At 45.3% G+C, this 72,089-nt stretch overlaps 2 protein-coding genes across 2 annotated transcripts; one reads left to right on the plus strand and one right to left on the minus strand.

The window, feature by feature from the left end:
• Window positions 1-27,237: 27,237 nt before the first annotated feature.
• On the plus strand, window positions 27,238-37,192 carry LOC142069064 (leukocyte cysteine proteinase inhibitor 1-like). The gene is made up of 4 exons (XM_075119397.1): window positions 27,238-27,516; window positions 29,112-29,211; window positions 33,953-34,057; window positions 36,952-37,192. Exons 1-4 carry the CDS (start codon window positions 27,461-27,463, stop codon window positions 37,084-37,086), a joined length of 396 nt encoding a protein of 131 aa, XP_074975498.1. The 5' UTR covers window positions 27,238-27,460; the 3' UTR covers window positions 37,087-37,192.
• Window positions 37,193-54,370: 17,178 nt separating this feature from the next.
• On the minus strand, window positions 54,371-64,327 carry LOC142069065 (cystatin-A-like). Its single transcript, XM_075119402.1, has 3 exons — window positions 64,182-64,327; window positions 56,499-56,600; window positions 54,371-54,614 (listed from the first exon to the last, which is right to left on the minus strand). The coding sequence occupies exons 1-3, from the start codon at window positions 64,245-64,247 to the stop codon at window positions 54,480-54,482; spliced, it is 303 nt and encodes a 100-aa protein (XP_074975503.1). The 5' UTR covers window positions 64,248-64,327; the 3' UTR covers window positions 54,371-54,479.
• Window positions 64,328-72,089: the final 7,762 nt, after the last annotated feature.

Genomic DNA, 72,089 nt, shown 5'->3' on the forward strand with positions numbered 1-72,089 from the left:
CACATTCTCAGGTGCCAAGTATCGGGGGTAGCCATGTTAGTCTGTATCCACAAAGACCACAAGGAGTCCGGTGACACCTTAAAGACTAACAGATTTATTTGGGCATAAGCTTTTGTGGGTAAAAAACCACTTCTTCAGATGCAGATTCTCAGGTGCCCTACCATTCCCCAGTCATTGTATAGGGAGCCTAGGTACCTAACTCAGGCTTTGTGAATTGCAGTGATTTTATATCTGCCTAAAAGTTTGGTGTTGTGACGCTCAGCACACAGCATTGTCACAGCACCTAACTCCCTTTGTGCATCCAGGCCTCAGATACTGCAGGGATGGGTGATAAAATAAACCCCTACAATAGAAAAACAAAAAAAAATGTTATTACACATTGTCACAGTTCAGGGCAACTGCACCTGTATTTCCCCTCCATGTTCCAGCAAGGGCACCCACACTAGGTTCCAGTCTTCTCCACCCTCATCTCTCTTGGGTGGAGACATGCACCTCTCTCCTTCCTGACCGGGGTATTTCCAGGCTGTACAGTTGCCTGACTATCCTGTCATATCTCCAGAAAAAGACAAATTGCCTTAGCAGGCTTCCTTCACTTCTCTCCTCGGACTGTAAAACAGCGTAACAGCCCATAGTTAAGGTACTACACAGTTCTTTCTAAGCGAGCACATTTATTCTGAAGGTAAAAGCATTATAGAGAAAACATTAAAAAAGTAAAAGAACCTACACACATGCTGATAAGCCTACCAGAGATCACTTCAACTCCAACAAGGGTTCTGGATGGTGATTTAGTGCACAGTCCTTCAGACTCCACCCAGGGGTATTTCTGTGGTGACAAATTCATAACAGCTTCATCTCAAAAGAAGTACACCCATGAGTAAGTCAGTTACTCCTATAGACAGTTTGTCTTTGAACTATCCTCATGTAACCAGTGATCAGCAGACAAATGATTTTCCCCCCTCGGGGCAAAACTTCAGAGGCTGAGTCCTTAGGTGGGAGTTTGCAATCCCCTCCTCCCAAATACTTCCTAGGAATTCCACTTCACACATATTGTCCCAAAGGATCATTCATGTCCTCTACATTGTTCAACATAGTCTATTGAAGCTAACAGTGCTTCCCAGAGATTGCATTAATCCTGTCGTCCTCCTAAAGAAGTTCCATACAATCCCACGATAATGCATAACCATTCACATTTTGAATACAATGAACTCCTAAAATACTTAAACTTAATTCAGTGAGGTTTGTCCAGGATATAGAAGGAAATTTCCAAAACTGTCACATCATTTTTTAACTGGTTAATGACAATGGAATGAACTGGCAAAATGCCAGAAACTCTGTCAGCAGTGACTCACTGTCTGCAGCTCAAGAAATCAATGAATTTCTGATTAACTGTCTGCACAGGTGTAACACGTACTGAACTGCTCAGATGCCTCAGATCCTCTGCACAAAAGTGTTTACATGTCAGAGTCTGCAGGGCACTTTTCTACATCAGTTGAGCTTTCAGAGAATTTGAAATTGTGTGAGCAAGTCTGTGGCAGAGAACTTGTTCAGGTTTTGCATCACTCATTAACTATAACATGAAATACAAATATATTCATTCTTAATAAAAAACTAAAGTTATACTGACATAATTATTTTAGGGTGGGATTTTCAAAAGGGCTCTGGTCTGACCTAACTCTGATCCAATTAAAGTCAGTGGGAGTTCTAATGTCAACTTTAACAAGGAAAATTAGATCAAACTGAGAGCTATTGAAAATCCTGTCCTTAAGCACCATGGGACTCAATTAGAATAGGGCTGTTGTGACCCTACGAGCATCCCAATGCCAGTGGGCAAGGGGCACCCTGGCATCTAGTCATGAGTCCTAGCTGGCCCAACCAGCTGAATGCACCCCAATTTGCTGTTGTCATAATCTGTATCTAAAAGGGGTTCTGTGAGATACCATATGTGACTGGTAACACACTAGTCACTAATATTATTGTACGGCATATGTATAGGTGATATATGAACAATTATAAATATGTGCTGGAAACATAAATTGTTTCTGGGACTGAAATTAGGATCTGAATTGGCAACTCCCTCCTTCCTTTCATCTGCTAGGGATAGAGGGGAATGGTGCCCTCTCAGTCCAAGGTGTGCCAGTCATCCAGGCTGTCCGCTGGGGTTCCCTCTCACTGGTGGGGGTTGGGGAGCACCCACTCGATCACTGGGAGAGTCAGGACAGGCCTGTCCCCCTGCCACACTGCTGTTAACCATGCAGGTCCTTTAACAGCTAAAGGATCCCAAACTTCTGCAATGGAGAATCTGCACGTCTTCGCTAGAGGCAAATCCCTTCTTCTGCCCATCTCCTCGCAGGCCAGGACCTGGGGACACCCGTGGCATCCTGCAGTTCCCCCAAAGAGGGGAGGTAACGGATGCCCCCAAGCTCCCGCTCCACTGGATTTGTCCTTTGTCCCACACCCAGAGATGAGCTGTGTTTCTTCCCCCACCCCACACAGGAGCATGTGCCCTTTCACAGGCTGGGGGGAGAAGTTCCCCCTCCCTCATGGCTGCTGCCACCTCTGCAATCTCCTAGGCAGCTGTCTTACACTTGGCTTGGGCTTTTCCCTCTCTCACGTGGGTGTCACAGGACTGGCAGAACTCCCTAGCTGCCTCAGATTCCCAACTTGCAGCTGGAGTCTCAGCCACAACCTTGCTCTCTTCTGCCTCAGTTTCCCTGGTAAGGGCAGACAGTGATCTGTTCTCCCTGGCCATGGCAATGCACTTTCGTATCAGTAAAATACCCAGTGTGGGAGCGGCAGATGGTGTCATCCTCCCCTCAGCCTCTGGTATCTATCTGCAGAAACTGGGAAGGTAAATTGAGCTTACCCCTGCTTTTCTTTTGTTACAGGAAGGGAGAACATGCCCACACCCCACCTCCACTTCTCCCTTTCAGCACCTTCATTTGTAGGGACACCGTAACAAGCTGTATTCTTGCAGTCAGCTGTTAGTGCCTGCTCCAGACTCTTTGCTTTTGCAGGAGAAAAGGCTGAAGCATATCAAAAGGTATATCACTTAAGATCCCAGCCAACTTTTCAGTGTTTTCCCCAGGAATTGAAATCTAGGGGGGTGTTCGAATTTATGGGGGGAGGTCAAGGCCAATGAGGGGGAGACTGTGAGGGCGAAGGTGGGCTGTATGGCACCATAATAAAAACGGAAAAATGTTTCATGACCATTTTATTAGATTTAACTCAGGTTTTCAAATCATCACACAACTTAAAGTTGGCTACTCAAGCCTTCTATGAAGCACTACATCTACATCCTTCTTGGTTTCTTGTTATAATTTTGCATAACTCTGTTAATGAACTTCTTGAATGCAATGCGTTCATCTTTGGTGGCTTCTTGTGAGTCCGGTAGTTCCATTCCTTCAACTGATATGCTTATTAGTTCATTCACATGATCAGGCAGAAGGCGACTTCTTTCAGAACACAAAATTCTATTCAATGATGAAAAAGAACGCTCAACTGTAGCTGTTGTGACTGGGAGTAGCAAGAGATGAACTCCTACTTCTTTCATCCCAAGAAACATAGCCACAAGTGATGATAAAAAGGAAGTTGAAGTCAAATCTCCATTCATCCATCTTATGATATTTCACTCTGTGTTCAAATTCTCTACTCTGTCCTGAGCACATGGCAGCCCCCAACTGTTGGCATTTTATAGGACAGGGATGGAATCATAGAATATCAGGGTTGGAAGGGACCTCAGGAGGTCATTTAGTCCAACCCCCTGCTCAAAGCAGGACCAAGCCCCAATTTTTGCCCCAGATCCCTAAATGGGATTGAACTCACAATCCTGGGTTTAGCAGGCCAATGCTCAAACCACTGAGCTATCCCTCCATCCCTCCTGCCTGTAAAACCTATGTAGATGTTGAGTAGAATCTAGAAGTCGCTGTTGTAGATTTTTAAGAATCAAGTCTGTGTACTTTTTCAGTTGTCTTAACAAACACTTCTTGTCCTCCTCACTTAAGGATTCAATATAAATGCCTTCATTAGTCAACATCTGGACTGAAGTCTTTGCTTCTTCCAGTACTTTTTCAACTGATAGCTCTCTGATTGATCCAAATGTAGCTTCTATTGCTGGACAAAGATTTACTACTGTTGTAGCAGATGCCTGGATGGCATTGTTAATGACCCAAGTGGTTTCAACAGTAGACTTACAAGAGCGAGAACGGCAATAGTCTTCTCTGAACATAGTAGCAAAAGTAATCCACCAGCCTCACTACTTAGACCATCCCATCTTGGTAGATACTTTCCAAAGCCAGTAATAATGGCTGCAGTAATTTTAAGACAACAGCCAAGGATCGCTCATGAGAAAGCCAGAGGGTTTTCCCAGGTTGGACTAATTTGAACTTCAGTCTCAGTGTATCTTCTATATTTTCCAAGATATTCAGTCTTTTTGGACTCTTGCTGAAAAACATAATGAAGACATTACATTTATAGCTTTTTAAATGTCTTTTGAAGAGTCTGCAGCTTCTACTAGTGCTAGTTGGAGTAGATGGCCTCTGCAGTGTGTATAGGAGAGATCAGGGTTACACTTTTCTCTGAGCAAAGCTTGTACTCCACCATGTCTTCCAGAGAAGTCTGCAGCTCCATCAAATGCACAAGCAGCCATCTGTTTGGGGTCCAACTGACAAGCATTTAACTCTTCTAAGATGTGGGATGTCACAGATGCAGCTGATGTGTCTTGTATAACTTGAACATCTAGAAATGTATCTACTGGCCTACCACTGACATCAAGATAACATACACAATGACTTAATACTCGATGCCCATTTGCATTGGTGCATTCAACAGCCATGTATGCAAATTTTTTGAATGTGGTGAGAGAGTTCACTTTTTCAACTGCTGAGTCTTTCACTGTTGCACCACATGCATGTAGCCGGTCAGTTGAGTTTCTTGCAGAAAGACAGTGAGCATTTGCTGGTCTTGGTCAGAACCAGTGTTCAACTTCAGGATGAACAAGTGACAATGCACTTAACATTGGCCTCCAGTTTGTAGTGTGTGGTATCTCTTGCTTAAATAGAAAGTATGATGCCACAGCCATGTTTGTTAGCATGAACTGTTTTGTGCCTCCAGCGTTCTTAACAGCCTCATTAACACTCACCAGTGTGGTCCTTGGTCAGTGGAGACTCAGAGTTCAGAGGTGCTTTCACATGAGTTCAAACCTCCCAGGTGTGAGGCAAGAAGGCACCTTGCTCATTCCTCCAGCTGCTCACTGTTTGCTCTGGCCACTGTTGTTTGCTGTGCCACTGTTCACTCCATCGCTCTGTTGCCAATGGCCCTGCGCCGTCACCTTCTGCTGTCACCTGCCACTGTGACCTCTGCGAGTTGGTCTCTTGAGGTTCCACCCAGCTCTCAGTGATTTCAGCTGAGCTCTCAGTGGGGGAACCTCGCTGCTAGTGCAGACTGGGCCATCTCTTCCACAGAATCACTGTCCCACAGCAGGTCTAAACACTTTGACCTAATTATCAGTGATTTCAGCTGTAGTGGTCACTTAAGAAAACAAGAGACTATCTATGGAGCCTAATCAGCTCTGTCTTTAAACAGTGGAGAGGGACAGGTCAAATAGTACTTGTGACTCAGGCAAACCATCAAGCAAAACACCTGTCCCCACCCTCTCTCTCAATGCCCTCAATCATAGAATATCAGGGTTGGAAGGGACCTCAGGAGGTCATCTAGTCCAACCCCCTTGCTCAAAGCAGGACCAATCCCCAATTTTTGCCCCAGATCCTAAACGGCCCTCTCAAGGATTGAACTCACAACCCTGGGTTTAGCAGGCCAATACTCAAACCACTGAGCTATCCCTCCCACCAAAGCTGAAGCCCATACAGGGATCGTGACCTTGGCATTATTAGCACCACGCTCTAACCAACGGAGCTAACCAGCCACTCAGTACAGGCTAAGTACAGTTCTACTGTCCTTTACTCATACAATAATAACATTTCATTACCCCCCGCATTCCAGTGATTTGTAACCCAACCCCAGCCAAAATATATCACTTGAGTAACACAGCTGTGTTTGCTGGATACCTAGGTAGACTAGATGTGAATGTAAATACAATCTGGTCCTGAAGTCTTTCCCTCCAGCTCATCACTAACTGTCAGGGAGAGCTCATTTAGACTTTGCTGACAAATCATAATTTTAAATTATTAGGTTGGCCAGCATCACCGAAATGAATGCACTGACACTGTCATAAAAAACAACAGCTGTATAAGGAAGCTAGTCTATGTTCATACTTTTCAAATCTATTATACTTTTTCAGATACACATATTTTATCATACACTTTACATGCTTTTATAGTGTGTATTAATGTTTCCATTTCAATTCCAATTTCCAAACAATCACTAAATTGGCAACACTGCATGTAACTAATTCACAAAACTGCGTGGGGTGGGGTGTAGGGAAATCCCTTCAGTCAACAACGCATCTGACCCTTCCTGTGTCTGCAGGCAGTGCAAATGGGTTTAAACCAGGAAATGGCATAAAGTCACTGCCTAGTCTGAAAAATGTTGTACAAATCTCTACAAATATTGTCAAATCCACACACATGCCCAGAACTGGACACAATACTGCAGTTGAGGCCTTATAAGTGCTGAGTAGAGTGGAAGAATTACTTCTCGTGTCTTGCTTACAACACTCTGACTAATACAACCCAGAACGATGTTCACTTTTTTTGCAACAGTGTTATATTGTTGACTCATACTTATTTTGTGATCTACTATAACCTCCAGATCCTTTTCTGCAATCCTCCTTCCTAGGCAGCTATTTCCCATTTTGTATTTGTGTGATTGATTATTCATTCCTAAGTGTTGTACTTTGCATTTGTCCTTATTGAATTTCATCCTATTTAATTTAGACCATTTTTCCAATTTGTCCAGATAATTTTGACTTGTAATTCTATCCTCCAAAGCGCTTGCAACCTTTCCCAGCTTGGTATCATCTTCAAACTTTATAAGTGTACTCTCTGTGTCATTATCCAAACTATTTAAGAAGATATTGACTAGAACCAGACCCAGGGAAGATCCCTATGGCTTGGACCCCACTCGATACGCCTTTCCAGATTGCTTGTGAACCACTGATAACTACTCTCTGAGTAAGATTTTCCAGCCACTTTGGCACCCACCTTATATTAGGTTGGTCTAGACTATATTTCTCTAGTTTGTTTATGAGAAGACCATGTGAGACAGTATCAAAAGCCTTACTAAAGTCAAGCTATATCACATCTAGTGCTTCCTCTTTTTGTGTGACTCTCTTTTGAGTTTCAGGTCATTGAAAATCTCCTGGTGAAGCCAGTGAGGTCTCTCACCATACTTCCTATCTTTCCTGCTCATTGGGATACTTTGCTCTTTTGTCCTTAATAATGTCTCTTTAAAAATTGCCAGCATTTTTTCCCCTTAGACTTGCTTCCCACAGGATCTAACCTACCAGTTCTCTGAGTTTGCTGAAGTCTGCCTTCTTGAAGTCCATTGTCTTTATTCTGCTGTTTCCACTCCTACCATTCCCTCAGTCATTTCATGCTCACTTTCAGCCACGCTGCCGTCCGCCACAATCCCCAACTGACCACACTGTGAACTTTTGGCAAGCTAAAAGAAAAACCAGAGACAAACAAGCTGGCCCACTCACCCCAAGCATTAGTGCTGGCTCCTTCTTCAGTAGGGCTCTCCCTCCCATACACGCCTGTTCGCTGCCCCCTGTTCACAGAGAAGGAACCAAGCTGAGCAACGGAGATTTCAATGGCAGAGCAGTGCCTGGCTATTGTGTGAGCATGGTGATGGAAGTGGCTTCTGTTATGTTGCCCAGAAAGCTGAATGTCTTCCGAACTAGGACTCAATGAGTCCCAATGACAATCTTTAATTTCTGTGTCCCCTGAGACCCGTTTGGCATTAGATTTGATGAGCTGCAGACCTTGCCATCCTAGGGTGCCATGGATCACGGGGAGCCCCTACGGGGAGGTGCAGAGTTGGAGCTCTGCCCACGCTTGCACTTCATTGCTCCACACACCGTGGAGTCAGTGAATTTGGGAAAGTGAAGCTCATCCTGTGCAGCGCTTCATAGTCTTGTGTCCTGCTGTTTGTCCCCCAAGGCCGTGCGAGAACTTCCTACAGGACCTCACCCTCCCAGTCTCCTTCATGCTCTCCCTGATTGGCAGCTCACTCTGGGGTGTTCTCACCCCTCCTAGACTCTTCACACAGCTCTAACTAGGAGGCTTATTCAGGGCTCTGCTGGCCTCTGTCTGACATTTCTTTTCCTTTCAATCCCTTCTCCCTGGATTAGACGACCCCTGGAGGTCCCTGCCAGGTCTACATTTCTATGATTTCTGGGATCACACAGGAGGCCTCAGAGATGCTAGAACTGACATTGGAACTAGCTGCCCCATTATCACTGCCAAGAAACCACGGCACCCACAGATGGATTGAAAGGAAGATCCACATGGATGAAACAGAAGGAGTCAACCAAACAAATCGTCAGCAAATCTTGATCCCCACAATCTAAAGACAGTGCGAGATCTCCAGTTTCTAGAGCATCAGGGGGGTGGGAAAGGAGATGGGGGAGAGGGTCATGTTCGTTGTGGAGAGAGGAACCTAGCACCTCCCAGTATCAAGAGGGGATAAATAGGCCACCCCCCAACAGGAAAAAAGTCATGGTGCTTCACTGGCCAAGACTTCTCCTCATACAGCGCTGGTCATCCGTGTCCTGAGGAGATAATGTGCCATCTTAGCATTGATGGAGTTGATCGCCACCTAGGATGGGAGAAGGAGAACCACACATGAGGTGCACCAGAGCACATTGGTGTTTAGAACCCACCCAGGGCATTGTTCAAAAACAGGAGAAAGCTCCAGCGTGGAGGTGGGTCCACAAACCCACTGTGTTTCCTGCCCTGTCCACCCCAACATGCTCGGCCCCAGGACCGACCCGTGGGGCACTCCACTTGATACCGGCTGCCAACTAGACATGGAGCCATTGATCACTACCCGTTGAGCCCGACAATCTAGCCAGCTTTCTATCCACCTTATAGTCCATTCATCCAGCCCATACTTCTTTAACTTACTGGCAAGAATACTGTGGGAGACCGTGTCAAAAGCTTTGCTAAAGTCAAGGAAAACAACATGTCCACTGCTTTCCCCTCATCCCCAGAGCCAGTTATCTCGTCATAGAAGGCAATTAGATTAGTCAGGCATGACTTGCCCTTGGTGAATCCATGCTGACTGTTCCTGATCACTTTCCTCTCCTCTAAGTGCTTCAGAATTGATTCCTTGAGGACCTGCTCCATGATTTTTCCAGGCACTGAGGTGAGGCTGACTGGCCTGTAGTTCCCAGGATCCTCCTTCTTCCCTTTTTTAAAGATTGGCACTACATTAGCCTTTTTCCAGTCGTCCGGGACTTCCCCCGATCGCCATGAGTTTTCAAAGATAATGGCCAATGGCTCTGCAATCACATCCGCCAACTCCTTTAGCACTCTCGGATGCAGTGCATCCGGCCCCATGGACTTGTGCTCATCCAGTTTTTCTAAATAGCCCCGAACCACTTCTTTCTTCACACAGGGCTTGTCACCTCCTCCCCGTGCTGTGCTGCCCAGTGCAGCAGTCTGGGAGCTGACCTTGTTCGTGAAGACAGAGGCAAAAAAAGCACTGAGTACATTAGCTTTTTCCACATCCTCTGTCATTAAGTTGCCTTCCTCATTCAGTAAGGGGCTCACACTTTCCTTGACTTTCCTCTTGTTGCTAACATACCTGAAGAAACCCTTCTTGTTACTCTTAACATCTCTTGCTAGCTGCAACTCCAAGTGTGATTTGGCCTTCCTGATTTCACTCCTGCATGCCCGAGCAATATTTTTATACTCATCCCTGGTCATTTGTCCAATCTTCCACTTCTTGTAAGCTTCTTTTTTGTGTTTAAGATCAGCAAGGATTTCACTGTTAAGCCAAGCTGGTCGCCTGCCATATTTACTATTCTTTCGACACATCGGGATGGTTTGTCCCTGTAACCTCAATAAGGATTCTTTAAAATACAGCCAGCTCTCCTGGACTCCTTTCCCCCTCATGTTATTCTCCCAGGGGATCCTGCCCATCAGTTCCCTGAGGTTGTCAAAGTCTGCTTTTCTGAAGTCCAGGGTCCGTATTCTGCTGCTTTCCTTTCTTCCTTATATCAGGATCCTGAACTCGACCATCTCATGGTCACTGCCTCCCAGGTTCCCATCCACTTTTGCTTCCCCTACTAATTCTTCCCGGTTTGTGAGCAGCAGGTCAAGAAGAGCTCTGTCCCTAGTTGTTTCCTCCAGCACTTGCACCAGGAAATTGTCCCCTACACTTTCCAAAAACTTCCTGGATTGTCTGTGCACTGCTGTATTGCTCTCCCAGCAGATGTCAGGGTGATTGAAGTCTCCCATAAGAACCAGGGCATGCGATCTAGTAACTTCCATGAGTTGCCTAAGAAAGCCTCGTTCACCTCATCCCCCTGATCCGGTGGTCTATAGCAGACTCTCACCACGACATCACCCTTGTTGCTCACGCTTCTAAACTGAATCCAGAGACTCTCAGGTTTTTCTGCAGTTTCATACCGGAGCTCTGAGCAGTCATACTGCTCCCTTACATACAATGCAACTCCCCCACCTTTTCTGCCCAGCCTGTCCTTCCTGAACAGTTTATATCTATCCATGACAGTACTCCAGTCATGTGAGTTATCCCACCAAGTCTCTGTTATTCCAATCACATCATAATTCCTTGACTGTGCCAGGACTTCCAGTTCTCCCTGCTTGTTTCCCAGGCTTCTTGCGTTTGTGTATAGGCACTTGAGATAACTTGCTGTTTGTCCTGCTTTCTTAGTATGAGGCAGGAGCCCTCCCCTCTCACGCTCTCCTGCTCGTGCTTCCTCCCGGTATCCCACGTCCCCACTTACCTCAGGGCTTTGGTCTCCTTCCCCCGGTGAATGTAGTTTAAAGCCCTCCTCACTAGGTTAGCCAGCCTGCTTGCGAAGATGCTCTTCCCTCTCTTTGTTAGGTGGAGCCCGTCTCTGCCTAGTCGTTGCGCCCCTCCTTCCCCCCCTTCCCTACAGCATTAATTTTGTCAGATGTTAGCCACAGTAACCTCTCTGAAGAAGGGAAGGTGGATGGTGGGTGGTAGTGCAGAGGCAGGAGCGATCAAAGGTTGGTGTTGGGACGATACAGAAGACCTGAGCATTCTTGTGAGGTGAAGGAGCTAGAAGAGGGTTAGGGTAAGAATATGAGAGTGGGGAAAGGGAGGTTCGTAGCTGGGAGAGGATCAGGGGGTTGGGGGAGGTGGCGTGTTGCAGGTAGAGAGTCAGCAAGAGTTGTTGGAGACAGCTGGACTGAACAAAGGCCCTGTTATCCCCACTAGGTAAACACCTGAGGAAGGAGCATGCTCCCACTCAGTTTGTTCAACCGATCATGTATTTGTCTGTTGTTTCAAATGATGCTAATTTCCTGATTTTCCTCGCAGTACAGTGAGTCTCCACTGAGCAGGGGCTGCCTCCCAAACCGTGACTGTCTTTCTCTCTGTCTCTCTCCGCAGCAGGTCAGTCACTTGTTGCTCCAAGATCCAGCCGCAGGGATTCCACAACACCCACCAGAATGCATAAGTTCATCATTTATGAACATGCAAACTTCAACAGTTACTGCAGAGAACTGACCCCTGACATCTCCCACCTGAGGTCTGTAGGCTGGAATGACTGCATCTCCTCGCTGAAGGTCATTGGCCAGCCCTGGGTGGCCTACCAGCATCATCATTATTCAGGCAAGATCAGGGTGTTTGCGGAAGGTGACTATAGCTTTGTGGGTCATGATATGAATAATGAGATCACTTCTCTCCAGCTGATTACTGAAAACCTGCAGAATCCCCAGATCACCCTGTGTGAACACTCACACTATTGAGGGCAGGGCAAGGTGGTAAGGGAAGCAACCAACCTGGCCAGGGGACTTTTCATCTTCTCACAAGGTCCAGAACGTCAACTGGCTGTTGTGTGACCACAGCAATGGAAACAGCTGGTGTTATGTAGCCCGGGAAGAAGAATAGCTTCCAAACTATGGTTCTGTCTATTTCAACGGCAAACTTTCATTTCTGCATCCCCTCTGACCTGGCCACCACTAGAGCTGAGAAACTGCAGAGCCTGCCATCCTGGGGTGCCATGTGTTGGGGGGGGTCTCAACAGGGTGGTGGAGAGGTAGAGCTCTGCCCAGGCTTGCACTTCATTCCTGCACACACCACAGATTGAGTGAATTTGGGAAAGTGAAGCTTATCCTGTGCTGGGCCCTTTGTGTGCCGCTGTTTGTCCCCCAAGGCTGCGCCAGAACTTCGTCCAGGACCTCACTCTCCCAGTCTCCTTCATGCTTCCTCTGGGGCAGTCCCTGCCTCCTACATCTTTCATGCAGCTCTAATGGGGAGGCCTATTCAGGGATCTGCTGGCCTTTGCCTGCTGCTTTTTCCCCTTCAACCCCTTTTCTCTCACATCATCTCCTCCTGTCCTCCCTTACCCCAGCCAGCTTGTTCCGCATCCCATCTCCCCTGCTTTAACTCCTACAGGTTGTATACTTATGAAACAAATGAACACCACCATACCATTTTAGTTAGACATGGAGGAGAGGGGAAATGAATGAAGATATGCTTATCCCTGCCTCAGTGAGTGAGGAGGGACTAGATAACCTCTTGAGGTTTCTTCCATCCCGACAGTTCTATCATACTATGGATGACCACAGAGGGGCCCCCAAAAGTGCTTGGCCAGATCTTGGAGTCAGCTGCCCCATTATCACTGCCAAGACACCATGGCATCCAAAGACATTGAAAGGAATGTCCACATGGATGAAACAGAAGGAGTCAACCAAAGAGATTGTCAGCAAACTTTATCACGACAAGCTCTAGCTTTTACAGCTCAAGTGGGTAGGAAAGGTGATGGGGAGGGGTTCAGTTCCTCTGTGGAGATAGGAACCTCTAACCCTTCCCAGGGGATAAACGAGCCACCTGCTAATTGGGAAACTGTCAAGGTTCCTCTACTGGCCAAGATCTCTCCTCACACAGATGTGATCGTCCATGCCCTGAGGTGCCATCTCAGTTTTGCTGGTGCTGATCACCCTCTAGGATGGGAAAAGGAGGACTGAACATGAGATGCACCAGAGCACATTGGGGCGTAGCACCAGGAGACCAGGAGAGCAGTGGCTGGAACTCACATCTCCCACATACTAGGCCATACGCACACGCATGCTCTCTCTTTCCCCTCCCCAGACATTGACATGTTCTCCTGAATGGAAAACCCATCATTTGGACACAATTCCATTGTTCTGTAAATGTTTAAACGAGTTGGGTTTTGTTCCAATGCAAAACAAAAACAGACTTTGAAACCTTGAAAGCTCCTGCTATATAGCTCTAAGAATTTACCCTCACTGTCAAAACTCTGAGCCATACTTCCAGTCTGAATTGATCTAGCGTTTGCTGCTAACCATTGTCTTTTACAATGCCTCTTCCTGCTCAATTGACGTGATGTATGCTCTGGGAAATCTCTTCCGCAGGGAGGTGTTTGGAGCCTGTGATCCAGTTGTCCCAGATCCTGAGGTAAATGCACCTTTGACCCTTTCCTGGCTTCACTGAAGACACCTCACATAGGTCTCCAGTTGTTCCCGTTCCTGGGGAAGGAACCTGCATTACTCTCCCTCCAGGCCAGGGATTTAGGCTTCAGTTCCACCTGCAAGCCACTGTGGTCAAGTCTGAGTTTAGTCCAGCACCTGCCATCCTGCTCTCTCCTAGGCAGAGACAGGGTTAATCAGTGACCAGCCAGCCTGCATACAGCAGAGAATTATTTATTCAGAACAAAAGCATAATTGAGTAAAGATATCACGATAAACAGTTCACACCCATGCTTACCACACAATGCCTGTCTACCACAAAGGACCCTGGTAGGTTTCAAAGTAATTCAGGTTCTCTCGCAGGATCTGGTTCTGTTTGGGCCACACATTGTCAGTTTTTGGTTTGGGTGAGAGCCACCCCTCTCTCCTTTCTTGGTCAGGATGGCCGTTTTATAACAGTCTCAGTTCTTTGCCAGTCTCATGAACCAGGTCTTTCCCATGTAGATCACCAGTCTGAATCCAGCCTAACTTGGAGACTTTGCAGGCCACAGAACCTCACCCACCCACCCCTGCAACAGGGCAGTAACCTCTGGCTGAGTTGCTGAAGTCCTCAGCCATTCATATAAAGATTTCAAGTTACAGAGAATCTACCATTATTCTAGTTCAAGCCAGAAAGTGACCTGTGCCCCATGCTGTGGAGGAAGGCGAAAACTCCCCAGGCTGCCTGCCCGTCTGACCTGGGGGCAAATTCCTTCCCAACCCCAGTATGGCGATCAGTTAGACCAGTGGTTCTCAAACTTTTGTACTGGTGACCCCTTTCACATAGCAAGCCTCTGAGTGCGACCCCCCCTAATAAATTAAAAACATTTTTTTATATATTTAACACCATTATAAATGCTGGAGGCAAAGCTGGATTTGGGGTGGAGGCTGACAGCTTGCGACCCCCCATGTAATAACCTTATGAGGGGTCCCTACCCCCAGTTTGAGAACCCCTGAGTTAGACCCTGAGCATGTTCGTGAGACCCACCAGCTAGATAGCTGGGAAAGAGTTGTCTGTAGCAACTCAGGGCCCTCACCATCTAGAGTCCCATCTCTGACTGCAGGGGATCTCTGCTAATAGCAGTGGCAGATGGGCCATATGCCACAGTAGGCAACCTCATCATACCATCCCCTCCAAGAGTTTATCAAGATCAGTCTTGGAACAAGTGAGTTTATTTGCCCACACTAATCTCCTTGGAAAGCCGTTCCTGAACCTCACTCCTGTGAAGTCAAACCACCATATGCAAATTCCCTTGGGAGGTGAGAGGCTTCCCAGTCTTATCAGCCTAAGGATTTGTTGATCTCCTTGGAAAGCCGTTCCTGAACCTCACTCCTGTGAAGTCAAACCACCATATGCAAATTCCCTTGGGAGGTGAGAGGCTTCCCAGTCTTATCAGTCTAAGGATTTGTTTAATTACACACAGGTGACTTTAATTGCCGCAGCAAACTCCTGCACTCACCCACTGAGTCAGGATGCAATCACTCACAATAAAGATAACTTTAATTATGTTGATTCCACAGAATTGCATATTTCATGATTCTTTAAAGCTAAGTTCACATGTTCTCAGTTCTTGATAGCTCAGTAATGCTTATATTCCTTCTGCCCAGTCGCTGCATTGCTTGTCCTGTCTCAAGACATACCTTAACACCTCCACACTTTGTGGGTAGCCATAGAATGTGAACGGAGAAAGTGAGTCACACATTTCTTGCATAAAAATCAATCAGAAGTTTCCCAGGTCTCCACATCTCCCCGTCTTGAAAGCGGGCTCAGCCAGGCTGCCAGTGCAGTGCCCCAGGGGAGCCCACACATGCCCTCACATGGCCCCCAGTACTGTAAAACCCCTGGGACTGAAATGAGGATCTGAATCGGCAACTTCCTCCTTCCTTTCAAGTGCTAGGGATAGAGGGGAATGGTGCCCTCTCAGTATGAGGTGTGAGAAGGATGGTGATAAATTGGAGAGGGTTCCGAGAAGAGCCACACGAATGAATAAAGGATTAGAAAACCCGCCTTCTCGTGCTAGACTCAAGGAGCTCAACCTAGTTAGCTTAACAAAGGGAAGATTAAGGGGCGACTTGGTCACAGTCTGTAAGTACCTGCAGAGGGAACAAATATTTGACAATGGGCTCTTCAGTCAGCAGACAAAGGCTTAACACAATCCAGTGGCTGAGAGTTGAAGCTAGACACATTCAGACTGGAAATAAGGGGCAGATTTTTAACAGTGAGGGTCATTAGCCATTGGAACAATTTACTGAGGCTCATGGTGATTCTCCCTCACAGGCCATTTTTAAATCAAGCCTGGATGTTTTTTAAAATGTCTGCGTAACTTCCAAAGGAATTATTTTGGGGCAGTTCTATGGCCCGTGTTCTACAGGAGCTCAGACTAGAGGATCACAATGGTCCCTTCTGGCCTTGGAATCTATGAATCTAGCTCTTTTACTGACTGGGCTGCTCCACAGCTTCTGAGCTCTGCCCCTGTGAGAGGCCTGGAGACACCAGCGACACTGAACACTGGCCCCATGGTCTGATTTTTCATTAGCCAAATTTCTGGATCAGCCACATTACCTGCTCTGACCCAGAACTCACCCGTTGGCCCAGCTTGAAACAGAGCTCTGCTAAACAGCGATCCTGACTTGATATCTACAGCTTCAAACACTCTGACAGGCTCACTACACCAGAGCTTTCTCCTTAGGGGTTCATGGCATGACCACCTGGTTTCAGCACACTGTATTGTGAGCCACCACAGGGAGCAGTTCCTGCCTTTCACACTGTGGACATGGTAAAGGCCACTCTAAGGCTTTGTCGACACTGCAGCTGTGGGGTGCGAATGTCAGCTCACATAGATGCACCCAAGCCAGCTGTGCTCCAGGCTGCTCAAGAAATATAGTGTGGATTACACAGGTACAGGTCTACACACACTGCCCTTCACACGTCTGGCTTCTGTGTGGATGTTCCCAGAGGCACCCAGAGTTGCCCCCAGGGTCCACACTTCCTCCAACCCACATTTGGCAGAGGCTTCTGAATATTATCCAGGAACAAGTGTGTTCTATAAACATCCCAGGAGTTCTCATGATGCCCTTGAAAAAAATCCACTCATAGCACTAGAAAAACTGATCAGAGTCCATTTACTATGCAGAAACCCCAGGTCCACTGGGAGCTGGATTTCTTCTGTTATCTGCCGGGGCTGATTATTAGTGGACACCCTCTCCACTCCTGCAATATGGATTTCTTTCTTTCTTTCTTTCTTTCTTTCTTTCTTTCTTTCTTTCTTTCTTTCTTTCTTTCTTTCTTTCTTTCTTTCTTTCAGCAGTGGGTGTTTTCCATGCATCATCCTTGGCTCTAATTCCTAACTTTGGCTCTGGCGCCTGGCCTCTAGCTCCGACCCTGGGCTCCTACTCCTGGCTGCTGACCCCTGGTAGAAGCAGGAAGCACAACCCCTATGTGATGCTGGCAGGCCAGGTGCCACCTCTTTCCAGTGCTGCAGGCATTAGCAAAGAACTGACAAACTCACAGCTGGAGACCAGGCCAGTTCACTTATGTGTTAGTGTTGCTCAGAACAGGTGTTAGTCTGATAAGAATCTGTTTAGTGTTTAGACTCTGTAGGATGTTTGCAGGGTGCTGCATGCGTCAATCTGACCTGTAATGTCTGTATTCCATGCTGTAAGGAAATAGGTAAGGGCTGCTTTATAACTTTCAGAATGTTTGCTCTAAACTTGTCAGCTCACAGGAAGAGTGGATCCCCCATGCTCATCCAGAAGAATTATCAGAGTCAGCTGGGCCATCCAGGAACATCACAATTCAAGGCATTGGCGAATGGCTCTCTCGCACCACTATGAGCAAGGAAGCTCATCCTATGGACTTGGCAGCTGCATGAAGGAAATAAAAGAAAGACACTGGGAAAGTTTTCTATCACTTTGCTGTTTGAACTCTCACAGAGCCAGAGACACCAAACTGAAGTTGAGATTCCCAGATGTTACCCCTGGGTCTAGCCTGAAAGACACTGAATTAACAGATTGTGACAGCTCTGTCACTCTTAGCATTTAGATTGCAACCCCTCTGTATATATGTTTGTTTGCTTCAACCTGTAAAAAAACTCTCTCATTCCTTTTTCCTTGTAATAATCCTTTAAGTTAATATATTACAGGATTGGCTACAGGCCTTGTGTGTGGTGTCAGATCTAAGATACAAAATGATCTGGGGTCAGTGACTGGTTTCTTGGGACAGGAAGCAACCTGTGTATCTTGTGATTTCTTGGTCTAAGTGACCATTTATCATTAAGTCCAGCTTCCCTGGGTGACAAGATAGGCTGACGAGTCTCAAGGAACTGTCTGTGACTCCAGGGAGAGACTGTTTTTGTGATTTAGTGTTTTAGTGACAAGGTCAGCTCCCACACTGCTGTCCTGGGCAGCACAGTATGGGGAGGAGGTGAGCAGCCCTCAGTGGTGAAAGAACAGGTTAAGGACTATTTAGAAAAGCTGGACATGCACAAGTCCATGGGTCCAGATCTGATGCATCCGAGGGTGCTGAGGGAATTGGCTGATGTGATTGCAGAGCCATTGGTCATTATCTTTGAAAACTCATGGCGATTGGGGGAGGTCCCAGACAATTAGAAAAGGCAAATATAGTGCCCATCTTTAAAAAAGAGAAGAAGGAGAACCCGGGGAACTACAGACCTGTCAGCCCTGGAAAAATCATGGAGCACATCCCCAAGGAAACCATTTTGAAGCACTTGGAGGAGAGGAAGGTGATCAGGAACAGTCAACATGGATTCACCAAGGGCAAGTCATACCTGACCAACCTGATTGCCTTCTATGAGGAGATAACTGGCTCTGTTGATATGGGGAAAGCAGTGGATGTGATATATCTTGGCTTTACCAAAGCTTTTCATACGGTCTCCCGCAGTATTCTTGCCAGCAAGTGAAAGAAGTATGGATTGGATGAATGGACTATAAGGTGGATAGAAAGCTGGCTAGATTGTCAGACTCAGTGGGTAGTGATCAATGACTCAATATCAAGCTGGCAGCCGGTATCAAGCGGAGTGCCCCAGGGGTCGGTCCTGGGGCCGATTTTGTTCAACATCTTTATTAATGATCTGGACGATGGGATGGATTGCACCCTCAGCAAGTTCGCAGGTGACACTAAGCTGGGGGGTGAGGTAGATACACTGGAGGGTAGGGATAGGGTCCAGAGGGGCCTAGACAAATTGGAGGACCGGGCCAAAAGAAATCTGATGAGGTTCAACAAGGACAAGTGCAGAGCCCTGCACTTAGGACGGAAGAATCCCATGCACTGCTATGGGCTGGGCACCGACTGGCTAAGCAGCAGTGCTGCAGAAAAGGACCTGGGGATTACAGTGGACGAGAAGCTGAATATGAGTCAGCAGTGGGCTTGTTTAGTCTGCAGAAGAGAAGAGTGAGGGGGGATTTGATAGCAGCCTTCAACTACCTGAAGAGGGGTTCCAAAGAGGCTGGAGCTCTGCTGTTACTGGCTTGGTGAAATCTAATTATAGAACAGACTAGCGGTCTGGGGTGTCTGCCTTGTTTTTGACAGTCTTCCCTGAGGCAGGCACACCAGGTTGTGAGCCACTGCAGCAGCATGCTATAGTGCTCTAACCACTAGGCACAGCTGCCAAAGTCCCGGTCTCCGACAGAGTCTACATGAAGCGTGGTGGTTGCCTCTTTTGTCTTTACCCCGCGTCCCTTTAGGGAATCATCTCCAGAATTTCCCTTGGCTGCTGGAATCTCTGCCAGGGATCTGGGTCCTGGACTATCATTTCTTTTCTGGTTCTCGGACTAGAACAGTTCAGTGAGCTGTGCCTGTGTCAGCCCTGGACAGCTTACTTTTCTTATTGACTTTTCTTCAGCCCTTCAGTATTCATCTCTCCTGGTTTTCCTTCCTCTTTCCTTTCCTGAGCAGGCTGGGAGACACCTTTTCTTTGTGCTTTCTCCTTCTACAATACTTGGTCATACTGCTGATGGCACGTTTTGGCAATTCCTCTTCACTGTCACAGATCCCACTCACACACTACCGCCAGGTCACAGGTCCAGAGGGAACTGCACCTCTGACCCCTCGTGGCTGGCCTGAGGGCACCCAGCTAAGGTCTGAGGCTCTAGCTGTCACCTTTCTCATGGTGAAACCCAAGTTCCTCTCCCTGCAGATCGGGGATTTAGGCAGCTCCTCCTGCTCTGCATTGGGATCACCTGAGCACATCTGTGGGCATGTTTACACTACAGCACAACAATGGCCCAACTCTGGTGCTGCAGCTACACTACTGTAGCACTGTTGTGTAAACACATCCTACACAGATGGAAGGGATGTTTCATCCATGTAGACAATCCACCGCTCTGCGAGGCGGGAGCTGGCTGCATGGAAGACCCCTTCCTCCTGGCTGCATCTACACTGGGGGTCAGGTCGACCTAACTGCGTCACACAGGGCACGTAATCTTTCACAGGCCTGAGCGATGAAGCTAGATTGACCTAATTTTTAGGTGTAGACAAGGCTTGAATTTAGTTCAGCACCTGCCATCCTGCTCTCTCCGAGGCAGGGACAGAGTTAACCAGTGACTAGCCAGCCTTCATACAGCAGAGTATTATTTATTCAGAACAAAAGCATCATAGAGAAAACATATCACAATAAGCAGTCACATACATGCTTACCATGCAATGCCTATCTACCAGAAAGGACCCCGATAGGTGTCAAAGTAAATTAGGTTATTTCGCAGGACCTGGTTCCCTTTGGGTCACAGTCTCATGTCAGTTTTTTGATGGGGTGAGAGCAACCCCTCCCCGCTTCCTCGGTCAGGTTGGCCATTTTATAACAGTTTCAGTTCTGTTTGCCAGTCTCCTGAACCAGGTCTTTCCCATGTAGGTCTCCAGTCTGAATCCAGACTGACTCAGAGATTTCAAGGCCACAAGTGACCATCATGATCTTCTAGTTTGACCTCCTGCACATTGCAGGCCACAGAACCTCACCCACCCACTCCTGCAATAGGGCGGTAACCGCTGGCTGAGCTACTGAAGTCCTCAAATCTTCATATAAAGATTTCAAGTTACAGAGAATCTATCACTTATTCTAATTCAAACCAGTAAGTGACCCACACCCCATGCTGTGGAGGAAGGTGAAAAACCCCCAGTGTCTCTGCCTATCTGACCTGGGGGAGAATTCCTTCCCGCACCTAATATGGCGATTTGTTAGACCCTGAGTGGGTGGATGAGACCCACCAGCTAGACAGCTGGGAAAGAATTGCCTGTAATAACTCAGAGCCCTCCCCATCTACTGACCTTAGGAGACCTCTGCTAACAGCAGTGGCGGATAGGCCATATGTAAGGCTACGATTTAGTGACTTCCAGCAACCTCCATGACTTAAGCCTGCGGTGGTTGAGAGCTGCAGGGTCTCCCGCCATCCAGGGGGCAGGGAACTGCAGGGTATCCCCGAGCTCCCGGTCGCCACATGCGGTGGGGCTCCCTGGAGCTGCTGGTGGTGGGGGAACCCCTGAATTCCTGGCCACCGTGGGCCCCTGGAGCTGCAGGCTGAAGGGGTAGCCCGCAGCCCCCAGCTGCTGCAGACGGCTCCTAGCCCCTGTGCAGCCGACCCGCTTCAGGCAGTGTGGGGAGCCAGAGATCCCCATTTTTTCACAGCGTCTGTGAATTTTTCTGTTTTGCCCGTGACCTGTCCGTGACTTTTCCTAAAATTATCCATGACAAAATCTTAGCCTTAGCTATATGCCACAGTAGGCAACCTCATTGTATCATCCCCTCCATAAGTTCATCAAGCTCAGTCTTCAAAGAAGCAAGTTTATTTGCCCTCACTAATCTCCTTGGAAGGCTGTTCCAGAACCTCACTCCTCTGAAGTCAAACCACAATATGCAGAGTCCACTGGGAGCTGAACCTTCCCAGGCTTATCAGCTTAAGGATTTGTTAAATTACACAACGAGTGAGTTTTGCTGCAGGAAACTCTTGCACTCACCCATTGGGTCAGGATACAATCACTAGTCAATAAAGATAACTTTAATGATGTTGATTCCACAGAATTTAGTATTTCATTATTTTAAAGCTCACTTCCCGTGTTGTCAGTTCTTGATATCTCAGCAGCACTTACGTTCCTTCCACCCAGTTGCTGCATTGCTTGTCCTGTCTCAAGACATACATTAACACCTCCACACTTTGTGGGTAGCCATAGAATGTGAACGGAGAAAGTGAGTCACACATTTCTTGCATAAAAATCAATCAGAAGTTTCCCAGTTCTTCATAGATCCCCTCCAGTACTGTAAGACCCCTGGGAGTGAAATGAGGACCAGAATTGGCAACTCCAGCCTCCCTTTCATGTGCTAGAAAGAGAGGTGGGTTTTGCCCTCTCAATCCGAGTTGTTCCAGTCTCCCAGGCCATTCGCTGGGGTTGGTGATGATATGAATGACAAGATCACTTCTCTCCAGCTGATTACCGAAAACCTGCACAATGCCCAGATTATCCTGTATGAACACATGCACTGTCAATGGGAGATCAGGGTGGTGAGAATCATAGATTCATAGAAATATGGCACTAGAAGGGACCTCCATAGGTAATCTAGTCCAGTCCCCTGCACTGAGGCAGGACTAAGTATTATCTAGAACAGAGGTGGGCAAACCACGGCCCGCGGGCCACATCCAGCCTGCGGAACCGTCCTGCCCAGCCCTTGAGCTCCTGGCTGGGGAGGATCGCCCCCGGCCCCTCCCCTGCTGTCCCCCCACCCCCGCAGCCTCAGCTCGCCACACCACCGGCGCTCTAGCCCGCCGCTCCTGCCGGGGAACATGGCGGCGTGGCTGGCTCTGGCCAGGCGGCAGGCTGCAAGCTCATGCTGCTCTGAGTGGCATGGTAAGAGGTCAGGGAGCGGGGGGGGGGGGGGTTGGATAAGGGGTAGAGGGTTCCGGGGGGCAGTCAGGGGACAGGGAGCAGGGGATGGTTGGATGGGGCAGAGGTTCTGGTGGGGGCAGTCAGGGGATGGGCGTGGGAGTCCCGGGGGGTCTGTCAGGTGGTGGGGGTGTGGATAGGGGTTGGGGCAGTCAGGGGACAGGGAGCAGGGGTGGTTGGATAGGGGGTGAGGTCCTGGGGGCGGTTAGGAGCGGGGGGTCCTGGGAGGGGGCGGTCAGGGGATGGGAATGCGGTGGGGGGTTGGATGGGTCGGTGGTTCTGAGGGGGGCAGTCAGGGGGCCGGAAGTGGGAGGGGGTGGATAGGGGGCAGGGGCCAGGCTGTATGGGGAGGCACAGCCTTCCCTACCCGGTCCTCCCTACAGTTTTTGAACCCCGATGTGGCCCGCGGGCCAAAAAGTTTGCCAACCCCTGATCTAGAATAATCCTGACAGGTGTTTGTCTAACCTGCTCTTAAAAACCTCCAATGATGTAGATTCCACAACCTCCCTAGGCAATTTATTCCAGTGCTTAACCACCCTGAGAGATGGGAAGTTTTTCCTAACGTCTAACCTAAATCTCCTGAGCTGCAATTTAAACTAATTACTTGTCCTGTCCTCAGGGGTTAAGGAAAACAATTTATCACCCTTCTTCTTGTGACCTTTTACGTGCTTGAAGTTTGTTATCATGTGCCCCCTCAGTCCTCTTCTCCAAACTAAACAAACCCAATTTTATCAATCTTCCCTCATAGGTCATGTTTTCTAGGCCTTTACTGATTTTGTTGCTCTTCTGTGGACTTTCTCCAATTTGTCCACATCTTTCCTGAAACGTGGCACCCAGGACTGGACACAATACTCAGGTTCGCAAAAAGAAAAGGAGTACTTGTGGCACCTTAGAGACTAACCAATTTATTTGAGCATGAGCTTTCGTGAGCCACAGCTGTGGCTCACGAAAGCTCATGCTCAAATAACTTGGTTAGTCTCTAAGGTGCCACAAGTACTCCTTTTCTTTTTGTGAATACAGACTAACACGGCTGTTCCTCTGAATACTCAGGTTGAGGCCTAATCAGCATGGAGTAAAGCAGAAGAATTACTTTCCATGTCTTGCTTACAACACTCCTGATAATACATCCCAGAATGATGTTCGCTTTTTTTGCTATGATATCTTACTGTTGACTCATATTTAGTTTGTGGTCCACTATGACCCCCAGATCCTTTTCTGCAGTACTCCTTCCGAGGCAGTCATTTCCCATTTTGTATATGTGCAACTGATTATTCCATCCTAAGTGGAATACTTTGCATATGTCATTACTGAATTTCATCCTATATACTCCAGACCATTTCTCCAGTTTGTCCAGATCATTTTGAATTATAATCCTATCTTCCAAAGCACTTGCAACACTCCCTCCCCCCACCACCACTGCCACTGCTTGGTATCGTCCTCAAACTTTAGCTAGGATCAGAAAAGAAAATCCTTCCTTGCAGTGAGTGCACTGAATCATACACAGAGAGGCACTTGCTTCAAAAAAGATGAGTTCTGAGCTGAATGAAGTTTTAAATGTAAAATTGTCAACTTTATCAAGTCCAGGCCACTCAGTGCTCACCTGTTTCACACTCTTTGCAAAGAGATGGGGTCAGAACATCAGCAACTGTTGCGTCACACAGAGATTCACTGGCTTTCAAGGCGGAAAGTACTTGACAGACTGTTGGAATTGTGCACAGAAGTTCACATATTTCTTTCTGGTCATTCATTTCCACCTTCCTCTGTGTTTCACAATACTGTGTGGTTAGCTCAACTTGCCTACCTTGCAGATATATTTAGCAAGCTGAATGATCTAAATTTGTCCATGCAAGCCCGCAACTCTAACATTCTGAATCTCTATGACAATGTGGATGCTTTGATCAAAAAACCTGAATTCTGGAAGTTCACATGTGCAGATAAAGACTCCACATGTTTTCCACTACTCCATGCATATGTCACTGATGTTGGCACAGGAGAAATTCAATAGAGCAAAATTAAAGAAATAATAGTAGATCATTTGGCCAACTTGACATCTGAGGTCAAGTCATATTCCCCCAACATTGAACACAGCTCAGCTCAACTTGACTGCGTAAGACAGACATTCATTTTGTCAGATGTTAGCCACAGTAACCTCAATGCCAGTCAGCAAGAAAATCTTCTTGAGCTGGCCTCAGACCGTGGGCTGTGAATGAAGTTTAATGACTCCACACTAACCCAGTTCTGGTGTTTAGTACAGAAAGAGCTCACTGACCTTGGGAATCATGCTTTGGATGTTCTGTTACCTTTTGGGTCAACATATCTTTGTGAAGTCTCATTTTCTACCTTGACTGCCATCAAGACAAAGAGTAGCAACAGACTCAATGTAGAGAAAAACCTTAATTGTTGCTGTCGTTTCACTGCCTCCCAGAATGACAAGGCTCACAAGTGAAAAACAAAAAGAAAAGGAGTACTTGTGGCACCTTAGAGACTAACCAATTTATTTGAGCATGAGCTTTCGTGAGCTACAGCTCACTTCATGAAGTGAGCTGTAGCTCACGAAAGCTCATGCTCAAATAAATTGGTTAGTCTCTAAGGTGCCACAAGTACTCCTTTTCTTTTTGCGAATACAGACTAACACGGCTGTTCCTCTGAAAAGTGAAAAACAGACTCAAGTATCCCACTGAAATGTAAGTACAAGAATTATCTTCCAGTCAATTTATTTTATAATTATATGGTAAAAATGAGAAAAAAAAATTCAGTAATTTCAATTTTTCAGTAATAGCGTGCTGTGACATTTTGCATTTTTATGTCTGATTTTATAAGCAAGGAGTTTTTAAATGAGGTGAAAGTTGGGGGTACACAGGATAAATCAGACTCCTGAAAGAGGTACAGTGGTCTGGAAAGGTTGAAACCCACTGCTCTACTACACAGAAGAGCCCTGTAGGTAATTACAGATTGTAAGTTAGGCCGTGTTTTGTATAATATAATGTTGAACAGCAAGTACAAATGTGTGTGTTCACCTTAACTATAAAACAAGTTTGAATGTATGTGTAGGGTGGTTTATTTATGCAAGATGGCTTGAGTGTATGCTTAATTGTTTTGGAAAGGAGGAGCGATGGGTGGACATTGGTGCTGTGTGCATGTGTGTGTTGAGGGGTGGGACGGGTTGCCTGTGGGGTGCCATCTGGAACTGGGGTATCCCTGAGCCCGTTGACTACCAGACTGGGCTCCCTCTCACACTGTGCTGCTGTGACAAGTTGCAAAGCCCTCCAGGCTTGCACTTTCACCAGCATTCACAAAGGTAGGGACACACCCAGCTGCAGTTACATGCAGGCTCTCTAACCACCAGCCTCCCATCTTAGGACCCCAGCGCAGTAACATCCTGCTCCAGGTCCAATCTAGCCAGTATATGGGTTTAACACACAGTCCGCCTCTCCCTCAATGTGAAGAGGACCATGTACACTTGTGGTAACTGAGCTAAGATTTTTTCCCAGACACCTTAGTTAAATGCTCACTGGTTTGGATTAAAACATAAAACAAGTTTATTAATTTCAAAAGATAGATTTTAAGTGATTATAAGGGATAGCAAACAGATCAAAGCAGATTACCTAGCAAATAAACAAAAGACAGAAACTAAGTTTAATATACTACATAGATGGGATATGAATAGCAAATCCTCACCCTAGTGATGATACAAGCAGGTTGCATATTCTTAAGGGGGCAAGCTGCACTAACTTACAGCTTGGAATCCCCAGGTGTTCCACTCACAGGCTAAAAATTCCTCTAACCTGGATCCAGCACTTGCCCCAGTTCAGTCTTTGTTCCTCAGGTGTTTCCAGGAGTCTCTTTGGCAGGGGAGTCAGTGAAAAACCTCAATTATGTCACACCCCTGCCTGAAATAGACTTTGCATATGGCAGGAACCTTTTGTTTCCAAACTTGGTTCCCATACCAGCCATGCTGATATCCCAAGATGAAGTCCAGTCCCAGGTGACCTGGTCACATGTTCCTGTAGTGTCACAGCAGCCATGAATCGGAGGCTGTTTGTAGCATACTCAGGAAGGCCCCTCAGTGGGAGATAAGTTTCTTCTAAGACCTATTTTTTTCTTCTAATGGCTCATTAACCTGAATGGGCCCTTTCCTGCCAGCCATCTAGACTGAGCACCTTTTGCCCAGTGGGTGTTTCCCGGGGAAAACACATTTGTAACACAGATACATAGTCAATATTCCTAACTTCAGATACAAAAATGATACATGTATGCAAATAGGGTAATCATGTTCAGTAAATCATAACCTTTTCAATGCTATCTCACAACTGATCTTGCATAAAATACATCATAATTATGCCATAATCATATCATAATATCTCTATGAAGAGTATGGGGTGCAGTGTCACAAGGGGGAATAGCAGTAGCCTTATCCCTGATAAAAATGTGCAATCAACTGTTTTACATAAAATAGCTTAAACAAAACCATAATTTTGTCTACATGGGGTGTATTAGCTAATTTTACATAGTTAGATTTCTTTTAAGTTAGGCTGTATGTATTGCGTGTTTGGTATAAAACAATCCTGAACAACAAATATGAATGTGTGTGTGAATGGGTGATTTATCTATAAAATACGTAGTGAGGTGGAGTGGCCTCCCTCCCAGGCTGACAGGGAGGAACCACGCCCCACCCTCTCGTGTGTGGAGCCCGGCCGGGTCTGCCCCTCATGCTGGAAGCAGAGGGAGGGAACAGGAAGTATAAGAGGCAGGACCTCCAGCTAAGTTGAGCCAGAATCAGGGAAGGAGCTGGATGCCTCTGCTTTGCTGCTGGCCCCTGCACCAGGGACCGAGCTGTGCCAACCTCTGCCCGTGGAGCAGGACCCAGAGGAAGAGGAGCTGCTAAGACTGCCGTTGGCCAAGTACCCCGAGGAGCTGCTGGGACTGCTGGATGCCGTGTACCCAAAGGAGACTGAGGACCCAGGAGCAACAAAACCCTGCAAAGAGGTAGGGGTAGAAAGTAGCCCAGGTAAACTGGACATTAGTCCCGTTGTGTTGCTGAAACCACAGTCAGCATGTTTCCGCAGGATCCCCACTGACCCCGTGGCAGGATTCCCCACCACTAATAGGACCCTGGGCTGGGAGCTGGTGGAGTAGGGTGGGCCAGGGTCCCCCTATCCCCTGCTGCCAACCCTACCCATGGGGTGGTGCCTAACCACCTTAGGCCGGACGGCCTGTGTTTGTCTGCTGTCTGCCCCAGCCAGAGAACTGGGCCATCGACTGCTACTGCTCTGCCCCACCCAGAGGGCTTGAGCCTGACTGTGTTTGCTGTCTGTCCCAGTCAGGCAGGTGGGCTAAACACTGCCAGTTGCTCTGCCCCACCCCAAGAGGCCAGGGCCCTAGACTCTTTGCTGACACTTACCAAGCTAATCCCCCTCCTTTGGCATCAACTGCTAGGTGGCACAGCGAGGCGGTGTGGCCTCCCTCTGTGGCTACAGTTATTTTGAATGTGTGTTTTCAATGGTTTATCTGTCAAATAGGACACAAGTTGGCTTGAATAGATGCTGAATTGTTTTGGGAAATAGGGCAGAATAGGGGGTGGGCGGGTGTTGTGTTTGTGTGTTGTATGTTTTGCTAAAATATTCTTTTAAATTTATCTGTCCTTCAAAAACTTTACTAAAATTAAGAGGCCTCTGATAAAGTTTAAGCCAATAGGTGCTAATTTCCAATAAATATAAAAGGCTGTGAAGAAATATATTACTTTGAGTAAATGGAATAAGGGACATTCTTCTAAAGATTAGTAAGGAATTATGCAGAAAAAGAACACCTTATTCCTGGCCAAAAACTGAAAACAAAGATGACTAATTGCTAAACGTCCATAGGTTTTATAAAAATTTTGAGAGAGAAATTTCCCTGCATGCTCCTTTTGAAGTGTGGGTCATATTTCTGCAAATAAAAACTACAACACAGGGGTCGGGGGGAAGGGGATGGGGAGAGGTAAGGAGGCAGCATATATCAGCACTCTTATTTCTGTCCTTTAAAGAAATGGAAAATCTTTCCGCTTTGTAATGAAAAATAGAGAAATAAAATCATTACAATAAAAGGCCTACTGCCTTTGCCCATCTAAGAATACAGAGAAAACCACATTTTAAGTTAAACAGGAATTGCTGCAATGAAAACAAGGGAGAACGTGTGGTAGTTTTAAGGCTAACGTTGGGATATACTTGGGCATAGCTCAGTGTTTACAATCACTTCCCTAAGCACAAGAACAGTCACCCACCCATTACATGTGCTCAAACTGGTGATAAGTCCAGAAATTACCATCTCAGGCTGAACCAATCACCATAACTATGGGAGTTGGGTGTTATTTTTTTTCTGCTTTTCATGTGTTCACAGAGCATTTTACACATAGTGATATTTAAAGTGCTCTTTCCCTTACTATTAACAATACAAAAATTTTGCTTTTGTTTTGTGTTGTTCCTTTGTTCCCTTCTCTCCCCTCCTCAAACCTGATGATGGTAAACTCCACATATACAAATCACATGATTATGTGACTACGTAATATCAGATCTTTGACTATTCTCTGATTACATTTGCTCTAGATCTTCCTTGTCAAAGTTTTCCAGCATGTCATCAGAAAATACTGGAGAATGGTCGGAGGCCTTGCGTGCAACCCCACAAATCCAAGAAATTACTAACAAGGTGAGTGGCATGCAATGAAAGATAGACAACAGAAACAAATGTAACAAAAGTGTACGTCTTTAAAGCCAATTCTAGAGAGATTAGGGAATGAAGCTACAACTTACTTTAAAATCTAACATCCAGCACTGAAAATGGAAGCCCTCTTGATTGATTAGAAGCATGCAGTATGTGGCATGGAAAAATTGCTTCGAAAGGGACTGCACTAAGTCAAGTCCGTGAAATTCTTAGATTCGTATCTACCAAGGCCCGAAGGGACCATCTAGTCTGACCTCCTGTATAACACAGGCATAGAACTTTTCCATCTTTTAATCAATGTAATGTGTGCCATGTTAATTTTGTATCATTCTAGTTTTTTAATCAAAATGTCATGTGGTACCAGGTATAATGCCGTACAGAAGTCTAGGTCTATTACATAAACTCTATTACCCTTATCAACCAAATTTATAATCTCATCAAAAAAGGATATCAAGTTAGTCTGACAGAATCTATTTTCCATAAAGCCACGTTGATTGGCATTAAGTATATTATCCCCTTTTAATTCTTTATTAATCAAGTCCGTATCATCTGCTCCAATATCTTGCCTGAGATTGATGTCAGACTGGCAGGCTTATAGTGGTCTGGGTTATCACATTGATCCTTTTGAAATACTGGCACATTAGTTTTCTTCCAGTCTTCTGACCTTCTGCTTTCCAGTCTTCTGGGAGCGCTAGAGACATTCACAGCTGTGGTGCAGATAGCAATATATGAACGAAAAAGTCTTCACTGCCTAATAAACTACCAGTGCAGTTTCTCTGGTAGTAGCAGTGTAGTAGTCGTAGAAGCACCTGTGTAGACAGGGTTTTAGGTGTCATCAGGTGAGGCTGATCATAGGCATCTTAGGGAAAATTTTCAAAAGTGACTTAGTTGTAACAGATATGACACTAGCCAGGACTTACCTCCTGGAATTAAGTTGAAGTATTTTAGGCATTCATTGTATTAAAAATGCAAAAGTTTATGTACTATTGAGGGATTGTAAATAATTCCATGCGGGAGGGGAACAACAGCCCTCCAGGAACTAAGAACTGTGGGGGATGGATAGGCAAATTCACTCAGGTAGTAACACCTCCAGAGAGGTACCACCAGCTGGAGAGAAGCTTGCATTTACTGGTACAAACTGGATTCTCCACAGACCAACAGACAAAAAAAAGATTTTTGGATAAATAGCCTGAGTTTTAACTGACTCATGGCCTTTTTTCTGATCCAGCAAAGGGAACGGACCTTCCGTTCAAGTGGTGGGGCACAATCCTTGTGGAAGGACTTAACCTACCAGAGCCCTAGGGTGGAGCTAGAGTTACCTCTGGTGAACTTGCTAGCGAGTTTGTATGTTTTCATTGTGTTAATGTTTTACCTTAAGAATAAATATGCCTGCTTAGAAAGAGCTGTGTGATAACCTGTCACTGCTGGCACGCCACTGTTCATAGCCTGTGTAGAGAAAGCAGCACAGAGGCTGGTCTGTTTAGGCAGTCTGGCTTGCTGGAGATATGACAGGGTAGCTCAAGAAGCTGTGCAGCCTGAACATGCTGGTCAGGAGGGAGAGAGACATGGGCCTTTGCCTTTGCCCAAGGGAGGTGACGGTTGAGGAGCTGGGGGACTCGAATGGGTGCCCTTGGTGGACACAAGGGGGGACTGCAGGTGCAGTTGCTCTGAACTGTCACAGTTGGTACTTAGCCTTTGAAAAGGTCATTGATAATGTCACTGTCAATTCACTGATGAGCTCTAAACCTCCCTTCGCTTCAGCTATATGTTACAGTGGGAAACACTCCTTATTCCACATCATATTTTTGAAGTACTGGCACTGAACAAGTTTTAAAAATCCACAGCATTTAAAGTTGCTCCTATGCATAAACACATCTACCTAAATCTGCCTCCTGCAAAAAGGAGTCCTGCCTTTGCCAGCTGGCTGTTAGCTATCTCACACAACCAGCCCGTCAGCCACTCAGGCACCCTCCTCTGGGCTGTGCCAGCCCTTCCGTTGCCCTGCAGATTGACAAATAGATACACCCTAGCCCCTGAGTCCCTTCAAAGTGTCCCCCTGTGACATCCAGCCCCTGATCCCCAGATACCCACAGAAATTCCAGATCTTCCATTCCAAAAGGAACATTGGACCCCAGTTTTACCTTAGATTACTACTTGTGTAGCACACCCACCACTTGAGTTCACTTTCAATAAAACAAACAAACAAAATATTTAAGGAACAACAGATTCAAATAGACACAAGTGTTACTCCTGGGGAAATTGTGCACCAAAAAATTAAAAATTTTGCAACAAAGATTAAATTCTGCGCACAATATTTTAAAATTCTGCAAAATTCTGCACATTTTGTTTGTCAAAATAACACAATATAATCACACTAGTTTCAATTATTTTGGTCATTTATTTCAAAATGCCTGTCAGCAAGTATGTCTGTAACCATACAGACAACAAAAAGAATTCAGGAAATGTTTTTTGACAAATAGATTCCTTACTAGGCATATTAATACAGAACGCTGAGTAATAATTCATTTAAACTACAATAGAGAACCATATTTCCCGCACCCCTCAGAAGCAGTGCAAAGGCTTGGCGGAGTCAGGGGTAACAGAGGAGGTGAGGGAGAGGGAAGTAAATTGCTGGGAAGGAGGCTGGATGTGAACTTGGAGGGTTGTTGGGTATGGGTGGGAAAAGTATGGAATAGTTTTTTTGAGGGCTCGGGGAGGGATTGTTAGGGAGCTTCCCCATGCAGAGCCTGATTGACCCCTAGCCTCTCCCTTTCAGTCAGGCACATCTGCCCCTGTCCCCATGTAATCCTCCACCCACATGTGTCCTTGCACCCCCGTCCACACGTGTCCCTCCACCCCCACTCAGACATCCACTCCCCCCATCCCCATGTTGCCCTGCACCTCCTCCCTCTGTCCCTATGTGTCTGTGTGCCACCACCCAGCCACTCTCCTGTCCCTATGTGTCCCTGTACCCCTTCCCCTGTTCTCATGTGCCTCTGTGCCCCCACTCAGCCACCCCTGTCCCTATGTGTCCCTGCACCTCATCCCCATGTGTCTCTGTGACCCAATCAACCACCCCCTGTCCCTGTGCATCTCTGTGCCCCCATTCAGCCATCTTTTGTCCCTATGTAGCTCTGCAGCCCTACCCCATCAGGTGGCCCTGCACCTCCCTCCCACCTGTGGCCCTGTGCCTCCACTCCCATTCATCCCCTGCCCCAGTATGTCCTCCCCCAAGAGCCTTTATGAGCCCCTGTCTAACCCCTCGCCAGCAACCCATGCTGTCTGTCTCCCCGTAGCCACTATCTTCTGACCTGGCCTGACAGGTGCTGCAAAGAAGGCAGGCTCTTTCTCTTCCATAGCTGACTGGGAGCTGCTGCTGTGTTCTATCACCACAGCACCCTGTGGTGGGCTAAAGGAGAAACTGGAGAAGTTATCTTCTGCTGGGACCTGCTGCTGTTCTAGTGCCACAGCGCCCTCTGGTGGGCAAAAGGTGGAAGGGCAGCAATATTGCAGCAGCAGCTTTTTTCTTCGCAGAAAAAATTTAAAATATGCATGGCTCATTAATCATGCAGGCATGCAGTAGCGCAGAATTCCTCCAGGAATAAAGTGTGAGTGATGGAAACAATTGGTTCCATATAAAAGAAAATCTTAAAACACTTATTAATAGTTACCTTTCCTATTTAATAGAAAAAATTCTCACCACACAGTTCAGTCTTTTACAGCATTTGTTAGCCACAAAGACCCAGTCTTGCAGGAAGCTCCCCCACTCATCAAGGTGCTACCTCAGTGAATGGATGCAGAGTGTCTTTCTCCACCCTGTGATATACTGAATCAGTCTTCTGTTTTTATCCACAGACAGGGCGATCCACTCACTATCATATTGTTCCTTTTCACTTGCAACTGGTTTTGATGCTTAGTTTGTCTTTCATGATTTCCCATTGCTTTTCTGGGTTGGTGCCAAGGCAGACAATAATGCAATATATAATCGGCTAGCCCAAGACAGGTGAAAATTCCCTCCTGCTTGAATTGGCTATGACTGAGACATATTATTCTCTGGTGATTCACTTTCCCTCCAAAACCATAAGGGCATAATTTTCAATATAGCTAAATTAGTCCTTAAATATCACCCATGGAAACATCTCACAATGCTTATGGGTATTGATGTTACAAATTTTCAACAGGGACCTCACATGCTACACTTCATGGATAAATACCATGAAAGAAGTGTGTTAGGTGTAGTGAGTTTGTCAGGTCTGAGACAGGGGTTGCTTGTAAAGAACAGTGAACCCTTTGCCTGTTGGCACCAATGGGCCTCTGTGTCACAGTGACCTAGTGTCATGTGATGGCAAACTGGAGGTGGTGCCTCCTTTAAGAGGGAGCTGGGCCAGACAGACTCTGAGGACCAGTGGATGGATATGGGTTTTGGTGGGAGATGTTTGCAAAGAGCAGGAGCTTCAGGTGAGAGGTATTTCAGGAAAGGCCAGGCAGCAATCCTAGTTTTGACAGGGCTGTGAAGCCTGGCTGCAAGGAACTGTGGAGCCTAGCGAGTAAGGCTGGAAGATCTGAGTTGAGTTGAATTGTTTATTAATAAGCAAGGCCCAAAGAAAGCAAATGTTGTATGTAGGTCTATGTGCATTCTGAGAAGGGGAAACGGAGGCTGTAGACATATGATGAGAAGGGATATGATGACCCCATTACAACACCTAACCCTCTTTCTTTTTTATAGGTGAAGCCACAGCTGGAAGAAAAAGTACATAAGGAATATCCAGTCTTTGTAGCTGTAATATGTAGACAGCTGACCCTGTGTGGTGGAACACACTACCTCATTAAGGTGACTAATCAATGTAGGATGGAAGAAGTGGGGGATTTTGTCAAGTGTTCTCGTTGAAGAACGTAGGGGTCATTTATCCAGTTCTTTTTTAAACCCTGTTATAGTCCTAGCCTTCACAACCTCCTCATGCAAGGAGTTCCACAGGTTGACTGTGCGCTGAGTGAAGAAGAACTTCCTTTTATTTGTTTTAAACCTGCTGCTCATTAATTTCATTTGGTGGCCCCCAGTTCTTATATTATGGGAACAAGTAAATAACTTTTCCTTATTCACTTTCTCTATACCACTCATGATTTTATATACCTCTATCATATCCCCCCTTAGTCTCTTTTCCAAGATGAAAAGTCCTAGCCTCTTTAATCTCTCCTCATATGGGACCCGTTCCAAACCCCTAATCATTTTAGTTGCCCTTCTCTGAACCTTTTCTAATGCCAGTATATCTTTTTTGAGATGAGGAGACCACATCTGTGTGCAGTATTCAAGATGTGGGCGAACCATGGATTTATAAGGGCGTTAAGATATTCTCCGTCTTATTCTCTATCCCTTTTAAAATGATTCCTAACATCCCGTTTGCTTTTTTGACTGCCGCTGCACACTGCATGGATGTCTTCAGAGAACTATCCACGATAACTCCAAGATCTTTTTCCCGATTAGTTGTAGTTAAGTTAGCCCCCATCATATTGTATGTATAGTTGGGGTTATTTTTTCCAACGTGCAAAGTTTCCCACTGGATTGTCAATGAGGGCAGTTGCTTGAAGGACTTGGATAGAGAGGTTTTCTATGGTATCTGGGCATTTCAGTGCCTAAATTCTAGGCACCAAGTAACCTTGTGGAATTCACAAACCCTGAATTAGGTGTTCAGGTTCCCTACAGAATGGATGGGGAAAGCTAGGTACCTAAGACTGGGATTCACAAAAATCTGCTCACTGACTGAGGAGCTGCCTAAGTTAGCCAACAGGAAATACTGAGGAAAGGGCTTTGTGTCCTAAATCATAGAATATCAGGGTTGGAAGGGACCTCAGGAGGTCATCTAGTCCAACCCCCTGCTCAATGCAGGGCCAGTCCCCAACTAAATCATCCCAGCCAGAGCTTTGCCAAGCCTGACCTTAAAAGCCTCAAAGGAAGGAGATTTCACCACCTGCCTAGGTAACATATTCCAGTGCTTCACCACCCTCCGAGTGAAAAAGTTTTTCCTAATATCCAACCTAAACCTCCCCCACTGCAACTTGAGACCATTACTCCTTGTGTCATCCACTACCACTGAGAGCAGTTTAGATCCATCCTCTTTGGAACCCCCTTTCAGGTAGTTGAAAGCAGCTATCAAATCCCCCCTCATTCTTCTCTTCTGCGGACAAAACAATCCCAGTTCCCTCAGCCTCTCCTCATAAGTCATGTGTTCCAGTCCCCTAATCATTTTTGTTGCCCTCCGCTGGACTCTTTCCAATTTTTCCACATCCTTCTTGCAGTGTGGGGCCCAAAACTGGACACAGTACTCCAGATGAGGCCTCACCAATGTCAAATAGAGGGGAAAGATCACGTCCCTTGATCTGCTGCCAACGCCCCTACTTATACATCCCAAAATGCCATTAGGCTTCTTGGCAACAAGGGCACACTGTTGACTCATATCCAGCTTCTCGTCCACTGTAACCCCTAGGTCCTCTTCTGCAGAACTGCTGCTTAGCCATTCGGTCCCTAGTCTGTAGTGGTGCATGGGATTCTTCCGTCCTAAGTGCAGGACTCTGCTCTTGTCCTTGTTGAACCTCATCAGATTTCTTTTGGCCCAATCCTCTAATTTGTCTAGGGCCCTCTGTATCCTATCCCTACCCTCCAGCCTATCTACCACTCCTCCCAGTTTAGTGTCATCTGCAAACTTGCTGAGGATGCAATCCATGCCACCCTCCAGATCATTAATGAAGCTATTGAACAAAAACGGCCCCAGGACCAACCCTTGGGGCACTCCGCTTGATACCGGCTGCCAACTAGACATGGAGCCATTGATCACTACCCGTTGAGCCCAACAATCTAGCCAGCTTTCTATCCACCAGTCATCCGGGCCTTGATTTCCACTCTGATGGTGGTTTGCTTTGGGTATGGTCGTTAGCTCGGCAAAGATCCAACAAAAATTCCAAACACATCTTCAGCCCTTTCTGTAAACTTAAATAGACCCTTAGACCTTGGAAAGTCCAACAGGAGGATTTCTTCCCACTACATGCCTCTTTTGTGGCTTTAGTCAACTGACTTCTTGTACAGAGGCTGATGAAAAGTCTCCTTTTTTCCAACTTTCTTTGCCCTTTCTGAGAGTCTTTGAAAACTGCTATGGCCTTCTTACAGCAAAAAAGGGGTTAATTCTTTCACAGCCGGACTAGGCATGGGATCCGAGTGAAATCAATGAGAGAGTTTCCCATTGGAAAAACTGATGGAAAACTTTTGGGTTTAACCATCAGATTTTCTGAAGGCAAACTCACATTGACTTCACTCAGATCCCCACAGTTATGTGCAAAAAGCAGAAGATGAAGGAGTTGAGTGGGAAGGATATTTTTTGGGTATAAAGACTTTGGCCTAAATTCAGTCCAGGCATAAATAGGTGCAACTGCCAGAGCAACTAATGGAAGTGGCATTTGTGAATACCAATGGAATTTAGCCTTGTGAATGTGGAATAAAATTTCTACTTCCACTGATCATCAGGGACACACTACCATGGACAAAAAGGCCTGTCTCTGCTCACACATGTGGTATGAAATGGGACAGTCTCTATAGCTTTAGGGTATTGAAGGATAGTGGGTGTGATTTAGTTCTTATTTTGTAACTATTCAAAAGTTCAGCACTGCATCTCCCCAAAACATCCTTTCACTGGAATCTGCTTAGTCCATGGTTGTCCCATTCTCCTTGTCTTTCAGGTCTCCATCAGCGACAGCACCGATGAGTGTGTACACTTGTACGTGGTACAAACCTTAACTCGTGACCCACTGGAGCCAGAACTCATCAAGTATCAGCTGAAAAAAAAAATAGCTGATCCACTGGAGCCATTTTGATTTGAGAGGCTTTGGATGGGCTCTTCTGTTTCTCTTTCTGCAGACTCCCAGCTCATACCGCCAGTGCCAAGACATGAATGAAAATAAAATTAATCTGATTTTGAAATTTATGTTTGTGTTTCCATGTTGCATGTAACAGAAGGGTATATTCATTCCAGCAGTAACTGCTGCTAACTTACGATGAGCCTGTAAGGAAATGTGCTGGATCTACCCAAATACCAACGGTTCAGCACCACATTTCCCCAAAACATGCCTCCATTAGAAGCTGCTTAGTCCATGAGCTTGACTGTCCCACTCTCCTGCTTTGATGCTTTCTACTAATACTAACCTAGAGAACTAGAAGAATTCTTCCGCCAACTCTGCCTTAAGTAAATCTTTCACAACTACCACATATCCACTGCAATCATAAGAAAAAAGTCATCTAACTGGACACCGCACAGCGGAGAAAACCACACAATGGATCATTACATTGGTTGCTTCAGGGGAAAAAAATCAACTGTGAAATCCTCAGACATGCATGACATCTACCGCAGTCTCTCTACTGCTCAGGGGATAGTCCCTAAAATCCAAGCACCAGATAGTGATCAAACCAGTAGACAAAGGGTGGCACTACTGTAGTTCCTAATTGCCATAACTGTGTCAACAAGACAAACAGATGAGTCTCTGACACCACCTACTATAAAGAGCTAAAAACCACACCCCACACCATAAGTCAGACAGGAATTTAAAGACACTGTCAAATCTTTCCCCAAACAGCTCCAAGAAAAGCGCTATAATGTCATCCCCCACAAACCCTCCCCACAGAACTTCTATCTGCCTCCCAAGATACCCAAACAGGGGAACCCAGGCAGACCTATCGTATCTGGCCCTGGCACTCTCACTCAAGCAAATTCAAGATTCTCAGAAACCATCCTCAATCCGCTCACCACCGCAAGTTTCCTCCAAGACACTACCAAGTTCCTCCAGAAACTCTGCAACATTAACAACCTCCCCCAGAACACCATCCTTGCCACCATGGATGTCAACTCCCTATGCACCAGCACCCCCTCACCATGATGGCATCACTGCCTGCCTCAAATACTTACAGAATAATGTAAAGCTCTAAGAAATGTACCCAACACATATAGCCAAACTCATCCATTTTACCCTCACCCACAGCAACCTCATATTTAACAACAAACACTGTCCAAACCATGGGAATAGCCACAGGTACTACGATGGCTCCCCAATATGCCAGCATCTTCATGGGCCACCTTGAGGAAGAAGTTCTGGAAAAATACACCCTAAAACCAATGACATTTTCATCCTCTTGATGGATGACCTAAACTCCCTCACAGATTTCCACCATAACTTCAACAGCTACAACCCATCCAGGAAACTCTCTCTAGAACACTGCCACACCAGCATCAATTGCATTGTCCAGGCAGTTAGCTTCAACTATGGAACACGAGACACAGTTATAGACGAGAAACCCTCAGATCACCACACTTATCTCCACAGATCCAGCAACCACCCAGACATACCAAGAAATCTGATCTACAGCCAGGCACTCAGATACCACAGAATATGCTCTGTAAAGGAAGTCTGGGATACACACCTAAACATTCTTAACACCCCCTCCACTAAACAAGGACACAACACCAGAGATGTAGATCACATCATGGAAAGGGACACCCAAATACCCAGGGAGAACCTGTTTCAATACAGAAAACAAAATAACTCACTGACCACACACCCCTAGTTGTTGTCACCAATCATCCCACCTTGGAAACCATACATGGGGTATCAAACAATTACAGCCAATAATTGATATAAATCTTTCCTGATCCCCCTTCTGGCCTTCAAACAACTGCCCCAACCTCATCATCAGAACCAAGCTGCCCCCACACCAATACCACACCCTGCCGGAAAAACAGATGTAAAACCTGCAGACACAGCTCCACTGTTGCAATGATCAATACCACCCACAACACACCTTTTAAGACTCATAGGTCCTACACATTCCTATCACAGCATGTGGTGTATCTCATCCAGTGCATTAAATGTGCCAACAACAATGTGGGTGAAAATAGACAATCACTATTCTCTTGAATGAACTCACACAGAAACAATAATAGACAAAGCCACGTTACCTGTAGGTGAGTTTAGGTCTCTTTCCTATCCTGGGAACAACATGCCTACAACAACACTGCCAATCTATAAGGTCAAAGTGCCTAAATACAACTGTTGTGGGAATTGTTGCTCTAGTGTAAATTTCTCAACCTTTGTGGGATGAAGAAAAAAATCTCACTCAATGCAGTAAATAGATTCTTTTCAATCCCCGAGCAAACACACTTGCAGCTTATGTGAATGTGCAACTTGATGCTCAGAGTGACGTCAATACACCAGTATATAAACTGCACTGAGGTATTTACGATTTCCCTGGTGCTTCCAGGGATACCAGCGCCACCGACACATTCAAATGTGCTGTCTTATATTCTAAGCAGTTGTCTATTTCAAGACCCCAAGCCCTAGATCTGGAATCCACATCTTGGTGTGTAGCTAAAGAATGACACATAACGTACTGTACTGGGCTTCCTCTCCCCCGTTAGGTGAGCTGCAGGTGGGTGGGGTTTGGGAGAGACACTACACTGGTGGAAGAGAGTGAAATAAAGTGTCAGATTTGAGCACTGGCCCCTGTTGCCAATGGTAGGGGAGACACTACAGTGTTAGGGTCCCAGGCCCAGATCTTCAAAGGTATTTAGGAAGCCAGTGGGAGTCAGGGGCCTGGATACCTTTGAGGATCTGGGCACTAGACACAATTTGTTGGATTTTTAGATGATGTGGTCTTGACTCTTTCCCTTGGACACCACTGCTATTAAACAGGTCTCAGATAGCAGGAGGGGAAAGAAATGAATTGCTGGCAAAGAGAAGCATGGTTCAGCGAGCAGCTGCCACAGCTATAACCAAAAAGGGCAACATGGAGCCAGCCAGGTCACAGTCACTCCCACACTCTATTTCTATCCCAGAAGAGCAGGTTGAGGATTATTCCTGCTGCATTAATTAGAAGGGTAGCACCTTAAATTCAAAATGTACAAAATCAGTCATGGAAGCAGACTTCTCCTGTGACTCCGTATCCAAGGACGTTTACCACCATCCCTTGGTTAAATCCACAGTAGCTGATTGTCACACCATATTTCATGCATCATTTTTATAGTAATTTTTCTTGACCGCAAAACCCCAGATTTTTACAAAGTATTGCATGTGCAAGGGCGGGTAAGGAGTATGCTACCTTGTAGAAACATTGATCCTGGAATCATTTCTTCCTCTGCATCCAGAGTATTGTGAATTCCCCATCACACTTTTGACACTGATATTAACCAGTTTTACCTGAGAGTGTCTGGGGAGTACTTCCCAGAATAGAGGAGTCCTGAGGAAGTCAAGGTGGATATGTCTCAAGATACCTTTTGTGTCACAATTCCACCGAGTTCATTTGAGTCTTAGTTACTTATTTTCCATAACCTTGACATGAGGTAAGACATGGCTTTTGCAGGAGCGGATATTAACTAACATGGCGGTTAACTAATATGGATGTTGGCGTATGTTGCTTTCTATGTCTGTTTCCAGAATTTCTCTGATTCATTTATATCTCATATTGTTTATATTAGATCAGCACAATGGGGCACTTTAATACCAACTTTTCAATACATATTAACCTAACCTACAATGGATAAATGTTTAAGATCTGCTAGGATTTCACCGTTAAGCCAAGCTGGTCGCCTGCCATATTTACTATTCTTTCGACACATCGGGATGGTTTGTCCCTGTAACCTCAACAGGGATTCCTTGAAATACAGCCAGCTCTCCTGGACTCCTTTCCCCTTCATGTTAGTCCCCCAGGGGATCCTACCCATCCGTTCCCTGAGGGAGTCGAAGTCTGCTTTCCTGAAGTCCAGGGTCCATATCCTGCTGCTTACCTTTCTTCCCTGCGTCAGGATCCTGAACTCAACCAACTCATGCTCACTGCCTCCCAGATTCCCATCCACTTTTGCTTCCCCTACTAATTCTTCCCGGTTTGTGAGCAGCAGGTCAAGAAAAGCTCCCCCCTAGTTGGCTCCTCTAGCACTTGCACCAGGAAATTGTCCCCTATGCTTTCCAAAAACTTCCTGGATTGTCTGTGCACCACTGTATTGCTCTCCCAGCAGATATCAGGAAAATTAAAGTCACTCCCAAGGTCACAGCTTCTCTCTGACCTTGGATGGGTAGATGCTGCCACCACCCAAGTGCAACCCCTTCCCCCTCCCCTCCCCCTTGCCCCCCCACCTTCTGAGAACCCAGGAAGGAACACTTGAGAATTCCTTCCTGTGGGGTACCCTCAAGCCCTTTCACCCGCTTCTTCCAGGAAAGAGCTGAGGAAAAAAACAAAGGAAATCAGCTGTTGCCACCAGCTAATTAAACAACAGGTGCACAAACCTCTTTGGCACACAAAAATCCAATCCTGTTCTTTAAAAAGGTAAATTTTATTAAACCCAAAAAGAAAGGGACTACATTTGGAACTTCGGCTTTTTGCTGGATTTAAAAGGAACAATTACAAAAATTAAGCATCAAGATAGCGCTCTTGAGGTTCAGCTTAAAGGTTACAAGCAAAACAAAAGCATCTGGCGTTAGCACAGAGGACTCCACAAGCCTTACAAAATAAAAGAAATAACCCTAAACCCTAACCCTTTCTAGACATTTCTGATTTACTTACATATCTGGGTTTCAGATCAGTAGGTTCGAGGTTGATGCTGTTTCATACCTGGTTTTAAAGCTGCTTACAGCATTGCTGCTCTGTGCCTCAGCTCTCCCTCTCTGGAGAACCACAACACACAGACAAAGGGAAGGTTTTTTCCCACTTTAAAAAGTTATAGCCCTCCCGTTGGCTTTTTTGGTCAGGTGCCCACTCCTTTCCTTTTACCTGTGGGCTTGTTAACCCTTTACAGGTAAAGCAAGTAGAGAACAGCTGCTAACAGGGGTTTTATAGCTAACTGGCTGGCTGGATGTCCATAAAAGGGAGCGACCCGCTCCCTTCATTTATCACATGCCCCCCAAATCACAGATGGTGCTGGCCAGCCTGGTTCAGGTCGGGTCCACACCGGCTGGGATTTCTTCCTGGAGGTTTAGGAAACAGAGTTAATAAGATACTTGCACCTCTAATTTTACTAATAATTACATGAAGAACTAAACAGTATTTTTCACATTTCAAGGACGACAAAGACTTAGAATACAGGGACATTTTTACCTGACTGATTCTGGGAAACCTTCCCGGGAGAGTGCATCAGCCACTTTGTTAGAGGCTCCTGAAATGTGTTGTATTTCAAAATCAAAGTCATGAAGAGCTAAACTCCACCAAAGACATTTTTTGTTAGTCTCTTTGACTGTGTGAAGCCACTTCAGTGCACCATGGTCAGTCTGCAGGTGGAAACGCCGTCCCCAAATGTGTGGGCGTAGCTTCTCCACAGCACACACAATGGCGTAACAGTCTTTTTCTGAGACTGACCAGTGGCTTTCCCTCTCAGAAGGCTTTTTTGCTGAGAAACATGACAGGCTGGAATTGTTGATCTCGTCCTTCCTGCATTAAAACTGTTACCTGCACGCTTTAGGGCATCCCACCTTTTCCCAGTCCATTGGGCTCCAGGCCTAACCCGGTTAATTTAAGCACCCCCACCTTTTCCCAATTCGTAGGGCTCCAGGCGAAAAGCACCTACCCTTACCCAATCCGTAGGGCTCAGGGCCACCCGGACCCAATTCGTAGGGCTCAGGGTGTAACTAACCTGGTCAATTTAAGTACCCACATCCTTTCCCAGTACGTAGGGCTCCGGGTATATACTACTTCTGCGGGTTTGCAGGACCTTTTACCAGTGAAAGAGCCTTACGCAGTCTTATACTACATAACCTCTATTTATTAACAATCACCAAAAACAGACTGCCCACGCTACACATTCAGTGCTCACCACTCCCAGTAAGACAGATGACCTTTTCCTGATGGCCAGTCAGGATCAGGTCCATCTGGGGGACTCCAGTTTCTGCACAGTATCATTGGCAGAGTGTTGAGGTCTGGCAGCTCTGATCTTTGGGGCTGCATCCTAGAGTTGGTTCCCAAAGAACTTCCTTTTGGACCCCAGTTTATATAGTGAAATTTGAGTTCTTTTTAGCTATACCTTAACCAATCATTATACTAACATTTTACGAACCAATCCTAACATAGTGTAACAAAATTATTTAACCAATCCTACCCCATCACCTTAATTTACACCTAGCAAAATTAATTATGTAACAGACAGAAACAATTAAAGAACCAGACAGAGACCACACAGATAAACAATAGGGAAATGGGGACCATAATGACAAAACAATAAAGAAATCAGGATTTCACAACCACAACTCTCGATAAGTGATTTCTTGACAGACAGAATGCCATCAAACTAAGTTTTCTTTAACCATCTTAAGATGTGTTTCTTTATCTGGTGATAGTGGGTGCCAATAGGATGGGGGTCTCCTTTTTAACAGCCTGATACTACATTGGTTTAATGTAATGTAGATGGAATGTGAGGATGTGACTTCCTGCTTCTCAGCTAATGGCTGCTGCTTGGCTGCTCTTTTAATCTGACTGCAGATGAAGGCCTTTGGCCTTACAATATGACTACAGGAGAAGGCCTTATCCTTACAGTCCCCTTCTAAATGACACTTTTACCAAAGCCATCATTACTATTCCAGGAGTCCAATACTCAGACCTGCTGAGCTTGGGCTTGCCTCCTGGGTATAATTAACAAGGGCCTTATTTGACTTTGCATGCCAGCTTCCTGTAGTCTTCGAACAGTTCTCTTCATCCAGCAAGCCAAAGCTACTATGCTTACTAATAAAGCCAATTGGATTCCAATGATCACCACAATGGGGTGAACCATTATATTTAGCATACCAGTTGCAGAAGGTGACCACCCTAATAGTGTTTTCCACCAAGAGTGATGTCCTGCATCTGCAATAGTTTTCAGCACTTCGCTGATTTTTGCATTATCGCACTGAGGATACCTCTTCAGGGGAGGGAACTCCAGTTATTAGGAAGAGGCCTTTAGGACCTCTCTCCTACATGTACCATCACCATGGGCTCCTCCCAGCACTACCCATAAGTCTAGCAAAATGTCTTGAGAGATCCGCAACCTTCACACCAGGCAGGCAAGTCACAACATCATCTGGAAGGAGGGTCCCAACTATGGGATCATTTCCCTCTGCTCCAGTTGGATGTTCTCCTTCCCTGAGACTTTCATCCCCCTCAACAGCACAGAGGCTGTCAGACCAGGGGTGGGACCGTTCTACAGTGTCCTGGGAAGTCTCATCTATGTACCTCTCTGTCTCCCTCAGCTCCTTCAGTTCAGCCACTCTGGTCTCCAAAGCCCGTACACGGTCTCTGAGAGCCAGGAGCTCCTTGCACCGAATGTACACATACGCCACCTGCCCATAGGGCAGGTAATCATACATGCTGCATTGGGTGCAATAAACTGGATAGCTCCCACTCTGTTGCTGGACTTCTGCCTGCATTATCTTTTTACTCCTGAAGCTCGTTCCTTTGCTGTTGCTTTATATATAACAGGGGTATTTGGCTTTAAGCTTAAAGAATGTTAAGTGTATCTAGTGCCCGCCCCCCGCCCCACATTCCCCTCACAACTCTCTCGCAAAACTCCCCTGTTAGCTGCTCCTGGTCACTAGCTCCTCTGGTCGATCAGGAGTGGGCTTTTTAATGCCCTGGTCTTCCTGAGTAGCCACGCCTGCTGGTTAAGGGTTGATGGGTGCTAAAAGGCTGAGGGATCAAAGCCTCGTTAAGAAGCTCTCAGCCATGCCTAGCAGGCCACTAGGCTCAGCACACACATGGTCAGCACACGGTCCCCCAAACAAACAGACCACACGGTATATTTCAGTCAAGCAACAAGCACATCACAAACACAAACACACACACTACAGACAACAAACTTACCCCCAGGGTCACATAATTGCTCCTCCTTCACCTGGAGAACTCCCTCCCAAACCCCCCTGTTAGCCGCTCCTGTTCTCTAGCTTCCTGACCTCGTCATGTGACTCCAGGAGCCGGGGCTCAAGGCACAAGCCAACACGGTTTATGCTTTAATCTGGCCCAGCTCCTTGGAATACTTAACATAGAGAACAGCTGTATACTCATTTAGCATTGAGCTCTAAATCAAATCACACAGGGCCACTGTCATCCCAAAGGGCTTGCCTGGGGGTCACCTTGGTGACTATGGCGGGTAACGGTTGAATTGCTTGTGGTAGGCGTAGGCTCTCTGGTGAGTGACTCGGGGGGTGTATGTGATGAGAACAAATTCTGCATGTAGTTGCATGGCTTTATTTGCTTTTTTTGTAGTTTTGAGCTGGATGTTGGTTCTGAGTAACTCTGTTTGCAACCAAGTTTTTATGTGTTTGAATCAATACATGATTCCACATTGTTATTTTCTCCACTAAAGGGTCTATATCCTGGAAAGCAAGAACTCTGAGAAGGACTCAGGCATCATTGTTGATAATCAGCTGTGCACCAGCTCCCAGCGCAAGGCATTGTGTTAGCCCCTTTTGCCATACGCCTCATGTACGGCTGGGTCAGACACAAAGCAGAATGAGATCCAAAAGCGTGGGGGGGAACGACAGTTAAATTCAAATTGAAAATACGGTGCAATTTTTTAACAGTGAGAATAATTAGCCACTGAGCCATTACGTCTTTCCAAAAGACCTGGGTTAGTTCAGTGTTTCTCCAGGGGACCACAAAAGGCAATGGCTGCAGGGCATAGCAAATGTTATTAAAACCTTTAACAAAGACAGTCTTGCTCCCCACTCATCCTGACATTTCAAGGTGAAATATTCTCTGCCAACCTCTCAAAACACACACACACAAATAAACTCTATGAGCGTATCAGTATTAGCCCTGACACATTGTTTATTCTTCCTTTTCCCAAATATGAGGGGTTGCCAAGAATTCTGGCTTTGAAGAAAGGGGTCTTCTCCCTGAATAGCTTGAGAAACACTGAGTTAGTTCCACCCCAAGTTACTGCCCCTCCACTGAAGCAATTGCTGGGAGAAATTCTGTGGCCTCTGTCACACAGCAGGTCAGACCAGAGGATCATAACGGACCCCTCTAGCCTTAAACTCTGTGGGTACAGCTACACAGCAGTGAAACACCTGCAGCTGACCTGGGGAGGCTGACTTCAGGAAGACTTTTGATACCGTCTCACAAGACCTTCTCATAAACAAACTAGAGAAATGTACCGAGACGAACCTACTATAAGCTGTCTGCGCAAGTGGCTGAAAACCCACCCTCAGAGAGTAGCTCTCAGTGGTTCACAGTGAAGCTGGAAGGGCATATTGAATGTGGTCCCACAGACCCCTGTTCTGGGTTTGGTTCTATTCAATATCCTCAAAAATAATTTGGATAATCACAGAGAGAGTACACTTATAAAGTTTGCAGACAATATCAGGTTGTGAGGGGTTACAAACGCCTTGGAGGATAGGATTGGAATTCAAAATGATCTGGACATACTGGAGAAATGGTCTGAATTAAATCGGATGAAATTCAATAAGGACAAAGGCAAAGGATTATACTTACGAAGGAACAATCAGTTGCATAAATACAAAATGGGAAATAACTGCCTAGGAAGGAGTACTGCAGGAAAAGATTTGGGGGTTCTAGTAGATCACAAACTAAATATGCATCAACAATGTAATACTGTTGGGGGGGGAAGGGATCATTTGGGGATGTATTAGCAAGAGTGTTGTACACAAGACATGAAAAGTAATTCTTCAACTCTACTCGGCACTTATAAGACCGCAACTGGAGAACTGTGTCCAGTTCTGGGCACCACACTTCGGGAAAGATGTGGACAAATTGGAGAAAGTCCAGAGGAGAGCAACAAAAATGATTAGAAGTCTAGAAAACATGACCTCTGAGGGAAGATTGGAAAAACTGGGTTTCTTTAGTCTGGAGAAGAGAAGACTGAGGGGGAACATGATAACAGACTTCAAATATGTAAAAGGAGGAAGGTGATACATTGTTTTCCTTAACCACTGAGGACAGGACAAGAAGCAATTAGCTGAAAGTGCAGCACAGGAGATTTAGGTTAGACATTAGAAAACTTCCTAACTGTCAGGGTTGTTAAGCACTGGAACAAATTACCTGGAACCAATTAGGGAGGTGGTGGAATCTCCGACATTGGAGGCTTTTAAGAACAGGTTAGACAAACACCTACCAGGGATGTTCTACATCAGCAGTTCTCAACTGGGGCTCAGCAGCTCCCTAGGGGGCTGTGAGCCAGTTTCAAGGGGTCCCCAATCCCCACCACCCCGTGGGGCAGAAGCTCAGAGACCATGGGTTGAGTTGGGGTGGCAAGGCGGACATTGCCCCACCAAGCTGCAGTGCCTTACCCAGAGCAGGGCAGTCCTGGTGGCAGCCACACACACTCACACCCACCTCCTCCTCCTCTTCATCCCCCCCACTCTCCCCTGAGGCCCTATCTCCCGGCCAGGTCAGAGGCTGGAACCCTAAGCCAGATAGTGCGTAACGGCTGCTGCTCTGGTTGGTGCCATGGAACCAGAGAAGGATTAAGGTTTTGCGGGACCCTGGGCCAGAGCAGGTGGGGTCCCCTCCCCACCCCTTCCGCTTGCAGTGGGCGGGTGTCTCAGCACCAAAAGGCTGCTGCTCTGCTCGAATGGGCCCTGTAACCCTGTGAGCAGAGAGAGAAGGAAAGGGAGTGGCCCTGCTCTGGCCTGGCCTCTTGGGAGGGGGTGGCTGGGTCCTGCCAGGGCTTTGCCCAGCAACACCAATCTAGTCCCCTGGTGCTGGCTTCCCGCTGGGGTGGGGGTCACCATCCTCCCCAAGTCCCTACTAAGGGCAAAGCTGCTGGGGCTGGCAATAGGAGGAGGGCTGGACCTGGGCTCCAACAGGGGACACTACCTGCTGAAACTGCAGCAACATGGGCAGCTGGCGATGGGACGTACCCTCAGTGGAGAGGAGAGGGGACAGGATAGGAGCAGACGCCCAGCAAGGACAGGCGGCCTCCACGCTTGCTACAGCGGGGGACCAGCTGCAAACAACAGAGATGCAACGGGCTGACACTGGATGCTGCAGCTCCACCAGGGCGCAGTTTTAATGTATGCCACTCAGTGTTGGGCAACAAAGAAGAAACATGAGCAAATGATGCACAGAAATTCAAATGTTGAGATGGACAAGTGGCATAAGCAAAAACGTGTGTGTTAGAGACATGCTCAAAATAACATCCATAAATGAAAAATATGAGGGAGTGGAGGCTCAGATGGTTTGGTCATGTACAGCACAGTCCTGACAACTATATGGGTAAGAGAGTCCAACAGATCAAAATTGATGGGGGGAAAAGACAGAGGCTGACCCGACAAGAAGTGATGAGATGTCATAAAGGAAGGCATGTTCGCATGTAGTGTGATAGAGGATGTGGCATTGAACAGAGCACTTTGGAGGGAGAGGATTCGTAGAGTGGACCCCATTTGATGCAGTTAACACAAGGAAGAAAAAGAAGAGCCCTTCTTCATTTGTTGTTGTAATGAGATTTCAGAAAAAGGCAGAACTAATTTGTGGCTCAAATTCTGAAGTGAGGAATGTTCTGTATTCTAAGAGGAACCCAAGGAGTGTGTGTGCGTGCGTGCATGTGTGAGAAAAGGAGAAATTTATGTTAATATAATCCTGGCATCCATGCACTGTAAAACATGGTATTCAATGCTAAGGAAATATTTTTACATACACAAGACAAATTCTAGTACCTGACTGGCTCATTTATCACATGACTGTTTTTAACTAATGTTTGATATTGGTGAGTAATGCTCACAAATCATAGCTCACATGTAAATGTCACCCATCTGGCTGCAAGTGAGATCGGAGAAAATCATCACTTCTGAGCCATTCAGGAAGAAGAGATTATTTGGCAAGTGGTGTCCGTTTGGCTGTTCTTTGTGAGTTGCCCATCATATTTCTTTTTCGGGACACTTAACTTGATCTCCGTTATAGGTTAGTTTAAGACGTATTGAAAAATTGGCATGAAAGTGCTCCCTTGTGCTGATACAATATAAATAATGGGACACAGTGAATCAGAGAAATTCTGGAAACAGATATAGAAAGCAATGTATGCCGGCGTCCATGTGTACCAACCACCGTGTTAGTTAATATTAGCTCCTGCAAAAGCCGAATTTAACCTCATACCAAGATTATGGAAAATAAGGGACTATAACGCAAATGAAGTGGGAAGAATTGTGACACACAATGTAGCTTGAGACATATCCACTGTGACTTCCTCAGGACTCCTCTATTCTGGGAAATACTCCCCAGGTACTCTCAGGTAGAATTGGATAATATCCGTGTCAAAAGTTTTATGGGGCATTCACAATACTCTAGATGCAGAGAAGGAAATGATTCCAGGATCAATGATTCTACAAGGTAGCATACTCCTTATCTGCCCTTGCTCATGCAAGTCTTTGTTAAAATCTGGGGTGTTGAGCTCAAGAAAAATTACTACAAAAATGATACATGAAATATGGTGTGACAATCAGTTAGCTACTGTTGTTAGATGTCCGGCTGTGGGTGTGTGTTCTCCTTGTATGCTGCCCCAGCTCTGCACAGACAGTCTGCACAGCAGACCTCGAGCAAACTGCCCAATAACCACAAGATCTGTTAAGGTATGAAGGTGCCAGGCCAGGTCTATTGTCAACAAAGCATGGTAATAGCACCTGGCAGACTCTACGAGGATACTAAGACAAGTATGCCTGTGAAAAAGGACACAGCTCAGTGAATAGCAGGACTTTCCATTCCCCCCCTCAGCTGGGCAAAGATACTCCCTCTGAGATACATCTTCATCTCCTGATACAAACAAGTTACATACTGCCTTTGACATAGTTACTGCCCCCTGACGTGGCTAGTTATCACCCATCACCTTGTACATGTTGGTTCAATCAGAACATCTCTATTACATACGGTCATCCTGACCTTATCTTTTAGGAAGGGTCGGTGTGTTCCTGTTATCCTTGGTGAATGTTTTTGTACTACCCTCGATATCTGGTACCACTCTTCTGAAATGTTTTGGTACCACTTCATATCGGGACGTGTTTGTGTGAGTACTTTGTGGCTAGCACTTCTTAGGAATGTGTATTTCTGCAGTATCAGCCCTGTTCTTGCCAAACTCTGTGAGTAGATCCTGCTTCATACCAGGCCTCTCATACAAGGGCTTATGTCTCAGGCTCTCTTTCTAATACAGCTACTATTATTAGATTTAACCAAGGGATTCTGGTAAATTTCCTTGGATAGAGAGTCACAGAAGAAGTCTGCATCCATTACTGATTTCGTACTTTTTTAATTTAAAGTACTACCCTTCTAATTAATTAATGCAAGAGCCACATTCCAGAGGCTGGTTAATCAGATATTACATGGGGTTGAGGACTTTGCTATCAGCTACGTTGATGATATCACTAGATTTAGCCACACCAGGGAGGAGTACAAAGCACAGGTGGGGAAGGTATTGAGAAACCTCAGGGAGGCAGGCCTCACACTCAAGGTGTCAAAGTGGAGAATGGGGGGGCAGCAAAGATCCCTTACCTGGGCCATTGGGTGCGTAGAGACACACATACACAGTGGCTGTGCTACCTAGCAAAAGTGACAGGCAAACTGAGTAAGTCGTAAGTTACAAGGCTCAGACTCCACTTGCTAGAACAGTCCGTGAAGGTGTCATCAGACCCTGAGGAGGTCCTGCATCTGCTATTCCGTTCCAACCTTACAGCCACGGCTGAGATGGTCTGGTCCACCCTACTTTTAAAGTAATTGCTCAGGTGGGCCTTGCTAGTCGATCCATGAGCCCCAGCACACTTGTGAGGCCTCTTGCATGCTCCCATTTCAACCCAGTATTTCCCACACCATGGCCTTGTTCTGGTCGACAGGGAGCACAAAGCCATGCTGGGGTTCTGGTCAAGGGCCACCTCATCAGCAGAATTAGGCCTGGGATGGGATCCCTTGGCATCCTGGCTCCATCAGTGGAGTGGGGAGGGACAGGCATAGATGGTGCTGGGGGAGGGAGACTGTCAACAGAATACTCTGCTGGTTATTGTTGTTACCAGCCATGACAAGGGCATAGAGCAGGGGGCTGGCCTGTGGGAGATAGTTGAAGGCAAACTTGCAGGGTGATGGTGGATGATGATGAAGTGGAGATAGATATCGACTGTGAAAATGACGGTGGCACAGATCCGATTCTGTTGTGCTGGAAGCGAGGGGAGGTGTTGGTCGATGTCCGAGGAGAGAGTGTGACTGGGTGACATGCTGCTTTTCAGTGATGCTGACCCTGACCAGAAACCCCGTGTGCACAACCTGAGGACTCGCACCTGACTGATACGTGAATTCCAGACAGCAGGAACAATCCTCACCCTGCTCTTCTGGGACAGGGATGGAGAGTGGTGGTGGCTGTGAACTGGCCTGCTCCATGTTAGCCTTTCTTGGTTATAGCTGTGGCAGCTGCTCACTGGACCGTGCTTCTTTTGCTGGCAAGGGTTCAGGTCTTCCCCATCCCACAATTCTGAGAAGGGTTTAATATCAATGGTATCCAAAGGAAAGAGTCAAGACCACGAGATCTAAAAATCCAACCAACTCAGTGTCGAGTGCCCAGATCCTCAACGGTATCCAGGCCCCTAACCTCCACTGGCTTCCTAAATACCTTTGAGGATCTGGGCCTCTGACCCTAACACTGCAGTGCCTCCCTGAGCGATGGCAACAGGGGCCACTGCTCAAATCAACACTATATTTCCCTCTCTTCCACCAGTGTCTCTCTCAAACCTCACCAACCTGCAGCTCACCTAACGGGGGAGAGGGAGCCCAGCACAGTACGTTATGTGTCATTCTTTAGCTACACACCAAGATGTGGACTCCAGATCAAGGGCTCAGGGTCTTGAAATAGACAGCTGCTTAGGATATAAGACAGCACATTTGAATGTGTAGGTGGCGCTGGTATCCCTGGAAGCATCAAGGAGATCGTAAATACCTCAGTGCAGTTTATTTACTGGTGTATTGACGTCACTCTGAGCATCAAGTTGCACATTCACATAAGCTGCAAGTGTGTTTGCTTTGCATCACAGAAGAATGTATTTACTGCACTGATTGAGAGAATTTTTCCATCCCGCAAACGGGAAATTTACACTATAGCAACAATTCCCACACTTGTATTTGGGCATTTTGAGCTTGTATGTTAAAAGAGACATTGTCAACTTTTAATTTGTGTTTGCAGCCTTGTTGTAGCCATGTTGCTCCCAGGATATGAGAGAGACAAAGTAGGTGAAGTCATATCTTTTACTGGACCAACTTCTGTTGATAGATGGTACAAGCTTTCGAGCTAATGAGTCAAGGGAAAGAAAAAAAATCAGAGTGTCTAATCTAAATACAAGTTGGGACCATTATTATTAAGCATAAAGGTAATGCATGTCTTAGGAGGCCACTTGAAATGAAGTGGGCAATAAAGGTTAGACGGTTATGTAAAAGGAGTTTGAAGTAGGCCAAAAAGAGTTAGCAAGCAGGTGCTGTTCCAAATTGTTGTGATAAGACATGAAATAAATGTCCCTATTAAATCCATGGTCTTTAGCTTCTAGCAGCATTATAAATGTAAGTTCCCAGGCTCATCCTTTGAAGGTGTTGTGCAGGTTTCCTTTGAGAATGAGTTTTGAAAGATCGGATATGGAGTGATCGCTTTTTGAAAAATGTTTGCCTCGAGGTGATATGGTGGCTTTGTCTACTATGCTCCTGGGAGTATTCTGTGCCAGAAAATTTAAAATTCTGCACACAGTATTTTACAATTCTGCATATATTAATTATCAAAATATCACAATATAATCATGCCAGTTTCTGTCAGCAAGTATGTCCGTAACAATACAGACAAATAAAAAGATTCAGGAATTTTTTTTTGACAAATAGAATCCTTACTAAGCATATCAATACAGAACTTTAAGTACTTCATTTAAACTACAGGAACGTATTTCCCGCCCCCCTCAGGAGCAGTGCAAAGGCTTGGGGGAGTCAGGGGTAATGGATGAGCTGAGAGAAAGGGAAGGAGCCTGGGAGCGAACCTGGAGTGCTTTTAGGTGCGGGTGGGAGAAGTATGGAATAGTTTCTTTTTTGGAGGGTGGGGGGGGATTGTTACAGAGTTGGGGAGCCTTTTCCCATGCAGACCCTGACTGACCCCAAGCCTCTCCCATTCAGTCAGGCACATCTGCCCCTGTCCCTGTGTGTCTCTGCACCCCCACATTATTTGATTAAAAGAGTTATTTGGGAAAAGATTTGATAGTTTCTTTAAGTTCCTGTGTGAATTATGGTGTGGGGTCTTTTTTTAGTTCTTTCTTGTAGGTGGTGTCAGAGACTTGTCTGTTGATCTTGTTGACACAGTTATCATGATTAAGGACTACAATAGTGCCCCCTTCGTCTATGGGTTTGATCATTATCTGGTGGCTGGATTTCAGGGACCATCCCCTGGGTGGTACAGAGACTGCAGTGGACGTAATGCAGGGGTGGCCAAACTGGCTTGTGAGTCACATGTGGCTCTTTTACTGTTAAAGTGCAGCTCACAGATCCCCCCACCCCCACCCCCCCCATTCTCCACCTACCAGAGGGGGGGAGGGGAGAGACAGGGACCTTGGGACCGCTGCCTTGCAGCAGGGAGATGGAGGCGTCTCAGGGCTTCAAGAGGAGCGGGGCTGAAACACTGGGCCCTGGCAGGCACCTCCTGTGGGGCTGAAGATTGTTGTATGCAGCTTGGAGAGTCAGTAAGTTTGGCCAGCCCTGATGTAATGCATGTCTGAGGATTTCACAGTTGATTTTTTTCCCTGAAGCAATTGATGTAATGATCCACTGGGTGCTTTTCTTCACTGTAGGGTGTCCATTCAGATGACTTGTTTTCTTGTGACTGTCAGTGGGGATGTGGTAGGTGTGGGTGGCATCTTTGCTGTGAAAGATTTACTTGAGGTGGAGTTGGCTGAAGAATTCTTCTAGTTCTCTACATTAGTACTCTCATTAGCAGAAAGCAGCAAACCTGGAGAAATGGGACAGTCAAGCTCATGGACTAAGCAGATGCTAATGGAAGCATTTTTTGGGGAGATGCAGTGCTGAACCATTGGTATTTGGGTAGATCCAGCACATTTCCTTGGAGGCCTTTTCTAAGTTAGCCGCAGTTATTTACTGCTGGAATCAAGACAGACCTTCTGTTACATGCAACATGGAAACACAAACTTAGTTTTCAAAATCAGATTCATTTTATTTTCATCCATGTATTGGCACTGGCGGTACGAGCTGGGAGTCTGCAGAAAGAGCAACAGAAGAGCCCATCCCAAGCATCTCATTAAAAATCGCTCAGTGGATCATTTTTGGTTTTGCCAGTCTCATAGCTGGTAAGACTGGGCCCATTGTTCTGATAAGGCAGGCTTTGGAACACCTTCAAGTGTACACACTCATCGGTGCTGTTGCTGATGGAGACCTGAAAGACAAGGAGTATGGGACAGCCATGGACTAAGCAGATTCTCATGAAGGGATGTTTTGGGGAGATGAAGTGCTGAACCTTTGAATAGCTACAAAGTAAAAATTAAATCACACACGGTATCATTCAATACCCTAAACCTGGTCTGTAGAGACTATCCCATTTCATAGCACATGTGTGAGCAGAAACAGGCTTGTGTGTCCAAATTAGGGTGTTCCTGATGATCAGCAGAAATAGAAATTTTATCCCTGATCTCACAAGGCCAAATTCAGCCCTGCCATAAGAAGGTGTCACTTCCATTGGTTTCTCCAGGAGTTGCACCTATTTATGCCTGGCCAGAATTTAGGTCATATTCTTCATAACTCAAAGTTATCCTTCCCACTCAACCCCTTCATCTTCTGCTTTTGCACATAACCTTGGGTATCTGAGTGAAGTAAATGAGAGTTTGCTCTACAAAAAATCTAATTGAAAACGTTTGGGTTTAACTATCAGTTTTTCCTAAGGCAAAGTCTCATTGACTTCACTCAGATCCCATGCCTAGGCTGGCAGTGAAAGAGTTAATCCTATTCACCCGAGGAAGGCCAGAGCTGTAGGCAAAGACAGTGGGGGAGGGGGCAAAGAAAGCTGAATGCTGGGGTGAAGCAAGCCAACACCCTCACGGGGCTGGCTGAAGATTTTTCAGACAAATATTTTATTCACCAAAAAAATGCAGTTTCAAATCTACCAAAACTATTTGTGAGTTTTTGTGAATTTTGACTGTCTCTCAAATCAAAAAATATTTGTTTGGAAATGCTGACAAACTGTTGCAATATTTCCAAATTGATTATTTTTGATTTTTGGGGGGAGAGAGATTTGCAAAATGGCCAGAGGAGGAGATGGTGGTGTCCCACCTTATAACTTTTAGTCCAAGTGGTTGGGGGTACTCAGGTGGGATATGGAAGACCTGGGTTCAATATCATCCTCATTTGAGGTGCAGAAGGGAGTTGATTGGGGTCTCCTGCCTCTCAGTAGAGTGCTCTAACCAGTAGGCTATGAGGTATTCAAGAGGAGGTTTCTCTGTCTCGCTTATTGAAGCTGTTCCACTGTTCCACTCCCAAACAAACACACATACTGTTTTTAAAATTGCTCAGAGGAGTTTGAGGTGTATACCACAGAATCCTCTCAGTAAGACTCCCCAAAATCCCCAGGCTGGCCGTGTGCCTACTGGGCTGATCATGGTGAAGAGGATTCTATGTCCTCTCAGGGCCTGGAGATGGCAGGATGAAAAAGCCATTGTTTTGCCCGCCTGCCCAAACAACACCTAAGGCCATCTCTAAGGGTGAGAGCTGAGAAAGCAGTTGGAGAGTCTTGAATGGAGATCGCCCTCTTGGCAATCCTAAAATTTTACAATATACAGCTGAAAGAGTTCAGAGTAGCAACCGTGTTAGTCTGTATCCGCAAAAAGAAAAGGAGGACTTGTGGCACCTTAGAGACTAACCAATTTATTTGAGCATGAGCTTTCGTGAGCTACGTGAGCTACAGCTAAGGTGAGCTGTAGCTCACGAAAGCTCATGCTCAAATAAATTTGTTAGTCTCTAAGGTGCCACAAGTCCTCCTTTTCTTTTAGCTGAAAGAGTGGGACTCATGCTTTATAAATACTAAGATCAGATTTAAATGAGATTCTCAAAACAAGCTGTTTATCTTTTCTATTTTTGTTGCAAAATCGCATCCAACAGGAAGTAATCCCTACCTTGATTAAAAGGTCATATTGGAACCCTTTCCTGCAACGTTTGCTCACTATTTGAACATCTTGCTTTAAGGCACTCAGAATTATACCTATGTTCTTCTTCAATTAGAACACTTATGCAATGATGGAAGAAGTGGGGGATTTTGTTGAGTACTGACCTTAATGAAGTAGTTTGTTCCAGCAACCACCTGAGTTTTATATTTTATGGCTACAAAGACTGGATACGTCTTGTTCTCTCTCTCTTCCAGCTGTGGCTTCACCTGTAGAAAAAAGAAAGAGGGTTAGGTGATGTAATGGGGTCAGCAAACCCCCTTCTCATTGTATGTCTACGGCCTCAGTTTCTTCTTCTCAGCTTCCCAAAGAATGCACATAGACTGACATGCAGCACATAAGCAAGGCCCAAAGAAGGGAAATGTTATTAACAAACAATTCAACTCAACTCAGATCTTGCAGCCTTATTCCCTAGGCTCCACAGTTCCTTGCAGCCAGGCTTCACACCCCTGTGAAAACTAGGATTGCTGCCTGGCTTTACCTGAAATCTCTCTCACCTGAAGCTCCTGTTTTCTGCAAACATCTCCCCCAAAACACCTGTCCATCCACTGACCTCAGAGTCTGTCTGACCCAGCTCCCTCTTAAAGGAGGCACCACCTCCAGTATGCCATCACATGATACTTGGTCACTGTGATACAGAGGCCCATTGCTGCCAACTGGAAAAAGGTTTGCTGTTCTCTACAAGCAACTCCTGTCTAGACCTGACAAACTCACTACACCTAACACACTGCTTTCATGGTATTCACCCATGAAGGTTAGCATGTGAGGTCTCTGTTGAAAACTTGTAACTTATCAAACCCACAATCAGTGTGAGATGTGTGTATGGGTGATATTTAAAGAACAATGTAACTGTATTGAAACTTATGCCTTTATGGCGGTCTTGGAGGGAAAGTGAGTGACAAGGGAATAATATGTCTCGGTGACGGACAATTCAAGCGGGAGGGAGTTGTCACCCATCCTGGGCTAGCCAATTATGTATTGCATTACTCATTGTCTGCCTTGGCACCAACCCAGAAAAATCAATTGAAAAAACCATCAAAGACAAACTAAGCATTGAAACCATTTGAATGTGAAAAGGAATAATAGGACATGGCATGTTTGCTGAATAAAGACAAAAGACTGATTTGGTATATCACAGGGTGGAGAAAGATGCTCTGTATACATTGACTAAGGAGGCTCCTTCATGAGCAGGGGTGCTTCATGAAAGATTGGGTCCTGGCTCCTTGGGGCTAGTAAGTGCAGCAAAAGACTGAACTGTGGGCTAAGAATCTACATTATTAGATAGGAAAGGTAACTTAACTGTAGGCCCTAGTCTGCAGTTAATATGGAACCATCTGTTTCCATTACTCACACTTGTTTCCATTTCATCTTAAATACATTTTCTTTTGTTTTACTGGAAGTGAACTGAAGTGTTGATTGTGACAGATATGACACTCACCTGCAATATCCTGGACAAAGCATATTGAATTAAGTTAGTATTATAGGAGTTCATTGAATTAAAAATGCAAACATTTATGTATGATTGAGGGATTGTACATAATTCAATGGGGGAGGGGACCACAGGAGCTGTGATCTAAGGTAAACCTGGGGTCCACTGTTCCTTTTGGAGTGGAGGAACTGGAATTTCTGTGGTGTCCAGGGATCAGGGGCTGGATACCACAAGGGGACACTTCAAAGGGACTCGGAGGCTGGGGTGCACCTATGTTCAATCTGCAGGGCAAAGGCAGGGCTCGTACAGCCCAGAGGACAGTGGCTGAGTGGTTGACAGGCTGGTTGTGTTAGGGAGCTAACACCCAGCTGGCAAAGGCAAGACTCCCTTGTGCTGGAGGCAGGTTTGGGTAGATGAGTTTATGCAGGGGAACAACTTTAAACGCCGTGGATTTTAAAAATTTATTCAGTGCCAGTACTTCAGAAATATGATGTAGAACAAGGAGTGTTTCCCCATGATAACATACATCTGAAGGGAAGGGAAGTTTGGGGCTCATCAGTGAATTGACAGTGACATTATCAATGACCTTCTCAAAGGCTAAGTACCCACTATCACAGTTCAAGGCAACTGCACCTGCAGTCCCCCCTTGTGTCCACCAAGCGGAGGCCCCCAGCTTTTCAGGCATCACCTCTCTTGGGCAAAGGTGCATGTCTCTCTCCCTCCTGGCCAGGGAGTTCAGGCTGCACAGCTTCCTAATCTACACGGTGATATCTCCAGCAAGCCACACTGCCTAAACAGGCCAGCGTTTGTGCCGCTTTCTCTCCACAGGCTCTGAACATGGAGTGCCAGCAGTGACAGGTTATCGCACAGATCTTTCTAAGCAAGCACATTTATTCTTAAGGTAAAAGCATCACACAGGAAACATTAACTCAATAAAAACGTACACATGCTAAAAAATTTACCAGAGGTCACCCAAGCTCCAACCTAGGGCTTTGGTAGGTTAAGTCTTTCCAAGCTTTCCACAAGGATTGGACAGAAGGTCCTGACCATTTGCTGGATCAGAAAAAAGGCCCCAAGTCAGTTTAAACTATTTATCTAAAAATCCTTTTAACCAGTAAATACAAGTATCTCTCCAGGTGGAGTTATAATCTGAATTAATTTGCCTCACCTCCCCACACTGTTCTTAGTTCCTAGAGGGCTATGGTTCCCCTCCCCCATTGAATTATGTACAATCCCTCAATCATACATAAATGTTTGCATTTTTAATTCAATGAACTCCTATAATACTAACTTAATTCAATATGCTTTGTCCAGGATATTGCAGGTGAGTGTCATATCTGTCACAATCAAGTGACTTTTTAAAATTTTCCCTGAGACTATTGTGATTACACTCACCTGATGGGGTCATTGGAGTGAGATCTACAACCTATCCTGAAGGACGACCCATCACTCTTACAGATCTTGGGCGACACGCCAGTCCTTGCTTACAGACAGCCCCCCGCAACCTGAAGCGAATACTCACCAGCAACCACACACCACACAACAGAACCACTAACCCAGGAACCTATCCTTGCAACAAAGCCCGTTGCCAACTCTGTCCACATATCTATTCAGGGGATACCATCATAGGGCCTAATCACATCAGCCACACTATCAGAGGCTCGTTCACCTGCACATCTACCAATGTGATATATGCCATCATGTGCCAGCAATGCCCCTCTGCCATGTACATTGGTCAAACCGGACAGTCTCTACGTAAAAGAATAAATGGACACAAATCAGACATCAAGAATTATAACATTCAAAAACCAGTTGGAGAACACTTCAACCTCTCTGGTCACTCGATTACAGACCTAAAAGTGGCAATTCTTCAACAAAAAAACTTCAAAAACAGACTCCAACGAGAGACTGCTGAATTGGAATTAATTTGCAAACTGGATATAATTAATTTAGGCTTGAATAGAGACTGGGAGTGGATGGGTCATTACACAAAGTAAAACTATTTCCCCATGTTTCTTCCCCCCTCTACCCCACACTGTTCCTCAGATGTTCTTGTCAACTGCTGGAAATGGCCCACCTTGATTATCACTTCCCCCGCCCCCCGCTCTCCTGCTGTTAATAGCTCACCTTACCTGATCACTCTCGTTACAGTGTGTATGGTAACACCCATTGTTTCATGTTCTCTATGTACATAAATCTCCCCACTGTATTTTCCACTGAATGCATCCGATGAAGTGAGCTGTAGCTCACGAAAGCTTATGCTCAAATAAATTTGTTAGTCTCTAAGGTGCCACAAGTCCTCCTTTTCTTTTTGGAGTGCTCTGGTACATCAGCCCTTCTCAGATTCAGATGTTCTGTGTCTCAGAGGAAAGCATTCAAGAGACTTCAGCTGTGAGGCAGCATGGACTGCAACAGCTAGGGGGTCCCAAAAACCTCTGACACCCAGCACAAAAGAAATACTAATTTACTGAGGCTGCCAGAAAAGGACAAATACCCTCGGCTCACTCAACAGCTCAGAGTTGTTTATCTTCTGTGGGACAGTTAAAAAAAAAAAAAGTTGGGGTCCTCAGGCCTCACTGTCTGAATATCTTACTCCATCCACGCAGCAGAGGTTGTTGGTCAGAGTTCAGTTCTGTGGTATGACTCATAGGGGGCCCCCCTGCCTTGCTCTTTCACACTGATGCAGCATCTTCTGCTTGAGTGTCAACTCTGGAGCAGCTGTTCCAGTGCGTCACAGGCTGCCACTCTCAACCCAAATGCTGCAATCACTACACTCCTCCCAAAATCCCAATACACCCACTCTTGATGAACTATTCTCCCAGTTCCCATGGAGCCTTTCCTTTCTGCTGATTCACCACACTACACCCAGGCGTCCCACTTCTTTGGAAGTGTTGAGTTAAGTGTCCCCTCAGCACCAGCTGTCCTTGTCTCAGACAAATAAACTGTCATCCTCCACCCCCATCATTCATGACCTTCCCAACCTCCAAGCACTATTTACCCATCAGTTATTTATTGAAAGGGCCCACCCCTTCAAGGGAGGTCAAGCAGCCAGCTGCCTAGTCCCCAGATGGACAGTTTGAAGCCCTTGGCTCATGCCTATTTAATAAGTAATACATTCCTGAATAAATGTATGGTTGGTTGTTGTTTCTGGACTCAGCTAGGATTAGGGCAGAAATGAAGGTATCACTCAGGGGTCAACAATGCTACAAGAAAACCTCTCCAAAATTGATAGGGCTAGGGCTTCTGGGGCTAGGTTTCACCAGGGATCTTAGGCACCCAGCTGACTAGTGCAATTCTTAGCCCTGAGTTAGGCACCCAGGTTCCCTCCGTATTGTATGGGGAGACTTAATTGCTTAAGAAAGGGATTCCCAGAAGCCAGCAGGCAGAGTGGGGAGCCATCTAAGCTGGCCAAAAGTAAAATGGAGAGAAGAGGGGCAGGGCATAGGGCCCAGATCTACAAAGGTACTTAGGCACCTGACTGACAGGCCGGAGAGAGGTGCCCATCTCTGCTTGGGATTTGTGCTTTCAGATTGCCAGATGAAAAGTGCCTTGTACCTGCTGAGGAAATCAGGGCTAAAATCCTTTTCTCTCAGAAGAGCTTTTGGCAGAGCATCATTTCCCTTTGCTGTGATTTTAATTGTCTGCTTTGGAGCCTCTTTTAGGAGCATTTGGATACTACAATGAAATCCAACATAATGACAGCATTGTAGGTGGGGAAACTGAGGCAGAGAGCACTGAAGTGACTTCCCCAAAGTCAGGCCACACAATGAGTCTGTGGCTGACACAGGATCACATCTGTCTCATGACTACCAGTCCCAGGGCACCAACCACAATCCATTGTGCTTCATTCATTAGCTAACTGGGAACTTTGACCATTTCTTTAAAAGCATCTAGTCAAAGGCACTTCATGTATTTAAGCCAATCGGCAATGACATTTTTCTGCTGGCAGCCACTTTCCCTTTCCATAAAGGGATGCATGAAGGGTGGGGTGAGAGCCACCACGCGTCTTCTCATTAGCAGTCTGGTAGTCAGACGCTCTCTGTTGCTAAGAAATACCATGGAGTTCCCAGGTGACGCACAAATGCCAAGTACTATTCAAAATCTACCTCTCCAAGGCACACACAGATCTAAGCACAAGGTAAAAGTTTCACCTTTTAGAAAATAAAGAGCAATGAATAATTGTATGTACATGTTTAAAAGATCACTGAACAGACGAGTGCTTTAAATGAGGGGTTCTCAACCTTTTCCTTTCTGAGGCCCCCCCAGCATGCTATAAAAATTCCACAGCCCACGGTGTGCCACAACTGTTTGTCTGCATATCCAGTAGATTAAGAGCCAGGGCCAGCGGTAGGGGGTGGCAACCAGGCCAATTGCTTGGGACCCCAGGCCACAGGGGACCCTGCAAAGCTAAGTTGCTCAGGCTTCAGCTTCAGCCCGGGGTGGCAGGGCTTGGGCTTTGGCTTTCTGCCCTGGGCCCCAGCAAGTCTAATGCCAGCCCTGTCTCTGGTTTATTTAGGCAGACCCCCTGAAGCCTGCTTGCAGCCCCCCAGGTTGAGAACTGCTGCTTTAAATCATTCCAAATACATGACACTTTCCTGAAAGTAGTTCAGAAATCATACATATCTGCCCTCCAGAGGCGACACTCTGCTCTCACTTAACAGGGGAGTCAATTTTGGAACCTCAATTGACCCGTGTGAATGAAAGCAGAATCTGACTTGAAGATTCACCTTTTGCGCCATATTTGCGTCCACTGAAAACTAAGAATTGTGGCCTCATTTCTGACACATGCTGGGAGCACATTTAAACTTGGATTCTAAGTTTTTTTGGACACAGACCATCTGTTACGTTTCTACAGTGAGCATACACACAACAGCAGTAATATTTTGTAGTTCTATAGTGCCTTTCGAGGAAGAATCTCAATGTGCCTTACAAATAGGAATTAACAGTCCCCGTGTGCGGAAGGGAAGTGTTATCCTCCACTGCCCCCCTCCATTTTACAGCTGAGGAAATTGAAGCACAAAGAGGCCATGTGATTTGACCAGGGTCTCACAGTGAGTCCACAGCAGAGCCAGGCAGGCCCAGGACATTTCCCCCTCGCCCCCCAGCCCAAATAACCTTCAAGGGGCCCTAAATCATTGTCAGAAAGGCCAAAGTTATAAATCACAGGAAAATACTGACTTTCTACACTCTTAAAAGCCACGATTTTCCAGGGATCCAACTAGCTTCTGGACTTCTAGAAGGTTATTTGTTTACAGGGCCCCCGAAATACCCACTCTCCTCCTCTGCCCCCCCAGTAATGGGACCCTAGAGCTAGCCCTGGCAATAGGAACAAAAGCCTGACTCCCTGGCCTGCTCTGCATTAGCAAATGGGACCTCCGATTCACCGCCGGTGCAGCTCCACGAGCCCAAGTACACAAGTACCAGTGTAGGCAGAACAATGATATTTTTACTGCCCTGTCAGCCAGCTCTGTACAGATCAGGGTTTGATGACACAGTTGTAAAGACATTTAAAACCCTGTCTACACAGGTGCTTCTACCGCTGCTACTACCCGTGGAACTGTACTGGTGGTTAATTAGGCAGTGTAGACTCAGCTTCAGGTGCCCGTACTGACCACAAGAGCTTGCTGTCTTTCATACAGTTCTATCTGCAACACAGCCATAAATGTCTCTAGAGCTCCCAGAAGACTGAAAAGCAGAATAGCAGAAGACTGGAAGAAAGCTAATGTGCTACTATTTAAAAAGGATAAATGGGGTAACCCAGGTAATTATAGGCCTGCCAGTCTGACACTGATCTCGGGTAAGAAATTGGAGCAGCTGATTCAGGTCTTGATTAATAATGAATTAAAGGAAATCACTATACTTAATGCCAGCCAATCAATGGGGATGTATGGAAAATAGATCCTTTCAAACGGATTTGAAGTCTTTTTTGATGAGATTATAAATGTGGTTGATAAAAGGCAACACCGTTGATGTAATAGATTACTCTATGGCATTATACTTGGTGCCGCATGACATTTTGCTTAAAAAGCTAGAACAATACAAAATTAACATGGCCACCTTAAATGCATTAAAAGAATGAAAAGTTCTATGCCTATGCTATACAGGAGGTCAGACTACATGGTCACTTCTAGCATTGGCAGATACAAATCGAAGAATTTCCTGGACTGGAGTCCGTGCAGTCACTTCTTTAGCAATTTTTCCATGCCACATACTACATGCTTCTAATCAATCAAGAGGGCTTCCATTTACAATGCTTCTTGTTAGATTTTAAAGTAAATTTTAGCTTCATTACATAATCTCTCTGGAATTTGCTTTTGTGCTACTAGTGTCTGTTTTGCATCTTTCATGGGATGCAACTCACCTGGTCAGCAATCTCTTGGATTTCTGGAGTCGCGAGTTTGGTCTCGGTTAAGCCTCCAGGCATCATAGTGGCAAATAACTTCTTAGGATGTTTCGAAACTCTGACAAGCAAAATCTAGAGCAAATGTGACCAAGAATAGTCAGACATCTGATATTATATAGTCACACAGTCATGTGGTTTGTATAGGTGGAGTTTACCATTGTCAGCCTTGTGAGGGGAGAGGAGGGAAGAAAGGAACAAAACAACATTTAAAAAAATGCAATATTGTCAATAGTGAGAGAGAGAGAGAGTACTTTAAATATCATTATGTGAATAGTGCTCTGTGGACACCAGAAAAGCAGAAAATAAATAACTCCCCTACCCCTATTAATTATGGTAGTTGGTTCAGGCTGGTCTGGCAATTTCTTGACTCATCACCAGTTTCAACACCTCTAATTGGGGTGTGACTCTTTGTGCTTAGGGAAGTGATTGTGAACACTGAGCTACACCCAAATATTTCCCAATATTTGCCTTAAAATTACCACACATTCTCCCCTGGTTTCATTGCAGCAATTCTGGTTTATCCCTAAGAGTGCAAACGTAGCACTCTTTAATTCTTTAATTTCTCTATTGTTTATTACAAAACTGAAAGGTTTTCTAACTGTTGAAAGGACAGAGATAAGAATGCTGGCACATGCTGCCACCTTAACCCCTTCTTTTCCTTGTGTTTTACCTTTTATTTGAAGAAATATGACCCACCCTCCAAAATGAGCATGCATGTAGATTCTTTATCAAACTTTTTACAAAACCTACGTCCATTTAGCAATTAGTCTTGTTTCTAATTTTGCACCAGGAATAAAATTTCCTTTTTCTACATTATTCCTTTCGCATTTGTCTTTAAAAACTGGCAGATAGACCCCAATGAAAGATATGCCTAATCTTTAGAACAATTTCCCTTATTCCTACTTAAAGTAATGTAGTTCTTCACAGCCTTTTGTATTTATTGAAAATTAGCACCTATTGGCTTAAATTGTATTAGAGGCTCTTAATTTTAGTACAGTGTTTGAAGGACAAATAAAATTAAAAAGTTTTCAGCAAAACATACAACACACAAAGCACCACTCATGCCTCCACACTCCACCCTGCTCTATTTCCCAAAGCAATTAAGCATACATTCAAGCCAACTTGTAGACTATTTTATAGATAAACCATTGTAAGGATACATTCAAAATAATTCTATATTATTATATAGATAAGTCACCGACACACATGCACATGTTCATACTTGTTTTTCAGCATTATTTTATGCTACAAACACGCACGTATACACAGCCTAACTTAAGAAATCTAAGAATGTAAAATTGGTTAATACACAAAGTGACAAAATGAAGATTTCGTTTGAACTATTTATGTAAAACAGCTGATTACTTTTGAGATAAGGATGCTGCTCATCCCCTTCAACACACAACACCAACATCCACCCATCTGTCCTCCTTCCCAAAACCATTAAGCATACATTCAAGCCATCTTGTATAGATAAACTGCTATAAGCATACACTCAAGCTAGTTTTATAGAAAAGGCGCGCACACATTTATACTTGTTTTTCAGCATTCAGACACACACACACCCCTCTAACTTACAGTGTATGAGTACCTACATGGGGAACAAAGAGTTGACAATTGGCTCTTCAGCCTACCAGAGAAAAGGATAAAATGAGCCAATGGCTGGAAATTGGCTACTGATGATGAGGGGGAAGGTGATGGTGATGAGGAAGATGATGGCTCACATTTCAGGTTGTCCTGCAAGGGATGGGGCGCGTAGATGGATGTTCAAATGGACGTTCTGTAGTCTATCTACCTTGATGGGATGGAGTGTTTGTGACTTCGCTAAATGTATTAATAAATTCGTCATAAATATAGAAGAGTTCCTACAGTGTGAGTGTTGCAACTGTGCACACTGGGGTTCACAACTATATAGTAATTTTAATAATACTGGGCCTGATCTTGAGACAAGGATCTGTCTACCATCAAAGTGACAACTGGGAATTCTTAAGTAATCAACATAAATAATACTAGGGCTGTCGACTAATCGCAGTTAACTCATGCGATTAACTAAAAAAACTAATCATGATTAAAAAAATTAATCACAGTTTTAATTGCACTGTTAAACAATAGAATACCAATTGAAAAGTATTAAATATTTTTGGATGTTTTTCTACATTTTCAAATATATTGATTTCAATTACAACACAGAATACAAAGTTGACAGTGCTCACTTTATATTGTTGTTTGTTACAAATATTTGCAGTGTAAAAATGGTGAACAAAAGAAATAGTATTTTTCAATTCACCTCATACGAGTACTGTAGTGTAATCTCTTTATCATATAAGTGCAACTTACAAATGTAGATTTTTTTTTATTACATAACTGCACTCGAAAACAAAACAATGTAAAACTTTAGAGCCTACAAGTCCACTCGGTCCTATTTCTTGTTCAGCCAATCTCAAAGACAAACAAGATTGTTTACATTTATGGGAGATAACGCTGCCCACTTCTTATTTACAATGACACCTGAAAGTGAGAACAGGTATTTGCATGGCACTTTGTAGCCGGCATTGCAAGGTATTTACGTGCCAGTTATGCTAAACATTCATACGCCCCTTCATGCTTTGGTCACCATTCTAGAGGACATGCTTCCATCCTGATGACACTCGTTTAAAAAAAAAAATGTGTTAATTAAATTTGTGACTGAACTCCTTGGGGGAGAATTGTAGTCTTCTGCTCTGTTTTACCCGCATTCTGCCATATATTTCATCTTATAGCAGTCTTGAATGATGACCCAGCACATCTTCATTTTAAGAACACTTTCACTGCAAATTTGACAAAACGCAAAGAAGGTACCAATGTGGGTCGAGGTACCTTGGGTCGAGGTTTAAAAATCTGAAGTGCCTTCCACAATTTGAGAGGGTCTAGGTGTGGAGCATGCTTTCGAAAGTCTTAAAAGAGCAACTGTCCGGTGCAGAAACTACAGAACCCAAACCACCAAAAAAGAAAGGCAACCTTGCTGCCGGTGGCATCTGACTCAGATGATGAAAATGAATATGTGTTGGTCCGCACTGCTTTGGATGGTTATCTATCAGAACCTGTTATCAGCATGGATACATGTCCTCTGCAATGGTGGTGGAAGCATGAAGGGGCATATGAATCTCTAGTGCATCTGGCACATAAATATCTTGCATTGCCGGCCACAACAGTGCCATGCGAATGCCTGTTCTCACTTTCAGGTGATACTGTAAACAAGAAGCGGGCAGCATTGTCTCCTGCAAATGTAAACAAACTTGTTTGTCTGAGCAATTGGCTGAACAAGAACTAGGACCGAGTGGACTTGTTGGCTCTAAAGTTTTACATTGTTTTATTTTTGAACGCAGTTATTTTTTTGTACATAATTCAACACTTGTAAGTTGAAAAGGAGTACTTGTGGCACCTTAGAGACTAACCAATTTATTTGAGCATAAGCTTTCGTGAGCTACAGCTCACTTCATCGGATACATAAAGTGGAAAATGCAGTGAGGATGTTTTATACACACAGACCATGAAAAAATGGGTGTTTATCACTTCAAAAGGTTTTCTCTCCCCCCACCCCACTCTCCTGCTGGTAATAGCTTATCTAAAGTGATCACTCTCCTTACAATGTGTATGATAATCAAGGTGGGCCATTTCCAGCACTAATCCAGGGTTTAACAAGAACGTCTGAGGAACAGTGGGGGGGGGGGGGGGAGGTAGGAAAAAACAAGGGGAAATAGGTTACCTTGCATAATGACTTAACCACTCCCAGTCTCTATTCAAGCCTAAGTTAATTGTATCCAATTTGCAAATGAATTCCAATTCAGCAGTCTCTCGCTGGAGTCTGGTTTTGAAGTTTTTCTATTGTAATATCGCAACTCTCATGTCTGTAATCGCGTGACCAGAGAGATTGAAATGTTCTCCGACTGGTTTATGAATGTTATAATTCTTGACATCTGATTTGTGTCCATTTATTCTTTTATGTAGAGACTGTTCAGTTTGACCAATGTACATGGCAGAGGGGCATTGCTTGCACCTGATGGCATATATCACATTGGTAGATGTGCAGGTGAACGAGCCTCTGATTGTGTGGTTGATGTTATTAGGCCCTGTGATGGTGGCCCCAAATAGATATGTGGACACAGTTGGCAACAGGCTTTGTTGCAAGGATAGGTTCCTGGGTTAGTGGTTCTGTTGTGTGGTATGTAGTTGCTGGTGAGTATTTGCTTCAGGTTGGGGGGGCTGTCTGTAGGCAAGGACTGGCCTGTCTCCCAAGATTTGTGAGAGTGATGGGTCGTCCTTGAGGATAGGTTGTAGATCCTTGATAATGCGTTGGAGAGGTTTTAGTTGGGGGCTGAAGGTGACGGCTAGTGGCGTTCTGTTATTTTCTTTGCAAACAATATAAAGTGAGCACGGTCAACTTTGTATTCTGTGTTGTAATTGAAATCAATATATTTGAAAATGTAGAAAAACATCCAAAAATATTTAATACTTTTCAATTGGTATTCTATTGTTTAACAGTGCAATTAAAACTGTGATTAATTTTTTTAATCATGATTAGATTTTTTAGTTAATCACATGAGTTAACTGCGATTAGTCGACAGCCCTAGTATTATTTATGTTGATTACTTAAGAATTCCCAGTTGTCACTTTGATGGTAGACAGATCCTTGTCTCAAGATCAGGCCCAGTATTATTAAAATTACTATATAGTTGTGAACCCCAGTGTGCACAGTTGCAACACTCACACTGTAGGAACTCTTCTATATTTACGACGAATTTATTAATACATTTAGCAAAGTCACAAACACTCCACCCCTTCAAGGTAGATAGACTACAGAACATCCATCTACGCACCCCATCCCTTGCAGGACAACCTGAAATGTGAGCCATCATCTTCCTCATCACCATTACCTTCCCCCTCATCATCAGTAGCCATCATTCTGGCACCTCCCAAGGGCTACATCTCTCCTACTGCCCACAGGCTCAGATGTAACTTTTATAATATGTTATGCTGACACCACTGTGTCTAATGCATATTCAGTAGGAGTTTCTCCCCTTTTCCTTATTTGTATTTCCTCATCCTACTAATGTTGAGGTGTCCTTCTTCTATAGGTTACTATATTAATACGTGTAACTACCATTTCAGCTCATGATCATACCCATCACCCCTTGCTTAAGCGGATTTGTGGTTATTACTTCCATGTTCCTTGCAGTAGCACTTACTGGAACATTCTAACTCCTACCATCGAGCAGCTCTTCTTAGGTCTTGTCTACACTGCCATTTAACAGCACTGCAACTTTCTCGCTCAGGGGTGTGAAAAAATGCACTCCTGAGAGCTGCAAGTTTCAGCGCTGTAAAGTGGCAGTGTAGACAGTGCACCAGTGCTGGGAGCCACACTCCCAGTGATGGTAGCTACTCCCCTCGTGGAGGTGGGTTTTTTATAGCATACCCTTAGTTCCCAAAATCTAAAGGTAACTGTTAATCTATGCCAAGGGTTCCAACCTACTTAACCACACTTATGCTAATTTATGCTTTAGCTAATGTCTTACAGGATACAGGCCTGTAGGTTTCCTGCATTACAGCTGAATATAATGAAAGCAGCTAAATATAATGAAGGCAAGGCAGTGAATATAAGCAAAGGCAAGCTAGCCCTATGGGCTACACCATGTACAAGACTAAATGCAGGCCTAGTTTAAACTATTTGTGGAAAAAAAGAGCTAACACCACTGTCAAGTTTCCTTCCCCACTCTGAACGCTAGGGTACAGATGTGGGGACCTGCATGAAAACCTCCTAAGCTTACTTTTACCAGCTTAGGTTAAAACTTCCCCAAGGTACAAACTATTTTACCCTTTACCTTGGACTTCCGCTGTCACCACCAAACGTCTAACACCAGTTACTGGGAAAGAGTTTGTTTGGAAACATCTTTCCCTGCAAAATCCTCCCAAATCTTACCCCCCTTTTTCTGGGGAAGGTTTGATAAAAATCCTTACCAATTTGCATAAGTGACCACAGTCCCAAACCCTTGGATCTTAAGAACAATGAAAAAAGCATTCAGCCTCTTAAAAGAAGAATTTTAATAGAAGAAAAATTAAAAGAATCACCTCTGTAAAATCAGGATAGTAAATACCTTACAATGTAATTAGATTCAAAACATAGAGAATCCCTCTAGGCAAAACCGTAAGTTACAAAAAGACACAAAAACAGGAATATCCATTCCATTCAGCACAGCTTATTTTCTCAGCCATTTAAAAAAAGCATAATCTAACGCATATCTAGCTAGATTACTTACTAAGTTTTAAGACTCCATTCCTGTTCTGTCCCCAGCAAAAAGCATTACCCAGACGGACCCAGGCCCTTTGTTTCTCCCCCCTCCAGCTTTGAAAGTATCTTGTCTCCTCATTGGTCATTGTGGTCAGGTGCCAGTGAGGTTATCCTAGCTTCTTAACCCTTTACAGGTGAAAGGATTTTTCCTCTGGCCAGGAGGGATTTTAAAGGTGTTTACCCTTCCCTTTATATTTATGACAAACACTTTTACTTTATTCTCCACAAACTATGCCCTTGTTGTTCAGATAAAATGCACCTCTTTCAAAATTTAAAGTATGAAATGTAGATTAATTAAAATGAGTAACTTGGATTTAATTAACATAAAAACAGCAGTGGAGAGAAACCTCTGATTTAGTGTTTGAGAGGCAGTAGATATAAACAAAATGTTCTTAAAATTCAGTGTGCCTTAATTGCTTTAATAAATATTTTGCATGAATAACGTTTTTGGCACATTTAGCAAAATATAAAAAAAAAATTAAAAATCATGAAATACACATGTAACCCCCAAGGAGATTCCGTAGATGCCTGGGACTCTGTCTGCGGGCAGCTCTGGGAGAGGCACACTGTCCCTGGTAGGGAGGGGGAGCCAAAGCAGACTCGGAGTCCGCCCAGCAACCAATAGGGAGTGAGAGACCCTCCTAGGGAGAAGCCATTTGGTGGTCAGTCTGGAGCCGGCCAAGAAAAGGGCGGGACTGGCTGCGTGGGGAGCTGGTGAGTCCCAGGCCTGCATGCAGGGTTCCCCCTGAGAACAGGCCTCTAGGGACCTGACAGTAGATCCCTCAGCTGGGTTTTTCCTTCCCCACTGATGATTCCCAATTTGTAGCATATGCTGGGAAACTTCCCAGCCAGGCTAATTTCTCCCTCCAGCTCCCTAGGTGAGACCAGTCACCACATGGTCAGCTCTGCTCTGTCTGCTAGTTCAGGGAAGCTGCCTGCTGAGTGTGTGACTGGAGGCTGGGCTAGGAGGCTACAGTTTGGATGTTAATGTAGTTGTGTAATCTACACCTTGAGCCCTGCACCCCTTTGTGGTGAGGGGAAATCCTGGGACCCACACAGCCTGATTCCTGCCTGAGGAGGATCCCTGCCAGCAGAGATCAGCCCCTCTGCAGTGACTGAGGAGTCCAAAGTCATCTTCGAACCTGAGGATCATTCATGGAGTTTGTGAGTGCACCATCGTTTAGTTAGTTAGTCAGGGAATTTGTTCTGGGGACCCCCTGCTCCCTGAACTGTATCCTCAAACCAGGGTATAAGGGTTTGAGGATTTTATAACCTGCTGCATATTACACCTGTGGAGGGATTTACCACCTTCTCCCACTTGTGAGTCCTATGGGCTGTACTGAACCCAGTCAGCCACGCTGCTAAACCACCGCAAAGAAGAATTTTGTGGTTATAGGTCATCAAGGGCCCCAGCAAAGTATGCGTACCAACGGGACACTAATTTTGCATTTCCTACATCAAGTCACGGGTATTTGCAGTGTGGGCATGGTGACCCTAAAAATAGGGTTTTACCCTGTTCTGTTGTATTTGTCTCCTGTTTA

The sequence above is a fragment of the Caretta caretta genome, chromosome 1, assembly GCF_965140235.1.
Source record: "Caretta caretta isolate rCarCar2 chromosome 1, rCarCar1.hap1, whole genome shotgun sequence".
Classification (NCBI taxonomy): domain Eukaryota; kingdom Metazoa; phylum Chordata; order Testudines; family Cheloniidae; genus Caretta; species Caretta caretta.

Excerpts from the sequence above, each read along its gene's own strand:
- LOC142069064 (XM_075119397.1), top strand. The coding sequence starts at position 27,461 with ATGCCGTGTACCCAAAGGAGACTGAGGACCCAGGAGCAACAAAACCCT. Across the intron at positions 29,212-33,952 it reads TCCAAGAAATTACTAACAAG|GTGAAGCCACAGCTGGAAGA; the intron begins GTGAGTGGCATG and ends TCTTTTTTATAG. Across the intron at positions 34,058-36,951 it reads GAACACACTACCTCATTAAG|GTCTCCATCAGCGACAGCAC; the intron begins GTGACTAATCAA and ends CTTGTCTTTCAG.
- LOC142069065 (XM_075119402.1), bottom strand. The coding sequence starts at position 64,247 with ATGATGCCTGGAGGCTTAACCGAGACCAAACTCGCGACTCCAGAAATC. Across the intron at positions 56,601-64,181 it reads TCCAAGAGATTGCTGACCAG|GTGAAGCCACAGCTGGAAGA; the intron begins GTGAGTTGCATC and ends TTTTTTCTACAG. Across the intron at positions 54,615-56,498 it reads GAACAAACTACTTCATTAAG|GTCTCCATCAGCAACAGCAC; the intron begins GTCAGTACTCAA and ends CTTGTCTTTCAG.